Raw genomic sequence first — 72,089 nt, 5'->3', positions numbered from 1 at the left:
AGTCTTGGTTCATATCTTACAGCATAATGACCATTGTTTGGGAGCCAAATTTTCTGATTTCCCCAGCAAGCCTCTGACAATGACAGCAGCTAACACACTGTGTGTTTACTAAGCCCACAGCACTGTGTTAGGTATTTTATGTTTGTTATTCCCTTACATTCCCACAATAACCCCACAAAAATCCAAAAACTCTCCATTTTCCAGACAAGGAAACTGAGGCTCAAAAGTGCAAAGAACTTTGTCTAAGGTCACACAGCCAGGAATCAGCAAAGCCCCAGTTCAGACCCTACTCTATCAGAGTCCAAATCTCATTCCATTTCTGTCATTCCACATTACCTCTTTTAAATGGCTGTAAACGAAGGTCCTTTCTATCAAAAATACTGGAGAAAATAACCAGCTTGAACTGGTTGCTCTTTTGAGGTCTCTTCCCCCTCTTAGAAAAAACAAATCTATGGTTCTATGGAGAGAAGGAAAAAAAAAAAAAAAGGAAATGTAGGGAGGCCAAACATTATGAGGCTTGGCTTATCAGTATTTAATAACAGCTTTTGGATCAAAACTCTACAGAACCTTATTTATAGACAGACAGTTACTGTTAAGCAGAGCCTTTTTATACAACCTTTTCATCTGAGGATGTTGTAGCCTTCTACTGCCTTTCTATTAGTGAGAGATGGGGTGTGAAATTTGCTGGCCCTGCCAAGATTATCCCATTAAATTATCTGCCCTCTTCCAGTGTAATTCACTCAGGGGCAACAGTTGGAAACTCCGGCTGGTGGATGTCCATGCCTGGGCACTCTGAGGGGGGCGGGTGTGAAGGAAAAAGTTCAGGTGGTGGGAGCATCCCAGTGACATAACATCAATCCACGTTTCACTGCCTTACCAAAATAAAGTGGATGCCACAATTATCCCATTCCTAAACAAACTGAAAACCCCAACCGAGCTTACTGCAACAAAGAGAGAGCCTTTTTACTGCTGTTTATTTTTATTTTGTATTCGTTAGCTTTTTAGATATTCCTGGCATGCAAGTCAGGCTCCGTGTAACAAGCAGCTGCATTTAGTTAAGGATTTCGAAGAGTTTTCCCCACCCTACCCTACCCCACCCCCTGCCATCCCCTCCCCCTCAACTCCAGAGAACTTTCTCAGAGTCACAGAAGACTATTGCTTTCTCTTCGTGTGTCTACAGAACAGTCTCTCCTGTCACACCCCAGGGGAATTGGTAAGGCCAGGTTGAGGCCCTTCTGTTTGAGAAAGAGGCCTCAGAGACCTGAGTGTTCCCCAACTGGGGCTGGATTTGCCAGGGTCTGGTCTACATGGGGACCTTGAAGCTGGCAAGCCAGCTCTCCCACTAAAGAGTACTTTAATAAATCACCTCTGCTCAGCCTACAAGCCCAGTTGTACACCCAGATGCAAATACAAAGGCACTTTATCAAGACAATATCTCATGGCTGTTTGGAAGGAACTTCCAGACACACACGTCAAGCCGCATCAAAGTTGCAATTCGTTACAACAATGTAATTCCTCCTGATGAGAGGTGCAGACCTCCAAAGGCCCTTCCGGTCTGAGTTGCAGCAAGACTGGCTCAAGGACCTCCAGGACAGAAAGAAAAATTGAAATTGGCTGTCTCCAATCATTTCTTATTACCCCTAGATATAGCTAAGAAAACATCCTATTGCTCTTGGAAAACATGGGAAAATGGCACCTTTGGCCCATATGTAGTGTAAATTTTAAGACTTACACCAGAAGGGATGCCTGGATGGCTCAGTCGGTTAAGTGTCTGACTTCAGCTCAGGTCATGATCTCAAGGTTCATGAGTTCGAGCCCTGTGCTGACAGCTCTGAACCTGGAGTCTGCTTCAGATTCTGGGTCTCCCTCTCTCTCTGCCCCTCCCCTGCTCATGCTCGCGCGCGCTCGCTCTCTCTCTCTCTCTCTCTCTCTCTCTCTCAAAAATAAATAAACATTTAAAAAATTTAAAAAAAAAGACTTAAACCAGGAAAGACTGTCTAGGACAGCACTTAAGAGCATGAAACCAGGGATTGTAAACCCAGCAATGCCATTTCCTAGCCGTGTGACCTTAAGAAAGTAACTTACCCTTTCTGCGTCTACATTAAAATGAGCTAATTATGCCATCTCCCTCATAGATTTGTGGTGAGGATTCAGTGAGCTAATATTTGCAAAATGCTCAGAATGGTGAGTGGCCATTGTAAGGCTTATCCAAGTGTTTGTTAAATAAATTATATAAACAGAAGCATCTCAGCATGCCTGGATTCAGGGAAATATATACTTAGTTGAGGTCAAAGGACTTAGCACCATTCTTCAGCTTCTCCCAAGCCCAGTAACAGCCGGCCTGGTGGGAGGGAAACTGGAAAGGGAGGAGAGGTAGAGGATCCATGAATTGTGAAGACCTAAGCTAAGGCCCAGGACCCACCACCAACCCTCAACTCCTTGCAACCTACCCGGAGGTGGACTTACTGTCCCAGCCATCAAATACTCCAAATCAAAAGTTCCTATCTTTTGGGGATTGCAGTTTGTTCGGGTTTGTTTTGTTTTGTTTTTTTCTCCAGAATATCAGATTATAGCCAGAAACATACAGTCACAAAAATGCACATAAAAATTTGAATACTATTTCTGGGGGGTCTACATATCCTCAGTTTCACATACCCCAAGCAAGTTAAGACCCTCTCAGTTGGGTGCTCCTCTCCACTACCTGACACAGGTTGCATTTAAATCTCTTAACACTCTGGTAAGGTTCTGAAAAACTAATTGACTATCACAGTCCATGGCAGAGAAAAGATTCAAACCCACGTCTGTTAAATTTCAATGCCTGTGCTCATAACCATTAAGCCCTACTGTTAAGTTCTATTATGCTCCATTCATACCAAAAGATGGGGCAAGAAAAGGAGAAGTCCTTGAAAGTGTGTTGCATTTTTTACTAAGAAAAGCAAATATTCCACCACAATTTTACACGCAACCAAAAAAGTTATTCTCTACTCATTCAACAAAAGAATCTATGGGCCACTTACTATATAGATGCGTACACATATGTCATTTATATATAGAGATACATTTACATCAACATACATACAGGCTACAAAGCATTCCATTCCCCATAGGATGCTGCGTAAAATTTTCAAAAAATATTTGAAATGGGGTATGCGGTCACCATCAAACCACAGCCAAAATGGATACTAATGGATGCAGGTGACACGCCATTTAAAAACTTTAAAGTCTAATTTGAGGGCTATGTTCATCATGCAGGAGATAGATAAAGGAAAATATAGACCAAAGCTGAGTTCTTAAGAAGACTCCTAAGTAAATATCAGAAAGATAGTGCCAATATCAGAGTAGCAAAACAGCTTACCAGGTATGCTGAATCAATACTGAGGATTAAATATTTCCAACACACTGCCAGAGGCAGCTTCACCACACCCTTTGTCTACCCGGCCTCTGTGTGGCTCCCCTAGGGGGGATTTTCAGGCATCTCCAATAAAATTTGGGCTGGCTGACTTGGCTTTCAGTGTTTTCACCAGGAAAGCTGACAGTCTTATTGCCCTCAAGAGACTCCTATTCTAAAAGTAGACAGGACAGACACCTATTAAAATGGCATTGGAAGGTTTATGAAATGACAGCAAACACAGTAGCAGGCCACCTCCCTCTGACTCTAAGAGGTAAACCACAGAATCCACAGGATACTAAGAAAGGCCCAGGTGGGTTCCTAAGGCCCTGAGTTCTGGGTACAGTATTAATGGCTTCAGCTTCCCAGAGAGGTCGAGCTCTAGGTAGGTAGGAGGTAGACCAGGAGATCAACAATGAATAGACCAGCAAAAGTAAATACGAAGTTTTGCCCTCCTGGCTAACAAAATGGAAAAATGATGGGAGAAATACCGAGCCTCTTTTTAATAAGTAACTGAAACCTATCTCCCCTTAAGCTGATCTCTTGAGCCACTGGTTCAGTTACCTTAAGAATCCTGGATCAGACAAGAAAGTAAATTTGAGTTCCACTGGAAGATTTGTCCTCAGAGAAAAGATCAAGCATTCACAAACATGGAAAGGGATTTATAAGATGACAAATAAGACAATAATAACAGATTTGAGCTCACTACTGAAGAGTGTGGAAAAGGCAATACTCTTTTTTCTTTCTTTTTTTAAGCCTGTAGACAGTTAAACAAGACAGAGTTTGGCTGACTGCTGATAACAAGACTGTCTTACACTTAGCAAAACCATTGCATGGACATTCATTTAAAGGCAGGTGACCAAAGAAAGGTACGCTCCTCCCCACCCCCCCCCCCCCCCACACACACACCCATGATATTGGAGCAACCACTGTTGAAAGGTTATGTCGAAGTTAAAGAAGTCCAGAGATGATACAACCAAATGAATCAAGGACCCACGCTAGAAGCCCTACCTTAGCTAGAATCACCCTGATTATCTCCACCTCAATTTGCTGGGCAACTTGACATGGGAAGGATGTTTCTGTTGTTTAGGCAGCATGACCCAGTTTTTATTTTTTCATCCAGGTGTTGTGGCACGGGGCCAGATGTTTGGCATCCCCAAAGGAAGCAAACATCCCGGAGACCAGGCTGTTTACATTTCATTAGGATTTTTCATCAGGAAGGTGCACTCCCTGCTGATGGACATCTTAATTACAATTAGGAGCTGTATTTACCCCCGAGGAGACTCCAGATTACCACAACCACAGTACGGGATCAATTTCGGAATATTTCTCAGAAAACGCAGTTCTAGCTTCCCCAAACTCATCTCTAAGAAATCAAAATTCACACACAACTTGTTTTCAGAGTGTGTGTCCCACCACGAAAATTACGAGCTAGATTTTAGTAAAAACTAATTCCGTGGCCATGTGTAGTCTATGTAGTCAATAGATCTTTCCCCCTCAACTGCTAAATAGCCTAAAGCCTTTTCTTTTCCGAAGCACAGCGCTAACTTAAAAATGAAAGATGCATGATAAAAGAGCAGAAACCTATTTATCTGCACCGGTTTGGCCTGGGAGTGGGGGAGGGCAGAATTCAGGGACTCCAGCACCCCCTCAAGGGATGCATGTTAAAAGTGAGGCCCAAGACCCCGGAGACTTTAATCAACTTTCCCCCTCCAACCTCCAAAGAATGAATCGGTTGTCTCCACAGGCACAGCCGGGCTCTTCCCTCTCATTGTGTACCGGCTCAGACGCAGCGAGGATCCAAGCTTCCCGCAGCGAACTAAGACGCTCGGGCTTTCGGTGGAGTCTTTCTCTAACTGTTCCAATTGTCTTTGGAGATTACCAAAATCAAGTATGCATTAGATGGCTTTTCCCCCCTTGTGTGTAACACACACACACACACACACACACACACACACACACACACACACACACGTGCACGCTCGGAGCACTCTGGAGCAGCAGGCCGCCTCTGACAGCACATTTTGCACAAAGTGGCGGCGACGGCGGCAGCGCACACGTTGGGAGCCTCCAGAGGCAGGAGAGCCGGGGCCCGTGGATAAGTGAGGCCGCCCGAGCCTCAGGAGGCAAGGGCTTTTGTCTGGGTCGGTCTGCGGACAGCCTGGGCTCTCTGGGCACCACTGAAAATACAAACTCTCTCCTGGACCGCGCCTTCCGGGACGGCTGCTACTTGGGGACTCCACACACTTGCCCGAACACGCGTTAGGGCGCTTTAGGGGTCCAGCCAGAAGCTGGGGGACCAGCGGCACGGAAGTGCCCCCATCGCCCCACGCCCCCCAACCCCTCCACGCTTCCTGTCAACGCTGGCAACTGCTGCAGGGCGCCGAGGAGGAAGCCCCCGGGCGCACCCCCGGACCCCAGCGGGGCTCCCGGGCAAATCCTCGCCCGCCTCCCCGGCGCCCGGAGTCGCGTTTGCTAGACACCCCCCCCCCCCCGACGGGTCTCCGGCCGCCCCACCCCCCGACGGGCGCAGCGCTCCCCGGCTGCCCAGCGCCAGGCAGCGGACTGGAGGGGTCGCCAAGGGCCGGGCGGGCCCGGGACCCGGCGGATGCGCCTCTTACCTTGGGCAGCGGCCCAGCGCGCAGCCAGCAGCAGCGCGGCCAGCAGCGCCAGGAGCGGCGGGCGCGCCCCGCGGCGGCGCGGCCGGTGCATTCCTCCTCTCGCGGCGGCGGCGGCGGCGGCTCCCAGGCCGCGCGCAGAACATCCACGGGCTCTGCCCGGGGTCCCGGCCACCTCGTCCCGGCCGCTCTCCCCGCAGGATGCCGGGGGCGTCTGCAAAGTTCTTTGTCCCTCTAACCTGCTCCCTCGCTCCGCCCGGCCGCCCCTGGACCCCGTACGCGCGGTCCCTCCTTCAGCCCTCCGGCTGCAGCCTCGCCTCCGCCGGCCGGTCAGTCCGGAGCTGTGGGTGTCGCGCTAGCGGAAAGGCGAGTCCCCCAGCTCGGACTCGGAGAAGAGCGCGCCCTGCGACCGGGGGCTGCCGTCCCGGGGGCTCTCTTGGTGGCGGCTGCTGCGGCTCCTCCCGCTCCGCGCGCTCGCTCTCTGGCTCTCAGCTTCCCTCAACTTGTCACTTTCCACCAACTCTCCAGCCCAGCGCCCCAGCCGGACCAATGGCAGACGCGGGCCCAGGCCGGCGACCCAGCGCCCTCTGCTGCCGCCTCTCAACACCCGCACTCTCCCTGACTTCCCAGAACGTTGTGGCTCCCGCGCCTCCCGAGCACCCACCTCCCCTCCCCCCACTGGGCCTCAAACTCGCAGCGGGACCGAGGGGCCCTCGAGGCCGTTTGACAGAGGGGGAAGCCGAGGTTCAGGGAGACTTGCCCCGACTCGCAAAGCAGTCCGTGGCTGAATGGCTTCTTCAGGAGATCCAGATCCTAGCACTCTGGGCTCTGCCAGTTAGCTGTGTGCTCCTGGGTAATAGGACATTTATGATATCACACAGTTTCCCTTTTGATTCCCTCTTTGACCCAAGTCAAATGTTTTCCCATTTTGCCTTTAATTTCTGGTTTTGTTGTATTGAAATCCATGTCATCTGTACTGCCGCCTTTTGGAGATTTATTGAGGATTTCTCTGTGGTCAGTTTTTGTCAATGTCCCGAGACCTCTTGAAAGAAGGTCTTTTTCTATCTTCAGAATGAGGAGATGGGTGACCGTCTCAATGTGATCTTCTTTACATTTATGTTATTTAAGTTTTCCGTATCTTTGGCTTCAGCTGCTCTACCATGGGCCAAAGGGGTCATTAAACCTCCTACTAACAGTATATTTTGTGTCTACTGCTTAAGTGTTATGAATTTTGTGATGCATAAGGAGGCCCCTTGATCATATAAAGTGGTGAGTACCTGCTGTGCTCCAGGCCCTGCTTTAGGCTCTGAGGTTGCTAGAGCAATAGGAATACCAGTCAGTCTTGCCTTAGAGGAACCAAAAAGCCCAGTCTATTGATAATCACTTATTGAATACTTCCTGTTTGCCTAGTGCTTTGTGTGCATTTGCTCATAAATCTTCCATTGACACTTTAAAAAAAATCATTACAAATTTTTCCATCCCTGTGCACTTTTACGTAGATTTTCCCCATCTTGCAGTTTTAGAAATTGAAATGCAAAAAAAGAGTACGTGAATTGCCAGCAGTCACACAGACAACAGGTGGCCAAGCCAAGACTCAGTCTCTTTACCATGACAGGACTAAAAGTTCTTGGCCAGTACCTGGCATATAACAAGGCCTCGGTCAGTGGCAGTGGTCCTTATTATTGCTGCAGGAATCACCTCTAAGAACTCAGCTTTAGGATTTTACAATGAGCAGTCACCTCATGGAGGGCAAGGACTTTGTAGCCCAAAGTATGTCCAGCAGGTCACAGACTCTACCTAGACTTGCAGGCCTCTGCCTTCAGGCAGGTGAATGACTAACCCTTGTGGGACAAACAGTCACTTATTAGTCTCCAAGACTTCAGGGCAAGCGTGTCCCCAGCTGCCACGGTAGCTTTCCCCCTTTCTATCACTCTGACCTGAGGTCAAGGAATGATAGACAGAGAGGCCTTGGGTCAACCAGTTCATTGCCCAAATAGGTCTGTCCTCCAAGTTCCTCTGCCTGAGACCCATTCAATCCTGTCTCAATTATCTCGTCACTTGCCTGAGGAACTTACTGCACAAGGTTCTCTTGTTAGGAAACTGTCTTTGATGGTCAGTCTCAATATACTATGGCCCAGAATCAGAGGAAACTCGGTGACACCGCACTTTGGTGACCAGTCTTCCATGGTCTACAATACAACACACGGTTGGCAGACAAGGAGCCTTTCGTGTCCTTGCACCCTGCCCCCAACCCCCATTCCATAACTGCTTGTCCCAGGTATCTTAGGTAACAGATGGCTGCCAGTGCTAAGTATACAGAACTTAATGGCACTTTTATCAGTACTTAAACCTTCCAGGGACTTAATCACAGAATCATAGACGTGAGGAATGTGACAGCTCAAACGGGTCTTGGAAATTAACTAGTGTTCTCCCCCCTCTCAAGATTTTATAGAAGAGAAACATGGGACTCAGGGAGTTGAAACATCCTTGCCCAAGGTCACACAGCTGGCCAGAGTCAAAACTGGAACCTACATCAACCAGTCCAGACCTGGGTAAGCACTCCTTTGGACATCCCAGATCCCTTGACACTTAGCTATAACCCTACAGTTCCCAAAGGACAGGCTTAGAAAAGGCTCTTCCTGTTATTGCTATTGTTGTTGTTATTGTTGTTGCTTAAAGGACAAAGGAAATACTCATGCAAGTTCAGTAAATGCCAGTGCTTAGGAGCACAGGCTGAGGATGATTCTGCCCAAGTTCATGCTCAGGCTTTTCTGATCTCGGCTGAGGGACCATGGACAAATATCTTAGTCCCTATGTGCTTTCTCATCTGCAAAATGGTGATGCTAGTAACAGTACCTATTCCATACTGTTGTGAATTGTAAATGAGTTATCTTATAAAAAGAGCTCTTATGAGTAACGCATACAGAGTAGGCACTTAATAAATGTTAGATGTGATTATATTATTATTATTATATACATACGAGAACTTACGTAGACCCTCAAAATTCCTATGAGGTCAGTCTTGTCTCTATCTTTTACAAACAAGCTAAAGTGAAATGAGGTTAAGAAACTTGCCCAAAATCACAAGGATTAAGGCAAAAAAAGTAGGACTCAAGCCTAAATCACATCCCTCTCTACACAATCCCTAACTAGTGAGATGTTTGAAAAGCCCCAGGCAATCCAGAGGTTCTTCTTGTGGGTCTCCTATGGCCCTGCCCTCTCCCCTTAACCAAGCCAGTGGTAGATACAAATGAATTAATGAATCCAAGAGGAGTCACTCTCTTTAGAGGGTCCTGGCTCAGGTTCAAATGTACTTCCTGAGGCATTTCCTGCTTCCTTCCTTGCTGCTCTGGAAGGAAGCCATCTCCCCTGGCCTCTCCCACTAGCACACACATGGCTCTGTTTATTATCACCATGGACACTTGGAAGGCAACACCATGGTAAGTCATGGTGGGAAGGTGGAGACGGAGCAGGAGAGTGACCAAGCAATGAGGGCAGGTGCCAAAGGGAATGTAAAAGAAACTACACGTTTGAAAAAGTTATTGGAGAGAGAGATTCATTTGGGGCATTTGCTTGATTTACCCAACACATACGGCCATCAGTTATTCTTCTTGGAGAAACTGAGTAGCATGATGGTTACAAGTAAAGCCTCAGGAGCCAGGTTACAGGGATTCAAATCCTGACTTTGCAGTTAGTAGCTGTGAAAACTGAAGTCTGGTGTGTCAGCTTCCTCATCTGTAAAGAGGCAAAATAGTCATACCTACTATCTAGCTTTGTTCCAGAGATTAACTTAGTTAGTACTTTCAAAAATGTGTTTTAATTGGTTAATACTTGTAAAGCGTTTAGCACAATGTCTATCTACCACATAGGAAGCAGCCAATATTTATTAGCTGTTATTAGTGGTGGGCTCTAGCATTAAACAGACCTGGCTAGATGACCTGAACAAGTTGTTTTACTTCTTTATGATATGATATTCTCATGTGAAAAAAAAAGAAGAGAGAATAATAGACCCAACATATAAAGTCATTTTAAGTATAAAATAATCTGCATTATACCTTGAATATAAAGTTCTCAACATACTGTTTGGCACAGCACCTCTTCAATAAATTGTTGATTATCATTTTTTCTTCAAACCTCTACATTACAGGGTGCAAAAGAGGCATAAAATTTGGTAATATCCAGTATAATCTGGATTGTACCAGAAATTTGGTAATTTCTGGATTTCTCGTACAATCTTGATTTCATGTATTTTGTTCCATTAGCTTCACAGGTCCATTTGTATAGTGGGTAAAAAAAAAAGATGATAAAAAGACAAATTGGCTCCCCTGTTGAGGTCTGTGTGCCCTTCTTATCCATGCTGTATCTTGTGCTGCCACGTGTGTGTGTGTGTGTGTGTGTGTGTGTGTGTGTGTGTGTGTGTGTCACATCTCTTCAACCTAGTATCATCATCAGAAGTTTATGAACAAGAAATTCAAGAACAGTAGGGTATTGTTAGTAAAACTAATACCAAGATGGTATAGCCTGTGAAACTTCTGAAAGAAAACATAGGAGAAAATCTTGGTGATCTCGGGTTTGGCAAAGTTTTATTAAAGAAAGACAAAAGCCATGAACTACAAGAGAAAAAAATTGCTAAATTAGACTTCTTCAAAATTAAAACTTTTGCTTTTCAAAAGACATGGTTATGAAAATAAAAAGTAATTTATTGGGGTAAAATATTTGCAAAATATATGTCCAACTAGAAACTTGCATCTAGCATATACAAAGAACTCTTACTACTCAATGATAAGAAGACAAAAATCTAAGTTTTTAAATGAGCAAAATATTTTAACAAACACCACTAAAGAAGAAATACAGATGGCAAAGACATGCATGAAAAGATTTTTAACATCATTAATAATTAAGGAAATATAATCTAAAACCATAGTGAGATATTACTACATACTTCCTAAAGTAGCTAAAGTTAAAAAGATGAACCATATCAAGTGTTGGCAAGGATGTGGAGCAAGTAGAGCTTTCATACATTGTTGATGGAAATGTAAAATGGTATAATCACCGTGGAAAACAGTTTTGTAGTTAAAAGCTAAACTTGTATCTACCATATGGTCCAGCTATTCTACTTCTAGGTATTTACCCAAGACAAATCAAAACATATGTCTGTACAAAGACTTTCATATGGAACAAATCAAGAAAAAAGGGGTTTTGATGAACAAAGAACATGAATAAAGGGCACTGGATAGTCTTAGAGGTTTTTTAAAAAGTAATTAGATATACTTTTCTTCTCTGTACCTATTTCCACTGGATATCAGGTACAGTTGCACCAAAATCAGGTTACTCTGGCTCCCAGACAAGATTAGATGGGCACTGACAAATTCTTCCCTTCTCCTTTTGGAAGACCTTATTCAGAGAACTGTCTCAATTAACACCTCAGTTATAGCACAATTGTCATCTAAACCCTCTGGGTTCGGGATTATGTCTGCTGGATTGGACACCTGCCCATTACCTGATACCTGACCCAGTCCCAGTGGGAAGGTTTAATTCCAGGACTTCCCATCTCTAGTCCGCGTAGGCCTACAGCAGCAAACATGTCTGTTCTCAGCCCCATCATGAACTAGACTCAGACAACTGATCTTACATGCTTTAATGTACTCTGTTAGCATACATTTATGATGGTTATATTTTCCAAACTTGACTTCCAATTCAGGGACTTATATAATCCTGTGCTCTGAATACAATGATCATATTTTAAACTTAAAATGTGTCTTCTATCAAAATGTTTAGAATAGAGTATATTTTAAGTATCAAGGAAAGAGGTCATCAAGAACAGTCTTTGTTCCAGGAAATTAACAGAGCCTCCTCAGGTGGAGGTAATTAAACTCCTTCCTAAAATGTTGGTTTGGATATCATCTTGGAGTCCTGAAAAAGTACCAAACTTATTTTCACATAGCATAGGCCTGATAAAATACTAAAGAAAAGCATTTATTTTATTTTTTTAAGTAAGCTCTACACCCAGCGTAGGGCTTGAACCCATGACACCGAGATCGAGTCACATTCTCTACCAATTGAGCCAGCTATATGCCCCCAGGAAAGCATTTTAAAATTAGTAAAACTAAACCAATATCCTAGTGAATCTCCCTAACTATTCCTATTGTCTATGTAACTAATGAAAGTTTAAATTAATAGATGCCAAGTAAATAGTTTTTGAATTAATTAATCCAAGTTATGTCAATATAAATGATATAGTCAAGTGAGTAAAAACAATTTACTGATGATGGGCAGAACTGCATTGAATTCCAAGCTCTATCATGGATCGTTATATGCCTTTAAGCAAGTCATTTCACGTCTCTGAACCTCAATTTTCTCAACAATAAAATAAAGTACCTGGATCAAATAGGTCCCCACACCCTCCAAAAAGACTTCACATGAAAATTTATAGCAACTTTATTTGTAATGGCCCAAAACTGTGAACAGCCCAAATGTCCAGCAACAGGCAAATGGATAAACTCTGATGTGCTTATACAATGAAACACTACTCATCAATGAAAAGGAATGCTATTAATACATATAAAAACATGGATGGATATAAAAATAATTATGCTGAGTAAAAGAAGCTTGATTTTTTAAAAAATATATACTACATGACTCCACTTATATAAAATTCTAGAAAATGCAAACTAATCTATAGAGACAAAAAGTAGATCACTGTTTATCTGGGAACAGAGAAACAGAAGGACAGATGACAAACAGGGATAAGGACATGACATGGGAGTGATGATTATATTTACTACCTTGAATGTGGTGATGGTTTCACAGATATATACATATGTCAAAACTCATTGTAGCAGTCTGGGTCCAATGAAGAGCTAGAAACCACAGGGTAAATTAAATAAGAGAAGTTTAAGAAAAAGAATGATTAGCTATGATAAAAGAGTAACTTAAGATATAGGGAAACTCTATATGTTACCCTAAGGCTGAGGGAAGGGAAATTTGTTTCCAAGGGCGACAAACTTAGAAGGGGTTCAGACCTCACTAGAGAAGGTGTGGTTCAGCCCCTAGATAGCAGAGAAGTTCAGTGGCTTGCCCAGACTAAAGCAAGCAATAGCCCCCTCTCTGTAGAGCAGGTAAGGAGAACCACAATGGCATGGGCATGTGCACTGGTGTGGACAGAAGGCCTTCAGTATGTGTGGGCAGTGTGGGGCTTGCAGAGGGAACAGAAGCTCTGTGTATATCCCTCTAACCCTTGGAGCCATGGGTGGGCTTAGGGAAATTACAAAGGAAGAGCTGCTCAGTGCATGACCCTCTGTGACAAAGGTGACTACATACAAGCATACTGGGGTTTTGGTTTCCATGTTGAGAAGGCTGCAAAAAAAATTATCAGGCCAAGGCAAGAAAGTGACAGAAAAATCAGGTTCAGGGCCTGTGCTGGGGCCTCCTCTGCCGATGTTCTCACATCCACACCACTTGACCCATTCTGGAAAAACTGAGAAACCTTACTCCTACAATGTCCCTTCAGAGCCTACTACTGAAAAATCTCACTTTAAAGGAGAAATGCTTAAAGAAATTCCATTGTTTATCATAGAGTATTTATTGACAGATGCACTCAGAACTCAGAGCAATAAATTGGTAACTGACATGTTCATCAAATTGCACACTTTAGAAATGGAAGGGAAACTTCCAAACTCTTTCTATGAAGCCAACATTACCTTGATTCCAAAACCAGACAGAGACCCCACTAAAAAGGAGAATTATAGACCAATTTTCCCGATGAACATGGATGCAAAAATCCTCAACAAGATATTAGCCAACTGGATCCAACAATACATTAAAAAATTATTCACCACGACCAAGTGGGATTTGTACCTGGGATGCAGGTCTGGTTCAATATCTGCAAAACAATTAACGTGATTCATCACATCAATAAAAGAAAGGACAAGAACCATATGATCCTCTCAATAGATGCAGAGAAAGCATTTGACAAAATACAGCATCCTTACTTGATAAAAACCCTCAAGAAAGTAGGGATAGAAGGAGCATACCTCGAGATCATAAAAGCCATATATGAATGACCCAATGCTAATATCATCCTCAATGGGGAAAAACTGAGAGCTTTCCCCCTAAGGTCAGGAACAAGACAGAGGTGTCCACTCTTGCCACTGTTATTCAACATAGTATTGGAATTCTTAGCCTCTGCAATCAGACAACACAAAGAAATAAAAGGGATCCAAATTGGCCAGGAGGAGGTCAAAGTTTCACTCTTCACAGATGGCATGATACTCTGTATGGAAAACCCTAAAGATTCCACCAAAAAACTGCTAGAACTGATTCATGAATTCAGCAAAGTTGCAGGATATAAAATCAATACAGAGAAATCAGTTGCATTCCTATACACCAACAATGAAGTGACAGAAAGAGAAATCAAGGAATCAATCCCATTTACGGTTGCACAAAAAACCATAAAATACGTAGCAATAAATCTAACCAAAAAGGTGAAAAATCTATACACTGAAAACTATAGAAAGCTTATAAGAGAAATTGAAGAAGACACAAAAAAATGGAAAAAGATTCCATGCTCCTGGATAGGAAGAACAAATATTGTTAAAATGTCGATACCACCCAAAGCAATCTACATATTCAATGCAACCCCTATCAAAATAACACCAGAATCTACATATTCAATGTAATCCCTATCAAAATAACATCACAATTCTTCACAGAGCTAGAACAAATAATCCTAAAATTTGTATGGAACCAGAAAAGACCCCGAATAGCCAAAGCAATCTTGAACCAAGAAAACCAAACAGGAGGCATCACGATCCCAGACTTCAAGCTGTATTACAAAGCTGTAATCACCAAGACAGTATGGTGCTGGCACAAGAACAGACAATCAGATCACTGGAACAGAATAGAGAACCCAGAAATGGACCCACAAACGTATGGCCAACTAATCTTTGACAAAGCAGGAAAGAAATCTGATGGAATAAAGACAGTCTCTTCAGCAAGTGGCGCTGGGAAAACTGGACAGAGACATGCAGAAGAATAAACCTGGACCACTTTCTTACACCACACACAAAAATAAACTCAAAATGGATGAAAGACATCAATGTAAGACAGGAAGCCATCAAAATCCTCGAGGAAAAAGCAGGCAAAAATCTCTTTGATCTTGGCCGCAGCAACTTCTTACTCAACACATCTCTGGAGGCAAGGGAAACAAAAGCAAAAATGAAGTACTGGGACCTCATCAAAATGAAAAGCTTCTGCACAGTGAAGGAAACAATCAGCAAAACTAAAAGGCAACCGACAGGATGGGAGAAGATATTTGCAAATGACATATCAGAGAAAGGGTTAGTATCCGAAATCTATAAAGAACTTATCAAACTCAACACCCAAAAAAACAAATCATCCAGTGAAGAAATGGGCAAAAGACATGAGTAGACACTTCTCCAAAGAAGACATCCAGATGACCAACCGACACATGAAAAAATGCTCAACTTCACTCATCATCTGGGAAATACAAATCAAAACCACAATGAGATACCACCTTACACCTGTCAGAATGGCTAACATGAACAACTCAGGCAACAACAGATGTTGGTGAGGATGCGGAGAAAGAGGATCTCTTTTGCATTGTTGGTGGGAATGCAAGCTGGTGCAGCCACTCTGGAAAACAGTATGGAGGTTCCTCAAAAAGCTAAAAGTAGAACTACCCTACAACCCAGCAACTGCACTACTAGGCATTTATCCACGGGATACAGGTGTGCTGTTTAGAAGGGGCACACGCACCCCCAATTTCATAGCAGCACTATCAACAATAGCCAAAGTATGGAAAGAGCCCAAATGTCCATCGATGGATGAATGGATAAAGAAGATGTGGTACATACATATATATAAATGGAGTATTACTTGGCAATCAGAAAGAATAAAATCTTGCCATTTGCAACTACGTGGATGGAACTGGAGGGTATTAAGCTAAGTGAAATTAGTCAGTCAAAGAAAGACAAACATCATATGACTTCACTCATATGAGGACTTTAAGAGACAAAACAGATGAATATAAGGGAAGGGAAACAAAAATAATATAAAAACAGGGGGGGACAAAACAGAAGAGACTCATAAATATGGGGAACAAACTGAGGGTTACCGGAGGGGTTGTGGGAGGGGGGATGGGCTAAATGGGTAAGGGGCACTAAGGAATCTACTCCTGAAATCACTGTTGCACTATATGCTAACCAATTTGGATGTAAATTTAAAAAAATAAAAAAGAAAACAAGTTAAAAAAATTGCGCACTTTAAATATAGTTAGTTTAGTGTATGCGAATTCTACCTCAATAAATGTTTAAAGCAATACATGCTGACAGTCAAAGAACACCATCTGAGGAAAGGTTCTAAACATAAAAGATAAAAATAAATAGGGAAACAGCAACTTGGAAGCAACAGACTATTTAGATATAAGAAAATTTACACACATATAAAAAAGCGTGTAAGAAGAGGATTAGGGGGTAGGGAGGGGGAGGAAGAGGCAGTGGACCACAATAGTCCTGGAAATTAAAAATAATTATTATAGCCAAGGCTGGAAGAGGTCTTAAGACTCTGAGAGAAAAAGCATCATCTGATAGACTCTTAGGTAGATTTAGACCTGAGAGAAACATTTCTGAAAAGGAATGGCCTTGGAAAAATGCTTTAAAAATTCTCAAGGAAAATTATTTTCTACTTAGAATTCTATACTCAGCTAAACTATCACCTAGAGTGAGAGAAGAACATCTGGAATATGCAAAGGCTCAAAAGTATCTTCCATGTATTCTGGGTTGGTTTCTCATGACTTCTGTAACAAATTACCACAAACTTGGTGGTTTAAAACAATACACATTCATTCTCTTAGTATGGTAGGCCATAAGTCCAAAATCAGTTTTATTAGTCTAAAGTCAAAGTGTCGGCAGGGATGATTCTTTCTGGAGGCTCCAGGGGAGAATATGTTTTATTAAGCTTCTAGAGCTCCATGCTTTGCATTCCTTGATTCATGGCCCCTTCCTCCATCTTCAAAGCCAACAGTGTAGCATTTTTCAAATCTCTCTGTGCTTCCATATTCACATCTCCTCCCTTATAATCACCTTTGTGATTACGTAGGACACACTTGGATAACTCAGAATAATCTCCTCATTACAAAATCCATAACTTACATCTGTAAAGTCTCTTTTGCTATGTTCTGGGAATTAGGACATAAAGATCTATGGGGAGTCATTACTCAGCCTGCCACACACTCTAAGGACACTACCAGAGGATATATGCCAGCTATTCAGGAAGCATCATCTGAGAGACTCTTGGGTAGATTTAGCCTGAGAGGAACATTTGCTTTTGAGGAAATTTAGGGATGAATTGGTGGTAAACATGTATAAAAATAAACAAAAATATAAGCAATTATTTACTCTTTGGAATACAAAAGTATGTACAGAAAAGGAAAAATAAACATAGTATGTTGCATGGTTTAGCTGTGGCTATAATTGCATAGACATAATGCTGTAAACACTAAATCTAGTCAAAATTATAATTAATTATGTTGGAAGAGTGGGAGGATGGGAAGTGTGTGGTGATGGTGGTGGTGTGATGATTATGAGAGAGACCTCACATTTCATGGTGAACAGTCAATACATAATGACTAAAACTGAAACATCAGGCTGCAGCTATATGTTAGTTAAGATCATGAAGATAAATACTGAAAGAAATAATTGAAATCAAGGGGTAGGTATGGGCAAGAAGGTGGGTGATGGTAGGACACCAGAATCACTGAGATGCTCAGTGGTGGCCCTCCTCTGCAGACCAGAGTAAAAGACGCTGTTATAAGACTGGGATTGTTGATAGTAATAGGGATGATAATATCTCCAAATAAAGGAAGTGCTTACCTGAAGACACAATATAGACACAATTATTATGATGAGCAGTGAATTTGGAGGGGCAGTCAAGGAAGCCGGGCTCACAGAGTTATGGAGATGTTTAATAGAACACAGCATCCTAGAAGCAAGATATAGGGGCAGCCAACCAAACGCATTGTTAAACCATCCAGCCAAAAGAAATCAAGGATGGATGATTAGGAGGCACAGGGCAGCTCCCCCAGTAAAAATTCATGGTACCTCAGCCAGGGTTCTAGGCCAGGACCAGTTCTGACCAGAACTCAACTGACTAAATGAGAGGCCAGATCCTCAGGAAGAAGGTCCCTACAACAGTGCAGCAGCCATACATAAGAAAAAGGTCTTCTGCAGAACCAAGTGGGGTGCAACTGGTCCTGCTGCTTGGGCCCATATGACCCAGTCTACCATGTGTTATTGGAGGATATCTATGGCAGGAAAAGATGTTCTATGAAGTTAATGGCAACCTTCAGCAGGAGACTCAGTATAGACTCTAGGATTCTGTGTGGCCATTCCATGAGCAATAAAAAAATTATACACTTTCAAAAAAACAGCATCCTCTTCCTGATGATCAGTGCCAATTACTCCTGCCAGGATGATAACTCCGATATTTACCTACTGGTCTCTTGGCAGGAGGAATCCAAAGTAACTAGACAGCAGCTTAAAATTTAATAGGACTCATATCGTGAGCCTAGTGGAAATGTTCCTTCTATAGGGGCAAAGTCCAAGGTTATGAGGAGGGGAGGCACAAATTTCCTATCTGTTGTATTCAAGAGATACATACAGGTGAAATATAAAATCACAGGTTGAAAACAAAAACATAGAAAAGATATACCACACAACAGTAACTTTAAAACATTAGTATGGCTTTACTTTTATCAGACAAAATAGTCCTCAAAACAAAGATATCATTAGAGATAAAGAGGGGTATTTCATAATGATAAAAGAGCCAATTCATCAAAAACACATAAAAATCCTAAATTTTTGTATGTTTATGTGTATATATTCCTAAATGTGTATGTTCCTACTGATAGAGTTTTAAAGCATATGGGAAGCAACAACTGACAAAAGTAGAGGGAGAACAGAAAATGAACAATCATAGTTGGACACTTGAATACTTCTCTCTTAGTAATTGATAGAAAAAGAAAATAGATAATCATAATATAAAAAATGTGAACACTATCGACCAGCTTGATTTAGTAGATGTTATGGAACATTAGATCCAACAACTAAGAATACACATTCTTTTTAAGCACTTACAGAATATTCATCCAGAAAGACCATATGCTGAGCAATAAGTCTGATAAATCAAAATATTGAAGCCCATAGTCTATTCTCTGACCACAATTCAAATAATTTAGAAATTAATAATAAAATATATGTAGAAAATCCATAGAACTTTGACAATTAACATTTTTAATAACCTTGGGATCAAAGAACAATTCACAAGGAAAATTAGAAAATATATTGAACTAAATGATAAGGAGAGCACATATTAAAATTTGGGGAACTCAGATAAAGCTGTATATATAAAGAGAAAATTCATAACTTTAAATATTTATATTAGAAAACAAGAAAGAGGGGTAACTGGGTGGCTCAGTTGGTTGGACATCCATCTCTTGATTTTGGCTCAGGTCATGATCTCATGGTTCATGGGGTCAGGTCCCGTGTCAGGCTCTGTGCTGATAGTGCAGAGCCTGCTTGGGAATCTCTCTCCTTCTCTCTCTGCCCTTCCCTGCTCATGCTCTCTCTCTCTCCCAATAAATAATTTTCTTAAATGAGTTTTCTCCTTTAAAAAAAGAAAGAAAAGAAAAGAAGAAAGATCTAAAATCATGATCTAAGCTTCTAAGCTAGAAAAGAAAGAAGAAAAAAAAAGCCCAAAGTAAGCAGAAGAAAGTAATAAGGATTTTTTGAAATTCAATGAGATAGAAGACAAATAATAGAGAAAATCAACCAAGCGAAAAGTTGGTTCTTTGAAAGTATTAATACAATTGATAAACTGCTAATGATTTTGATTAATAAAAATCAGAGGAAAGATGGGGCACCTGGCTGGCTAAGTCCATGGAGTGTGCAACTCTTAATCTTGGGGCTGTAAATTAGAGCCACATTGGGTGTAGAGATTACTTGAAAATACAATCTAAAAAAATAATAAATAAGAGAAATGAATCCACAAGTTACCAACATCAAGATCAGATCCTAGATACATTAAAGGAGAACTTCATGCTAACACATTAAACAAGGTAGATGAAATAAATGAATGTTTTGAATAACACAACTTAACACAACTGATAGATTTAGATAGCTGTTTACCTATGAAAGAAAATTGAATTCTTCACTTAAAACCTCTCCATAAAGAAAATCCCTAGCCTAGATAGGTTTATAGGTGAATTCTATTCAACATTTAAAGAAGATATAATACCAATACTACACAAACTCTTTTACAAAATAGAGGAATAGAGAACAGGGAACACTTTCTAACTTATTTTATAAGCTACATGGCCTTAATACCAAAGCCTGATAAAAGATATTTCAAGAAAGGAAATATTCAAACCAATATCTCTCATGAACTAGATATAAAACTCTAACAAAATATTAGCAAATTAAATTCAATAATATAAAAAGGATAATATATTGTGACTAGGTTAGGTTTATCCCAATAATGCAAGGTCGCTTTGACTTTCTAAAATAATGTAATTCACAAATCTAATCAATGTAATTAACAGATTTAAAGATAAAATTATTTAATGAGCTCAATAGTTAAAGAAAAAGCACTTGAAAAACTCCAACAGACATTTGTGATTTTAAAAGAAATATCTTATAAAACTGTAAATAAAAGAGAACCTCCTCAATCTGATAAAAGAAAAATCTATAGCTAACATCATGATTAATGGTGAAATATCAAACATGTTCCCCTTAATATGGGGGACAAAGCAAGGATGTAGAATCTCACCATTTCTATTCAATATCACATTAATGTGCTTGCCAGTGTCATAACACAAGATCAATAAAAGGCATAAATATTGGGGAAAAAATAAAATTGTCTTTATTTGGAGGCAACATGAGGCAGACATAGAACACCCAAAAGAATCAACAATACAATGTTTAAAACCCTAGTACTGAATTTGGCAAATGAATTTAGCAAGGTCTCAGTATACAGGACCAATATATAAAAAGCCATTGTATGTCTGTATTTTAGCAACAAGCAAGTGGAAATTAAATTTTAAAATAAATTCCATTTATAATAGCACCAAAGTACATAAAGAATCTATGAATAAATTTAACAAAAATAAAAAGACCTCTGCATTGAAAAACTACAACACATTATTGAGAGAAATTAAAGAAGACCTAAATAGATGGAATGCTATATCATGCTTGTATGTTGGAAAAAATACTGTAAATATTTCATAGAGGCAGAAAAATATATAAGTGAAAAAGAATAGAGTCCAAAACCAAAGCAAACCAAAACAAAACAATAGAGGGTCCAGAATAGGCTCACACATATACTGACAATTGAATTCTTTTTACAAAGGCAGCAATGCAATTCAATGAAAAAAGGAAAGTCTAACAAATTGTGCTGGGGAAAAAAGTGAATCTTACCTGTGCTTTATGCTATAAAAAACTAATTTGAGATGAATTAGGGCTTAAATGTAAAAGCTAAATTATAAAGCTCTTAGGATAAAATATACATTAATATCTTTGTAAATAGGGGCTAAGCAAAGATTTCTTTGGACAGGGAAACCAGAAATTCTAAAAGAGAAAATTGATAAATTAGAACTCAACAAAATTAAAAGCATTTGCTCATCAAAAGACACCTTTCAGTGAATGATCAATAACTCACAGAAAAATGCTCAACATCATTAGTCATCAGGAAAATGCAAATTAAAATCACAATAAGCTATTCACATATCCACTAGCAATGGCCAAAATTAGAGAGACTAAAACACCAAATGTTAAGAGCCTGAAACCCACTGGGTTTCTCATATATTGCTGGTAAGAGTAAAAAATGTTACAACCACTATGGTAAAGTTTTAAGAGCATTTTATAAAGCTAAATATATACCTACTTAAAATCAAACCATTTCATTCAGAGCTACTTACCCAAAAGAAAATTAAAATATATGTACAAATGTTTATATACCAATATTCATTGCAGGTTTATTCATAACAGTGAAACTTTGGAAACAACCAAATGTCCATCAACAGAAATATAAATAAAATGTGGCAAACTCATCTTATGGCATACTAATTAATAATGGCATAATAATGCCATCTTATGGCATAATAATTAATCAAAAGGAAGAGGTGGCCAAAGGATGCAACAATATGGATAAATCTCAAAAATATTATGCTCAGAATAAGAAGTCAGACACAGAAGAGTACTAACTCTATGGGTCATTTTTTTTTTAATTTCAAGAACACATAAAATTCAGCTACAGTTAGGTGTTTTATAAGTGCTTGACTCTAGATGGGGAGCTAGGATACCTCTCTATTTCTCCCATGGATAAAGTGGAGAGGGACAGGAGGGAAATTTTTCTGGTGATGGGAATGTTATATGCCATAATTAAAGTGGTAGTTATAGTTTTGAAAACATAACAAACTGCACATATTAAAATAATGTACATTTTAATGGTATATACTTACACTTCTTCAAGTGTTTTTTTTTTTTAATTTACAGCAGAAAACAAATGAGAAAGACTTGGGAGTAGGTAGATGCCCAGAGCTCAAATCATCACTTTCAGGTTTAAACTATTTCAAAAATTTCCCCAGATTGTTAAGCCACATTCCTGTGGCAGAAGTGAAGATACTAACTACAGTGATCCTTTCAGAATCTCAAGGTTGATTCCAGGTCCGCTGCAGAGTAGCTCATTCGCTTAACCTCCTGAAGGAGGCTCATACGTAATAATAAATAGAATATTTATAGAATTGCTGAGGCTTAACATTGCCAAGGGTGATAGAGGGCATGTAGCACTGGGGTAAGAGATCTATGCACCAAGAGTAGCAAGGCTGGGAATGGAAATGAATGAGTCCAGTGCAGTGGGACCTAGGTAGACCAGAGCATCATTTAGGTCCTATGGAGCACCATCATGTGGGAATGCAGACCAGTATACCCAGATTTTCTGTTTCTTAGACAAACTAGAATTTCATGTTTATTTAAAAAAACTTTTTTTAATGTTTGTTTATTTTTGAGAGAGAGAGAGACAGAGCGTGAGCAGGGGAGGGGCAGGGAGGGAGAGAGAGAAAGACACAGAATCCGAAGCAGGATCCAGGCTGTCAGCACAGAGCCTGGCACAGGGCTCAAACTCATGGACTCTGAGATCATGACCTGAGCCAAAGTCAGATGCTTAACTGACTGAGCCACCCAGGCGCCACTCAAGTTTCTTACATAAAATCATCTAACTTTTAAATATTGGCAAATAATTTTTAAACTCTATAGAAAAAAATGTAAAAATATAGGAGAAAATTTTGTGACCTTGGAATAGGCAAATATTTTTAAATTATTGACCAAAAGCACAATCCATAAAAAAATTTATAAATTTGACTTTATCTAAATTAAGAACTCCTCCTTTTCAAAGGACACTGTTGAAAGATGAAAAGATAGGCCATAGACTGAGAGAAAATATTTGTAAATCATATATCTGATAAAGGACTTATACCCAGAATTTATAAAGGATATTCAAAACTTAATAATAAGGAAAAAGAGGGACTTCTGGGGAAGATAGTGGAGTAGGAGGACCCAAAGCTCACCTCATCCCACAGACACAATTAAATAACACCCACATCAGCATAAATAACCCAAAAAGCAACCTGAAGACTGGCAGAATGGATTCATGCTCCACAGCTACATGTAGAGAAGAGGCCATATTGAAAAGGCTAGGAAGGGCAGAGCTAAAAGGACCAATGGGACTGTCCTTAGGAGGGAGGGACACAGCAGTAATGGAGAGGGGAAGAAACAGACTGTCAGACGGGCTAGCCCACACAGAGAAGATGAATCCCCATAACATAAAGCTTTGAAAGCCAGAGGAGCATAATTTCATGAGTTCTTACACTCAGCAGTAACTTTAGCATGGAACTTTAAAAATCAGTAGGCTCAGCTCTGGGAGAGCCAGGAGAGTGAGAAGAAACTGAGTCCCTGCCCTTAAAGAGACAGCACAACAAACAGCCCCATGAAATTACAGCATAGAAGCAACAGCTTGAAAAATGCCTGGTGTATACAGGAGGGAGATTTTTTTTTTTTTTTTTTTTACTAATCTCAGATCATGTGCTGGAGGGGCAGAGAACTTTGAGAGACTTTTCTAAGAACAAAAGAACTAGTAGGTGCCATTTCCTTCCCTTGCCCCTCAGCCTAGACACATGGACACCTGCAGGAACCAGAGCAGTACCAACACTTTCTACCTAACTTAATAGGGCACCCAGGCCCTGAGTTCTCCTGCAGACATGCCTCCTCCTGCCTGACCTGGTTCTGGTACCCCTCACACCACACACCTGCCCAAACACTGCTAACACTGCACTCCCCACCTCCACATTCTCCTGTCAAACTGCCCCCTTGAATACACCCTTGACCAAAGCCCATCCAAAGTGGTGCCACAAACCTGGAAGTGTGCAAGCAGCCCCAATGGGCCGCCATCACTCCAAAGTGACTCCTGAACTGGGGAGAAAGGAAGAAAACCACACATGCCCATCCAACTGGGGCCTTAACAACAAGCTTGGGGTAGATATTAGGTCTGACTTCAGGCCCTATCCACCAATGAGAGAGTCTCAGGGAACAACACAGGGAATGCACCCTGAAGTTCAGTATTACTGCATCTTTTTTTTTTTTAACGTTTATTTATTTTTGAGACAGAGAGAGACAGAACATGAATGGGGGAGGGTCAGAGAAAGAGGGAGACACAGAATCTGAAACAGGCTCCAGGCTCTGAGCTGTCAGCGCAGAGCCCGACGCGGGTCTCGAACTCACGGACCTCGAGATCATGACCTGAGCCTAAGTAAGCCACTTAACCGACTGAGCCACCCAGGCGCCCCAGTACTACTGCATCTTTACCAAATGCCTAGTCTGACTCAGCTCAAGCCCAAGGTGGCCCCTGACTGGCCCATTAACAACACAGGGACCAAACTCTGCCCATAACAGGCAGAGAGAGCCATTGCAGATACCTGGAATACAGGCAAATGTGGCTCACCCACAACAGTTGGGCTCATGCAACACACATAGGTGACAACCCTGAAGTACCAGGTTCTAGTGAACAGAGGACACTGCACTGCAGAGCACTATAGGACCTTTTCTTCATAAAGCCACTATTTTCAAGACCAGGAGACATAGCTGAATTTCCTAACACATGGAAACAGACACAGAAAGTTACACACATGAGGAGACAGAGGAATATGTCCCAAATGAAAGAACAGGACAAAACCACAGCAAGAGAGCTAAATGAAATGGAGATAAGTAATATGCCTGATAGAGAATTTAAAGTAATGGTAATAAAGATATTCAGTGGACTTGAGAAAAGAGCAGAGGACCTCAGTGAGACTCTTAACAAAGAGATAGAAAACATAAAAAATAAAGAACCAATCAAAGACGAAGAACTCAGTAACTACAATTAATAATACACTAGATGGGGGGCACCTGAGTGGCTCAGTTGATTGGGCATCTGACTCTTGATTTTGGCTCAGGTCATGATCTCATGGTTTGTGGTATCAAGTCTCACATGGGGTTCTGCACTGATAGCATGAAGCCTACTTGGAATTCTCTCTCTCCTCTCTCTCTGCCCCTCCTGCCACTTGTGTGAGTGCTCACTCACTCTCTCTCTCTCTCTCTCTCAAAATAAATAAACATTTCTAAAAAATACACTAGATGGAATAAATAGTAGACTAGACAAAGCAGAAGAACAGACCAGCAATCTGGAGGACTGAGTAATAGAAAGCAATCAAGCTGAACAGGAGAGAGAGCAAAAATAATAATAAATGAAAATAGACTAAGGGAACTCAGTGACACCATCAAGCATAACAATATTCTCATTACAGGGATCCCAGAAGGAGAAGAGAGAGAGAAACAAGGTGGCAGAAGTTTTATTTGAAGGAATAATAGGTGAAAATTTCCCAAATCGGGGAGGAAAACAGAAATCCAGATCCAGGAGGCACAGAGATTCCAACAAAATCAACCCAAGGAAGTCCACACCAAGACACATAGTAATTAAAATGGCAAAAACTAGTGATGAAGAGAAACTTTTAAAAGCAGCAAGAGATTTGTATTTCCCTGATAAGGAGCGACGTTGAACATCTTTTCATGTGCCTGTTGGCCATCCGGATGTCTTCTTTAGAGAAGTGTCTATTCATGTTTTCTGCCCATTTCTTCACTGGGTTATTTGTTTTTCGGGTGTGGAGTTTGGTGAGCTCTTTATAGATTTTGGATACTAGCCCTTTGTCCGATATGTCATTTGCAAATATCTTTTCCCATTCTGTTGGTTGCCTTTTAGTTTTGTTGGTTGTTTCCTTTGCTGTGCAGAAGCTTTTTATCTTCATAAGGTCCCAGTAATTCACTTTTGCTTTTAATTCCAGCAATAGCACTGCTAGGAATTTATCCAAGGGATACAGGAGTACTGATGCATAGGGGCACTTGTACCCCAATGTTTATAGCAGCACTCTCAACAATAGCCAAATTATGGAAAGAGCCTAAATGTCCATCAACTGATGAATGGATAAAGAAATTGTGGTTTATATACACAATGGAATACTACGTGGCAATGAGAAAGAATGAAATATGGCCTTTTGTAGCAACGTGGATGGAACTGGAGAGTGTGATGCTAAGTGAAATAAGCCATACAGAGGAAGACAGATACCATATGTTTTCACTCTTATGTGGATCCTGAGAAACTTAACAGAAACCCATGGGGTAGGGGAAGGAAAAAAAAAAGTTAGAGTGGGAGAGAGCCAAAGCATAAGAGACTGTTAAAAACTGAGAACAAACTGAGGGTTGATGGGGGGTGGGAGGGAGGGGAGGGTGGGTGATGGGTATTGAGGAGGGCACCTTTTGGGATGAGCACTGGGTATTGTATGGAAACCAATTTGACAATAAATTTCATATATTAAAAAAAAAAAAAAAGCAGCAAGAGAAAAGAAAACAGTTACATACAAGAGAAACCCCATAAGGCTACTAGCTGATTTTTCAACAGAAACTGCAGGCCAGAAGGGAGTGGCATAATATATTCAAAGTTCTGAAAGGAAAATACCTGCAACCAAGAATGCTTTATCCAGCAAGGATATGATTCAGAGTAGAAGGAGAGACAAAGAGTTTCCCAGACAAATAAAAGTTAAAGAAATTCATGACCACTAAACCAGCCCTATGAGAGATGTTAAAGACAACTCTGAGTGGAAAGGAAAGACCATAAGCAGGAGTAAGAAAAGTAGGAAGCACAAAAGCAGTAAGATTAAGTATATCTATAGAAATCAGTCAAGGAATTTACAAAATAAAGAGATGTACAGTATGACACCATATACCGAAAACATGGGCAAGAAAGGAATAAAGAATGGGTTCAAACTTAAGTGACCATCAATTTAATATACACAGCTATATGCATAAGATGTTATATACAAACCTAATGATAAGCACAAATCAAAAACTGTTAATAGATATGCAAAAAATAAAAAGCAAAGAATCCAAGTATATTACTAAAGAAAGCCAGCAAATCATGAGAGAAGAGAGCAATGGAAGAAGGGAACAGAAAAGAACTACAAAATAACCATAAAACAAATAACAAAATGGCAATAAGTACATGCCTATCAATAATTACTTTGAAGTAAATGGGCTAAATGCCCCAGTCATAAGGATGATGGAATGGATAAAGAAGCAAGACTCATCTGTATGCTGCCTATAAGAGACTTATTTCAGAACTAAACACACATGCAGATTGAAAGTGAAGGGATGGAAAAGCATTTATTATGAAAATGGAAGTGAAAAGAAACCTAAGGTAGCAGTATTTATATTGGACAAAGTAGAGTTTAAAATAAAGACTGTAACAAGAGACAAAGAAGGACACTATAATCATAAAGGGGAAAATCCAACAAGAAGATATAACTTTTGTAAATATTTATGCACCCAACATGAAAGCACCCAAATATATAAACAGCTAGTAACAAACATACAGGAAGTAATTGATAATGATACAATAATAGTAAGGGACTTTAACATCCCACTTCCTCAATGGATAGATCATCCAAACAGAAAATCAACAAGGAAACAGTGGCTTTGAATGACACATTGGAACATATGTATCTAACAAATATATTCAGAACATGACATCCTAAAACAGCAGAATACACATTCTTGGTGCACATGGAACATTCTCTAGAATAGATCACATGTTAGGCCACAAAACAAGTCTCAACAAATTCAGAAAGCTTGAAGTCAAACCATGCATCTTTTTCTGACCACAATGCTATGAAACTACAAATCAACAGCAAGAAAAAGTCTCGAAAGAACATAACTACATGGAGAATAAATAACATGCTACTAAACAATGAATGGATTAACTATAAAATCAAAGAGGAAATTAAAAAATAGATGGAGACAAATGAAAATGAAGACACAATGGTCCAAAATCTTTGGGATGCAGCAAAAGCTGTTCTAAGAGGGAAGTTTGTAGCAATACAGGCCTACCTCAAGAAGAAGAAAAATCTCAAACTAACAACCAAACCTTACACCTAAAGGAGCCGGAAAAAGAAGAACAAACAAAACCCAAAACAAGCAGAAGAGAGAAAACAATAAAGATTAGAGCAGAAATAAACAAAATAGAAACTGAAAAAAAACAAACAAAACAATAAAACATACCAATGAAACCAGTAACTGGTTCCTTAAAAAGATCAATAAAACTGATAAACCTTTAGTCAGACTTAGAGAGAGAGAGAGAGAGAAAGGACTCAAAGAAAAGCAGAAATGAAAGAGGAGAAATCACAACTGACACCACAGAAATACAAAAGATTGTAAGAGAATATTATGAAAACCTACATGCCAACAAATTGGATAATCTAGGAAAAAATGGATAAATGCCTAGAAATATATAACCTCCCAAAACTGAATCAGGAAGAAATAGAAAATTTGAACAGACTGATAACCAGCAATGAAATTGAATCAGTAATCAAAAAAAACCTCCCAACAAACAAAAGTCCAGGACCAGATGGCTTCACAGGTGAATTCCACCAAACATTTAAAGAAGAGTTATTATCCATTCTTCTCAAACTATTCAAAAAAATAGAAGAGACAGGAAAACTTTCAAATTCACTCTATGAGGCCAGCATTGCCCTGATACCAAAACCAGATACAGACACTAGAAGGAGAACTACAGACCAGTATCTCTGATGACGAAAGATGCAAAAATCCTCAACAAAAATTTAGCAAATCAAACCCAGCAATACATTTTAAAAAATATGTAATCAAGTGGGATTTATCCCTGGAATGCAAAGGCGATTCAATATTCACAAATCAATCAACATGATACATCAACAAGAGAAAGGATAAAAACCATATGATCATTTCAGTAGATGTAGAAAAAGCATTTGACCAACTACCACATCCATTCATGATAAAAACCTCGATAAAGTAAGATTAGATGGAACATACCTCAACATAATAAAGGCCATATGTGACAAATCCACAATTAACATCATACTCAATGGTGAATAACTGAGAGCTTTTCCCCTAAAATCAGGAACAAGACAATGATGTCCTCTCTCACCACTTTTATTCAACCTTGTACTGGAATTCATAGCCACAGCAGTAAGACAAAAAGAAATAAAAGGCATCCAGAATGGTATAGAAGAAGTAAAACTTTTATTATTTGCAGGTGACATGATACTATATATAGAAAACTCAACCAAAGAAATTCTAGAACTGACAAATGAATTCAGTAAAGTTGAAGGATACAAAATCAATGTACAGAACTCCATTGCATTTCTATATACTAATGATGAAGCAGCAGAAAAAGAAGCTAAGAAAACAATCCTGGGTCACCTGGCTGGCTCAGTCAGTAGAGAATGTGATACTTGATCTTTGGGTCATGAGTTCAAGCCCAACATTGGGCACAGAGTTTACTGAATGAATGAATGAATGAATGAATGAATTGAATTTAAAAATAAATAAAATTTAAAAATAAAAATAGTTTTTAAACATAACTATCTTAAAAAAAAGAAAAGAAAACAATCCCACTTACAATTGCACCAAAAATAACAAAATACCTAGGAATAAACTTAACCAAGGAGATGAAAGACCTGTACTCTGAAAACTACAAAACATGGATGAAAGAAATTGAAGACAATACCAACAAATGGAAAGACATTCCATGCTCATGGATTGAAAGAACAAATATTGTTAAAATATCCATACTACCCAAAGCAATCTACAGATTTAATGTAATCCCTATTAAAATACCAACAGCATTTTTCACAGAACTAGAACAAATAATCCTAACTTTGTATGAAACCACAAAATACCTCAAATAGCCAAAGCAATCTTGAAAGAGAAGAACAAAACTGGAAGTATTATAATCCCAGATTTCAAGATAACTACACAAAGCCGTAGTAATCAAAATAGCATGGTACCTGCACAAAAATAGATAGTGGAACATAGATCAGTGGAACAAAGACCCCAGAAATAAACCCATGATTATATGGTCAATTAATCTATGACAAAAAAGGCAAGAATACACAATGGGAAAAAGAGAGTCTCTTCAACAAATGGTATTGAGAAAGCTGGACAGCCCACATGCAAAAGCATGAAACTGGACCACTTTCTTATAGCATACACAAAAATAAGCTCAAAATAGATTAAAGACATAAATGTGAGACCTGAAACCATAAAAATCCTAGAAGAGATTATAGGCAGTAATTTCTCTGACACTGGTTATAGCAGCATTTTTCTAGATATGTTTCCTGAGGCGAGGAAATAAAAGTAAAAATAAACTATTAGGACTACATAAAAATAAAAAGCTTCTGCACAGCAAAGGAAACAACCAACAAAACTCAAAGACAACCTACTGAATGGGGAAGATATTTGCAAATGACAAATCTGATAAAGGGTTAGTATACAAAATATATAAAGAACTTATACAACGCAACACCAAAGTTACAAATAATACAATTTAAAAAATGGATGGAAGATATGAGCAGACATTTCTTCAAAGAAGACATACAGCTGGCCAAAGGACACATGAAAAGATACTTGATATCACTCATTATCAGGGAAATGCAAATCTGACACCTGTCAGAATGGCTAAAATAAAAAACATAAGAAACAGCAAGTGTTGGCGAAGCTGTGGGAATAAAGGAACCCTCTTGTACTGATGGTGGGAATGCAGACTGGTGCAGCCGCTGTGGAGGAGCCACAGTACAGAGGTTCCTCAAAAAATTAAAAATAGAATTACCAAGTGATCTAGTAATTCCACTACTGAATATTTACTCATAGACTACAAAAACATTAATTCAAAAAGATACATGCACCCTTGTATTTATTGCAGCATCATTTACAATAGCTAAATTATGAAAGCATAATTTATGTCCATAAACATGCCCATTGACAGACTAATGGATAAAGAAGAAGTGGTATAGTTCCTCAAAAAAATTAAAAATAGAACTACCTTATGACCCAGCAATTGCACTACGGGAATTTATCCAAAGGATACAAAAATGTTGATTCAAAGGGGCACATGCACCCCAATGTTTATAGCAGCACTTGTAATAATAGCTAAATTATCGAAAGAGCCCAAATGTCCATCAACTGATGAATGGATTAAGAAGATGTGGTGTGTATACACACATACACACACACAATGGAATATTGCTAGGCAATAAAAAAAGAATGAAATCTTGCCATTTGTAATAACATGGTTGGAACTGAAGTGTATTATGCTGCGTGAAATAAGTCGGTCAGAAAGACCAATATCATATGATTTCACTCCTATGTGGAACTTGAGATACTTAACAGATGAACATAGAGGAAGAGATGGAAAAATAAGATAAAAACAGAGAGGTAAGCAAAACATAAGAGACTCTTAAATACAGAGAACAAACTGAGGCTGATGGGGGTGGATTAAAAGGGTGATGGGCATTAAGGAGGGAACTTTTCAGGATGAGCATTGGGTGTCATATATAAGCGATGAATCACTGGGTTCTACTCCTGAAGCCAAGACTGCACTGTATGCTAACTAACCTGGGGGGAAAAAGAAGTGGTATACATATACAACGGAATATTATTCAGCCATAAAAAAGAAATCTCGCCATTTGCAACAAGATGGGTGGAGCTAGAGAGTATGATGCTAAGTAATATAAGTCAGAGAATGACAAGTACCATATGATTTCACACATATGTAGAATTTAAGAAACAAAACAAATACACTATGAAAAAAGAGACAAACCAAAAACAAACTCTTAACTAGAGAGAATAAATTAGTGGTTACCAGAGGGGAAGTGGAGGTGTTGGGATGGATGAAATAAGTAAAGGGGATTAAGAGTACACTTACCATGATGAGCACTGAGTAATGTATAGAATTGTTGGATTGGTATATTGTACACCAGAAACTAATATAATACTGTATGTTAACTACACTGGGATTAAAAGTAAGTAAATAAATAAATAAGAAAGTAATGTGATAAAAGCAAGCAAAAGACTCAGACACATTACCAAAGAAGATATGCAGATGGAAATTAAGCACATGAAAAGATATTCAACATCATTAGTCATTAAGGGACTTTAGATTAAAACCACATTAAGGACAAATACCTACTGACTAGAATGGAAATTATAAAGATTTCTTATCCAAAAGTTGACCATGATGAGGAGAAACTGGAACTCTCAGACATCGCTGGTATGAATGTAAAATGGTACAGCTTTGGAAAGCAATTTAGCAGTTTCTTTAATAGTTAAATATACACCTACTTATAATCCAGCCATACAACTCCTAGGATTTTAACCTAAAGAAATCATATGTTCATACAAAGACTTCTAATAGAGTTATGGCAGGTATATTTATAATAGCCCCAATCTGGAACAGCCCAAACTGCCCATCAACAGGTGAACAAATAAACTATGGTACTTCCATATAATGGAAGTACTCAGCTATCATAAGGAATGAACACACTATAACATGGACAGATAACCAAATAGTTAAGCTGAGTGGGAGAAACCAGACCAAAAAGAAAAAGAAGAAGAAGAAGAAGAAGAAGAAGAAGAAGAAGAAGAAGAAGAAGAAGAGGAGTACAACCTGTATGTTTCCATTTATATAAAATTCTAGGGAATATTAAAAAATGTATAGTAAAAAGAAAGCAGGTGAGTTGTTACCTGGAACAAAGAGTGGAAAGTCAGGGATGGATTACAAAGGGACATAAGGAAACTTTTGGGGGTGATGGATATGCTCATTATCTTGATTGTGGTAATAGTTTTCATGAGTATGTTCTCGTGTCAAAATTTATCAAATTGTACACTTATAACATGTGCCCTCTCTTTTGTGTCAGCCATACTGCCTCAATAACTTAGTTTTTTAAAAAAACAAAACAAAACAGAAGAACATTATTTAGGTCTAACCAAAGATATCTCTGAGTGAAATATAGCCATTTAAATACCAATTTGAATTTCTGCTTCAATCTTACTTCTCCCACTTAAGAGTCAAAAAAACTGAGACCTAGAGAGATGTAGTGATTTCCTACGTAAGATTCTACTTGTAAATTCTGTAACTAGGGGCTAGACAAGAACAGGCCAAAATAATGTTGATGAGAATGAGGGTTTAAATGAATGATAGCTCCTTATCTATTTTAAGAATCGCTTTCACAATGGAAAGCAGAGCTTAAAATCAAAAGAATCTGAATCTCCACTCCATCATCACTAATTAGGTCTATGACCTTCAGCAGTTTCCTTAAAATTTGCAGAATCTGTTTCTTCATCTCCACATCCATGTTAAGAATATCTACCCCATAAAGCCTTCTTGAGAATTAAGTAAAATAGGATATGCTCATGTAACTTTTTAATAATTAATAATTGGGTGAATTTTATCTGTGACATGGATGGGTAGAACATGTATTATGCATTGATATATTATAAAACTGCGGATGAGAAAAGCTAAGTGTTTTCCCTTGATCATGCAGTCAGGAAAGACGGAGTTGGCTTACCCCATCTCCTAATTCCCAGTCCAGTGTTTTAAAGAAAAAAAAAAGACACTCACCAAGGTTACTGGAAAAACCCATCTCTAAATGTAGTGTAGGGAGGTTCTTCTCTTCTCAGAGTCATTTAATTCAAAAGTCTTGAAACAGCAGCCTGAAGGCCATATTTAGCCTGCTGAAGTATTTAGATTCTAAGTGAACAGTGTTTGAAAAAATTGAAGTCAACATTTAAAGTTTGAGAGATTTCACATAAAAATCTGAATTTCTTGCTTGTTTTGGAAAAAATGAGCAGATCTTGCAACACTGAACCTCTACTGAAGAAGGGCAGTGGAGAGCTGGATGTGAGGAACAGGTGCCCCTTCAGATGGGTGGGTCCCCCTCAGGTCCTCACAGTCCCCACCATCCCTCACACCCTGACACTGAGTCTGCCTTACTTATAATATAAACCTGGCACATGTGGACATTTATTTATATGTGCAACCAATGTTTTCCACAATTCTGCCTCACACAGTTAACCATCATTTCCGGAGGGCCAACCATGTTTATGATTTGTCATCTAGAAATGACGATGCGCTGTGTTGACATTCAGAGAGCCATTCAACAGAACTGACTCCCTCTAGGCTGCACGTGTAAGCAGTTTCCATGCACACCAGTTGAAGCAGAGATGTGGCAATGTTCCAGCATATTTGGGCAATGTAGATATTCAACCTGATTTTCTTGGGCACCAAAGTGGATATATTTTGGGGGTCCTGACTCTTGAATGATCCAACTTGACATTCTACCTTGATCACATTTACCAGACAACTGCCCTGTTTCCACAGACCCGTGCTCCCATAGGCACAGTTTTAAGTGGTTCATAACCACTTTAAATTGTCTAAGGGAGCTGATAGGTGTAAAAACCAGTGCTGCCAAGGACCCTGAGATAGTTCCACATTAACCCTTAGATGAGCCCATGAAGTAAACACACAAAACATATCCAGGATGAGAGAGAGGAAAACCAACAGATAACGCATACAAACGTTATTTTTTGATATACAAAAATTACCAAACTGCCTACAATTAGTGAATACAAATCACTTTTCTCTGAAATAGTTCCTTACAGCACACAAAAGTAAGTTAAAACGTATGCTTGAGACCTTGGTGTACATCTGCTGTTGATCTTCTGTAAATACAAAATACTTTTCTTCTTTCAACCTAAACAGTGGATCAGGAAGCCCGTAGTGAACTGTATAGTACTAGCCAATCTAAAAGCGTTTTGGAAACCCAAGGTCTAGAAATAGATACATTTTCTCATTTGTCTCTCACCATAACTACAAAACACAAAGAATAACCAACTTTTAAGTATTCTGACTATCCTGGATTTTGCCACGATGAAACACAGGTCACTGTAAGGATAATTGCCTTAGACAATTATACACAGCGATGGAAGGGCCACCCATGGGAGGAGAATCAGCTGACTCTCTGTATGGCTATGGTTTGTTTTGTTTTGCTTTTTCAAACAGTGAAATGCTTGTGGTTAATTATTTTTTTATTTCACTCCCTAGAGAAAATGCACTACACGCCATCCACTCTCTATTATTATTTTGTAATAACAGAGTTAAAGATCTATCGCCTGGTGTGATTGGCAAACACTAGCAAGCCAAGAAGAGAGAACTCCACAAACTAGCAATAATTTTAAGGGAATATGTTAAAAATTCTAAATAATAAACCCGGTTACCGCCAGACCCAAGACAAAGGTTGGCAACAATGTACAGAAATGTTCCTGTTTTCCTGTCTTACTCAGAGCGTACCATTTACTCCAGGCTTCCTTATCTCTCTAATAAATGCCAGATTTTATTGACACATTTTATCTGCTTTTTGCCATAGACACCAAAGCTCTGGAATGTGAGGTCTCTTTCTGAGCCACCATTTATCCCCACACATTTGCTGGGAGCACCATTATAATTTTTCCAGTCTCCTGACTTTGTTTTCTAAACACAGTCCCAATACATACACGGCGCATCTGTTTTCCCCTCAGAAGAGAAGCATTCTTGATTACTCTCTCTTTTCCCCTCAGAGAAATGTACTACCCACAGATGACACGGATCTTTTGATCAACAAGCTTCCAAAGAGATACAGATTTGTTCTCCACAATCAGCAAGGAAGCTGTGCTCAATTTTTTCTTTACTACAGTTAAAAAAAAAAAAAAGTGGGTGGGAATCCTATAAAACTATGATGGAGAAGGCCTCCTTTAGAGGGAAAGAGTAGAAAAACATTTACAAGGTCACCCCCAGGAAGTTTGTGATCTCCCAAAATTATGCACAAAATACCCCAGTTTGAGCAGAGAGTACTTTGGGTTTTTCCTCTTAGATGCTGGATCTTTTTTTTTTTTTTTTTCAATCTCATTGAACTCTGAGCTCTAGACTCATAACAGTGTTAGGCATGCATTGTCACTACAGGGTTTTTCATCTCTGTGTCATTTTACAGACTAGCTCAGAGAATCCTTGAGCTAGAAGGAATTATTTGGATTCCTGTTTTACAGCTGAAGAAACTGAAGAAGAGAAGCAAGGAGTTTCCCACTGAGACACAGAAAGAGCCTGTTTGAGGGGCTCAGTCTGCAGGGTTTCAGAGTTCAAACGCCCACTCAGAATCCTACAACAGGGGCACAAGACAGCCTTCTAAATCCAGCATGAAACACTGGATTTTGTTATTCTGTCTATATAATGTAATGTAGCATGGTTGCGTGGGGAGGCACAGAACAGGGAAAGGTGATGAAATTGTGGCTCCATCTAAAATAATCTTACTTTACATAATCGGATGCGATTTAAGAAATATACTCATTCTCCCTTGCCACAACATTAGTTAAACCCTTGGTGCCAGATAGATCTAAAGCCTTCCATTTTATTGTGCATTTGATAGTAGCTGTTCTCACAGTCTAAAAATGATATCGTTTGGGCATAGTTGAACTATATACCAACACTACTCTCAGAAGATGTGACTTTTAAGGGGCGCCTGGGTGGCCCAGTCGGTTGGGCGTCCGACTTCAGCCAGGTCACGATCTCGCGGTCCGTGAGTTCGAGCCCCGCGTCAGGCTCTGGGCTGATGGCTCGGAGCCTGGAGCCTGTTTCCGATTCTGTGTCTCCCTCTCTCTCTGCCCCTCCCCCGTTCATGCTCTGTCTCTCTCTCTGTCCCAAAAATAAATAAAAAACGTTGAAAAAAAAATTAAAAAAAAAAAAAAGAAGATGTGACTTTTAAGTATAGAAAGCAAAAGCTTTTGGGTCACTAAAAAGAGGTATGCTTCCTGGGCATATAAATTTGCCAAAATTTCCAGTTACAATGTGAAGACTTTATTTCATGTGCAGAAAAAAAAAAAAAAAAGAAAAAAACAAACAAAAAAAGCCTAATGGTGATTTGTGAATCCTGCTGGAAGCAACAGGAGGAACGGAAAGAGGGGGAGGTAGAAGGCCAAGCTAACCTGGCTTTAGTAATAAGTAAAGTAAATTTGATAAGTAATAGTCATATGATTGTATCTACCATTTAGTGAGAACTTTACATGCATTTGTTATTTAATCCACACAACTCTTTGCATTTGATATCTGTGCTTCCATTTTACAGATGGAATACTGAAATTGGAAGGGCAAAGTGACTCACTTATGATTATATTCAGTGCCAGCGTGCTCAATAAGGCGTCTTTTGAAACCAGACAGAGTGGGGAGTGTCAAATACATGTATCAGTTGTAGAGTGGCCAACCAGCCTAGTTTGCTCCAGACTCAGAGGTTTCCTGGAAAGTAGGAATTTCAGGGCAAACCAGGATGATGGCTCACACATCAAGTTGTGTAGCCTTAAGGAAACTACCTCCCTGCTCTGGACCACAGAGGAATTTGGACCAGGATGATCTCTATAGTTCATTGGAGTGTTACTGTCTGATTTCCTTCTCTGCAGAGGGACAGGGGGTCATTGCTCTGATCCCAACCTCAAGGAATCTTTACTGTTTACTTCTTTATGGCTGAGTTCTTCCAGTGTATTCTAGAAAGCCCCCTCTGATTGGATCTACACAGCTACAAGAAAACTCATAGCAACAGCTTTCGACTGAACAGGCCTGGGTGTGATAAACTTCCACTGGTATCTGCCTTCACGTTGTAAGGGATACTTCACATTTATCACATCTACTCAATCTCTCTCAGCCTCTGTTTTCCCATCAAAAGGAGAATAATAAAAATTGTATTTCACAGGATTAGTGAGAATCAAGTGAGATCAAAGATGTAAAAGTGTTTTTATAAATTGTAGAAAAATATAAAAATGTATCCATGCTGTCTCTTAACAGAGAGTGGGTATGTGATTCACAAGCCTACTTACATGTAGCCCCAGGTCTGTGTCTACCCCCATAGTCTTGCCCCACACAGCACCTAACCCGTATGGGCTGTTGAAGATGGAATTTTATATTCTAAAGGCTCTGGATCCTTTCTCATTTTAGCCATGATTCTAGCCATTTGCTGTCTATAACCTCCTAATTCAATAATCAAGAAGCAGAAAACCTGTACTCTACATCAGGATTCGATATGGAGATTAGGAAAACAGGATGAGAAGAATTCAAACTCTGGGACATTAATTAAAACGTTTAGAAGAGAAAAAAGGAAACCACATCATTATGGTCATGCAATTGTCTAATCTCTTATATGGGCAAAATGGCCTCTATCCAGTATAATTCATAGAGATATTTTGAGGATCACTGGGACAGGAATATGAAGGCCCTCTCAAAACCATGTAAAGGAGGCTACAAAATTAAGCACTAGGCACGCCTACGTATATGAAAATAGATGGCACACGTATATTTCATCTCGTCTGACATTCTTATTTTACAAGTGATAATATGAGGAGCTAGAGACAATTTGTGCACAGGGACAAGAGCCATGATGAAAACTCAAATCTCTTGACATTCAGCCAGTGCTCACAAATCATAAGGATTACCTTACTTTGGGATCCCCCAGAAGCAGGTTTTGAGGCAAGAGTTCAAGTGCACATGGTTTATTTAGGAAGTAGCTCCTAACACCTCTAGTTGGGCAGTGGGAAGTGAGATAGGGACAAGAAGGAACCAATCAAGCAAGGCTCCATTGTGGACAACTGGAGTGTCCTCCTGCTGAGAAACTGAGGGAAACAGGATAGATCCTGGGTCTCAGAGTTATTCCAACTGAAAGACAAGATCAGGGTATTTAGCCTATCCTTCATTTGGTGACAGCTGCTGGGACAGTGTCAATTCCTCCATCACTTCTAGCATACAGGTAGAATAGGCTCCAGTGACCAAAGAGTGTCCTTGGAAAAGATTCACAGGATTTGGGAATTAGAGGTTGAGTCAGCATACCCAGCAGTGGTACAAGCTGCTACAAGTAGACACTGGCAGGCACAGATGGCCATCTATGACTGGTATCTTGGGGGTCCGCTAGTTGAATATACCAGAGAATGGTCCAATTACCACTATATTCTGTTGCAATGTAAACCCCATTAAGGCAAAACTATATAGATTTTTTGGTCTGTTTTGTTCATTGTTGAATCTTTAAGGTCTAAAACAGTGATAGCACATCACAACTACTTATTAAATATTGGTTGAGTAAATGAATAACACCCCTCACAATTGGCCAGTCTGCTTCTCCTTAAATGCTCCACCAGTGAGGAGGTACTGGTGAAAAGTTAAGGCAGCTGGATCATTTACTGAACCATCCTCTGATAGAAATTTCTTCCTGACATTAACTTCCTATGTGCTTCCCTGTAACACTTATCTTCTGGTTCTAATTTTCTCTGGGACCAAAGAGGAATAAATTTAGCTCCCCGTTCCACTTGATATATTTCAGATATATTTGGATAGCTGTGTGTGCCTGGTTTCTTCAGCTGTCCTCTTATGATATGGTTTTTAAGATCTTTCACTTTGATGGTAGTGGGAAGAACATGGTATTAGGAGTCAGCCCCGTCACCTTCAAGGGGAGTAATCTTGGACAAGCTTCTTCCTCTAAAAACATGTAGATGAGGTTAATAACAACTATATTTCAAGGTTGGTGTTGAAGATGTACTGAGACCATGTAAATAATGCCCTAGCCCCATGCCTGATACTTGGAAGGCCCCCACAAAAGTAGGTTATTTTCCACTACCCACAGCCCAGTCAGCAGCCTCTGGTTATGATTCATCTTGTCAATAGATGGTTTAGGTATGACATCCACAAATGGGCTTTCTTGTACATCTCTACTTAAATACAGAATATAGAGGGACTACAGTAACCCTCACTCTGCAACGTTTAAAAGACCCGAGTTGGTCTGTGATAAAGTCAGGACTAGAAAGCAACCCTATTAATGCACGCTAAGAATACAATAGGCTTTTTAGGCATCCCCATAGCAATACTGTTTCCTGTTAAGCTTATACTACACAACTAAAATCCCAAGGCCCTCTTTTTGTGAAATATTCTACTATACCCTGTATCTGGTACAGTTGATTTTTTGAACCTAACTGTAGGACTTTCTATTGATCCCTACTGGATTTCTTTTTTAGTTATTCCCTCTTTTCACCACACCACAACAGACAAGACTATCCTTAAACTCCTTATTACGTTTTCCCTGTCTTCCAGTTCACATCATCATTTGGTGGCCTGTCCTCCAAAGATTAGCAGAAGACAGAGAATATTAAAATCCCTCTGCCAATTTTCAGCTGCTCTTTTTTTTTAAATTTTTTAAAAATATTTATTTATTTCTGAGACAGAGACAGAGCATGAGCAGGGGAGGGACAGAGAGAGAGGGAGACACAGAATACGAAGCGGGTTCCAGGCTCTGAGCTGTCAGCACAGAGCCCGACGCGGGGCTCGAACTCACAAACCGTGAGATCATGACCTGAGCCGAAGTCGGTCACTCAACCAACTGAGCCACCTAGGTGCCCGTCAGCTGCTCTTTTAAAACTTCTACATAAGGATGGAAGTGGAAGGTCTTAAACCACTAGACGTTTGTAGAGAATGTGCATTTGCCTTATCCAAACTCTTTTTGACCTCTAATTCCGCAATTATGAGAGAAACAGTAGTTTAGCAAATGGATGCAAATAGTGAAAGGAGATCCTAAAACACAAACTCTAGAAAATGTCAGAAAACCAGCCCACTAAAGTAGCAGAAGTGCTGGATTAGAGGTCGAAGAGTCACTTTTGAGTCATGACTGTCACCAACTAGCTGTAGGACTTGAGCAGGTTTTCTTAACTTCTTTAGGATTCACTTTTCTCATCTATAAAATTAGAAGAATTGGGCTAAAAATTTTAAAAAAACCTTAATAAGTAAACTATAGCTCTTTGTCACATCTACTGCAAGAATGAAGACCCTTCTCAGCAATCAGACTGTTGACATTCCAGGAAATGTCCACATCACTCTGAAGGGACCCACCGTTATCGTGAAGGGCCCTAGAGGAACCCTGTGAAGGGACTTCAATCACATCAATGTAGAGCTCAGTCTCCTTGGAAAGAAAAAGAAGAGGCTCCGAACTGACAAATGATGGGGAAATAGGAGAGGAGAGAGCTGGCTGCTGTTCACACTATCTGTAGTCATGTGCAGAACATGATCAAGGGCGTCACACTGGGATTCCATTACCAGATGAAATCTGTGTGTACTCACTTCCCCATCAATGTTGTTATTCAGGAGAATGGTTCTCTTGTTGAAATTTGCAATTTCTTGGGTGAAAAAAAATACATCCACAGAGTTCGGATGAGGCCAGGTGTTGCTTGTTCGGTATCTCAAGCCCACAAAGATGAGTTAGTTCTTGAAGGAAATGCCACGGAACTTGTAACAAATTCAGCTGCTTTGATTCAGCAAGCCACAACAGTTAAAAACAAGGATATCAGAAAATTTTCAGATGGTGTCTATGTTTCTGAAAAAGGAACAGTTCCGCAAGCTAATGAATAAGATCTAAGTTGTCCAGCTACAGGAACAGCAAGATGCCAGATGATTTTTCAGACTTGTTTGTGATATTTTAAAGATGCAGTAAAAGCTGTATTCATTCAAAAATAAATAAATACATAAGCTATAATGATCCAGACAATGGAATGTTATTCAGCACTGAAAAGAAATGAACCATCAAGCAGTGAAATGACATACAGGAAACTTAAGTGTATATTGTTAAGTGAAAGAAGCCAATGTGAAAAGACTACATATTATATGACTCCTACTACAGGACATTCTGGAAATGGTACAACTATGGAGACAGTAAAAAGATCAGTGATTGTTAGGGATTGGGAGGGCAAAGGAGGGATATATAGATGGAGCACAGAAGATTTTTAGAATACTAAAACTTCTTCATGATACTAGAATGGTAGACACATACTATTATATACTTGTCAAAATCCTTAGAATGTACAATACCAAGAGTGAACTATAATGCAAAAACAAAAACATCAATAACAACAACAAAAAAACAAAAACCCAACTTGCACATGTTAAATAATAACAGTACCACATATGCCTTATCATTTACCTCCCACAGGTAGGTTTTGCCATCACCTCCATCTTACAAATGAGGAAACTGAGGCTGAAATGTGAGCACCAAAGATGGGATTTGAACCTAGATCTTCTGACCACAAGCTCAGGGTCCTTTGCTTTTCCTTATATCGCCTACCTCCCAGATCTCAAATCCTATGACATTTTCTTGGAAATCAATTTATATCTATTTAGTGTCCAGACTACAAAGGAGATTCTCTGCAAAACTGTTTCATTTGTTTTGTGCTATTTAAAGTTTATGCAGTTTACATGGAAGGCAGTAAAATAGAATGATTAAAAGGATGGGCTTTCGAGTCATTTACTAGCTATGGAATATCTGGCAAGTTAGCATCTCTGAGCCTCAGATTCCTCATTTAGAAAACAAAAGTAATGGGGCGCCTGGGTGGCTTAGTCGGTTAAGCGTCTGACTTCGGCTCAGGTCATGATCTCGCAGTCCGTGGGTTCGAGCCCCGCGTCGGGCTCTGTGCTGACAGCTCAGAGCCTGGAGCCTGCTTTGGATTCTGTGTCTCCCTCTTTCTCTGACCCTCCCCTGTTCATGCTCTCTCTCTGTCTCAAAAATAAATAAATGTTAAAAAAATAAAAAAGAAAAAAAAAGAAAAAGAAAATTGAAGTAACGACAGGACTTTCTCTCCAGGAATGTTTTAAGGATTATGGGACATGAGCATGTCAAGCCCTCAGCACAGTGCTTGATATAAATATGACTAAAGAAGGTTCTGTAACTATTATTCTTGGGTACACTGTGTAGGTTGTGAGATGCGGTATAGCATGGTTCAAAGTGTGGAGTCCCTGGGTTGAAATTCCAGTTCTGGTACATACTAATCATTTACTTTAGGCAAGTTGCTTACCCTCTCTGTGCTTCAGTGTCTTTACTCATGAAAAGGGGATGACCATAATAGCACTTACCTTGTAGGACTGTGGTGAGAAGATAATGAGCTAATGCATTTGATGCTTAGATTAGTGCTTGGCACATAGGAAGCTTACATACGTGCTAGCTATGGAGATCATCCCTCTTTCCTTCCTTCAGTAAATCTCAAGTCCATGGTTGCAACCAATCAAACACAAGACCACTTTGGAATATATTCCCATTTTCTTAAAACCCACACCAAAGGAATCAGCTGTCACTGCAGTCTCCCCACGTCTGACTCGAGGCTATGTGTCATCTGTTCTGATGAGCGCGCTGCAATTGTCCCTAACACCTCTGCAGATTGCTGGCACCAGGAGCCCTCTCTGGAGCAAACAGCCCACTAGCAAGGGTCTGGGATGATCAGCCAATGTTGGCAATGCTATCTGGAGTCAGCAGAGCCCTTTGGAGTCAGAGTGACAATTTAGAGATCCTTGGCTTCTTGCAGGGAGTGGAGAGGAGAGTGTTCCCTGGGTGATGGTGGAATCAACACTCTGCCTAGGAAGAGTTGCCCAAAGGGTTATGTAAGGTACTACACAGAGCTTACAACCACTCCAAGGACCTAAATCTTGTGTTCAGCCCCTCCAACTGAATGTCCCACAGCCAGTTGTGTGGCTGGGCTTGCTCCCCAGTTTGTGTTTCTGTCTAGAGAGCATGTTTTCTGCTCTGCACATGCACTCAGTGCATCTGGCAATGCCCAAAAGCTCATTCTTTCAGCCTCTCAGATGCTAAACATACCTTACAAACATGTGTCTTTCCATTGTCAACATAGGATGGAATGCTTGAGGCAGATGGTTTAAAGGAAGACCCAGCCAACAATACCAATTAAAAAATAACATCCTCACTGGGGTAAGGGCTAAAATAAAGCATTTCTTCAGGTGGTTGCTGTGGTTATGTGAGTGTCTGTTGCACACTCATCTTGCCAACTGGTTGGAAGTGTCTAGAACCTAGTGGCGCAAACCTCCACAGTTACCAGGGGTTAAGCAAAGCTATGTTCCTGAAGTATTTATCTGAAAGAAGCTACAATAAAACCTTACTTTTATATTAAGAATATAAACTATATCTGGCACCTGGGTGGCTCAGCTGGTTAAGCATCTGACTTTGGCTCAGGTCATGATCTTGTGGTTTGTGAGTTCGAGCCACACATCAGGCTCTGTGCTGACAGCTCAGAGCCTGGAGCCTGCTTCAGATTCTGTGTCTCCCTCTCTGTGCCCCTTCCCAGATCATGCTCTGTCTCTCTCTGTCTCTCAATAATAAATAAACGTTAAAACAAATTTAAAGAACATAAACTATATCTAATATAATATGACATAATTATTAAATTAAAATTCATAGTTTGAGTGAATCTTTTTAGATAAAACACAGAGGGGCACCTGGGTGACTCAGTCAGTTAGGCATCTAGCTTTGGCTCAAGTCATGATCTCATGGTCCGTGGGTTCAAGCCCTACGTTGGGCTCTATGCTGACAGCTCAGAGCCTGGAGCCTGCTTCAGATTCTCTGTCACCCTCTCTCTCTCTACCCCTCCCCTGCTCTCTCTCTCTCTCTCTCTCTCTCAGAAATAAACATTAAAAAATTTTTTTAAAGATAAAACACAGAATCTGGTAGTAATTTTGCATTTCCAGGATATTCGTTCCCCTCTGCCATAAGGAATGTTTCTATGGGAAAGTTTTACAAATGTTGGGCCTAAGTCATGGTGTGAAATACAAGAGAGAAGACAGCATAATACAGAGGATGGAGGGCTGGGTGTGGGGTCCAGAGACCTGAGTGTGGGCTGGGACTCTGTCACCCAACTTGCCATGTGACCTCATGGTTAAACAGGGATGTTAATCCTTGTCCCGTCTGCCTCCCAGGGCTGTTGTGAGAATTGAACGAGACAATGCGTGTGAAAAGAGTTTTCCAAACTACAGTGCGCCACAAATGTAAGTTATTATGACTCAGCCTTGTTGTTTTTGGAAAGCGTGTTTCATTTTATATATCACATGTATTCTCCACCCCGCCCCTCCCCCCACAGTCAGATCAAAAGTGTTTGCCTTCCTCCTCAGAGTGAGGGACCTCTGATCTGACAAAAAGAAATGAAGTCACCAGGCTTGCTCTTGCCCAGTTTTATGTCCAGGCCATGGGAGAAGCACGCTCCCCGCAAGGCTGAGCGGCCCAGCCCTCGCCGCCCATACTGAGGGGAAGTAGACAGAGCCCAGCAGTCACCACTGTCTGAATTTCATTATGCAGGTCTCCAGACAAGCAGAGGGGAAAAGTGCAAAGGAGTGGGTCAGCGTCTGAAATGTGAGAGGGACAGCAGTCTCTGAAGTGTATGGGAATGGAAGGAAACTTAATACTGCTCCAAAGGGGAGAGGGAACATTGCATCATGTGAAAATAATAGCAAGCGGTCAGTAGAGCTTGGGGTTTGGGAAGGCAGGCTTGCCCACTGACCCATTTGCAAAAAGGCTTTGATGCCATTCTGTGCCAATCCAAGGTGAATCTGCACCAGGAGACTGATGTAGAGTACAGGAGGCTGGGTGCTCACAGGGACTGGAGATTGAACTCAGGTCCTGAGCAACCTGAGAATACTGCTGGGGGTGGAGCGTGCAGTGTGAATCCGAAACAGAGCTCTGAAAGGAAGCCCTAGAGTTGGGAATTGGAGATAACTGGTCAAGTAACGAACCAATTAGTCAAAAGTACTATTTATTGAGCACTTAATATGTTCTGAATACATACCTCACTTATTCCTCACAATAACCCTAGAGATAGAGAGCATAATCCCCATTTTTAGTACAAAGAAACTGAGGGTCAATGAGTTAAGGGACATTTCCAAGGTCACAGAGCTAGTAAGCAGCAGAGCCAGAGTCTGACACAGATCTGTGCAACTCCAGGTTTCTTGATTCTGAACTCTCTGCTAGCCCTCTCCAAAGCAGAATGGTTGGGAATTGAGCGGAAATGGATTAAAACAGAAGCATGGAAACAAGAGAGAAAGGTCTGGATTTTTTCCATGTCAGTGACTTACTTTTCTGGGCTAGGGGAACACGAGTGTGGTTTCCTGTGGACATTTGTAACACAAGAATTGGCCACCTTTCCCAAGTAAGTAACTCATAGCCTATCTTCTGTGGGTCTGGGTGAGGAGGTAACTGAAGCCACTATTGACAGCAAATGCAAAAGTTAGCAGGAACCTGGGGAAGAGTGCATGTTGGAGGGGAACAGACTTCCTGTGTCACTGATGAGATCTGCCCTTGGTACTTTCATCATTGATCTATTGCCATAATAATGCTGCATAACAAACCATCCCAGCGTTTAGTGGCTTAAAATCACAACCATTTGTCGTTTCTCATGCCTTTCAGGGCTGGCTGAACAACTAGACTGATCTGAAATGGGCTCATAGGATGTCAGCTGGGTTTGCTCAGGTGTCTGCCACCAGCTGGAAAATCTGTTGGAAATGGTTGATCTAGGATGGCCTCAGCTAGGATGATGCAGCTCTGCTCCCCATGCTGTCTCATCTCCCAGCAGGCTAGTTCAGTGTTGTTCTCATGGTGAAGGCAGAAGAATAAGAGAGAAAGAAGAGGTGTGCGAGATCTTAGGCTTAGAACTGACATGCCGTCTCTTCTGCCCCATTCTAGCAGCCAAATCAAGTCACAAGACAGCCCAGATTCAAGAGGTAGGGGAAAAGATTCCATCTCTTAATGGCTGACAAAGTCACGTTGCAAAGCACTTGAAGAACTGCAGGCATTTTTTTTTTTTTTTTTTTGGCAGTCCGTCTACCACAGGATTCAATCTCAATCCCAAAAGGAGATGAAAGGCAGCATCATTTGCCAATATTCTGGGCCATGCCCATTTCCCTGCCAAAAACCCTTTGTCCACTAAATGTCATTTCTTTTTTTTTTTTAATTTTATTTAAATCCAAGTTAGTTAATGTACAGTATAATAATGGTGTCAGATGTAGAATTTAGTGATTCATCACTTCCATGTAATACCCAGTGCTCATCCCAACAAGTGCCCTCCTTCATGCCCATCACCCATTTAGCCCATCCCCCCACCTGCCTCCCCTCCAGCAACCCTAAGTTTGTTCTCTGTATTTGAGTTTCTTATGGATTGCCTCCCTCTCTGTTTTTCACTAAATGTCATTTCTTTGTCCAATTTTTATGTGTCTTGCTGGCACTAGACTGAGAAAGAAGTGACACAATGACTCTATAGTTGGGCAAATAAAAGAATGCCTTCTTTTTTTAGTAGTAGTAAAATTCAGACTGCTTACCCACTGACTTCATCTCTCATTTCCTAAGAAAGTTGCATTAGGAATTATACTTACACTTTCTCAGTGAACCATCCCAGCCTATCTATATGTGTATGGAAATGCTATCAAATTCCAGGAAACAGAAGTTCATTTAATATGATGAATAATACTGTTTTTTTTATTGTTTAAATCCAAGTTAGTTAACCTATAGTATAATAATGGTTTAAGGACAGGGGCCTGGGTGGCTCAGTTGGTTGAGCATCCTACTTCGGCTCAGGTCATGATCTCACAGTTCGTGAGTTCGAGCCCCGCGTTGGGCTCTGTGCTGACCGCTCAGAGCCTGAAGCCTGCTTCGGATTCTGTGTCTCCCTCTCTCTGCCCCTTCCCTACTTGTGCTCTGTCTGTCTCTATCTCTCAGAAATGAATAAACATTAAAAAAAATTTTTTTTAATAATGGTTTAAGGAGTAGAACTTAGTGATTCATCACTTCCATAAAACATTCAGTGCTCATCCCAACAAGTGCCCTCCTTAATGCCCATCACCCATTTTGCCCATTTCCTCACCCACCTCCCCTCCAGCAACCTTCAGTTTGTTATCTACATTTAAGAGTCTCTTACGGCTTCCTGGAGACTACTTTAGATTATAAATATGTAGAGGACAAATATCATTTTCATTGACCTTGCTATATGCTTTACCTAGTACCAGCTTTTTTACTTTGCAAAGTGTATTTTTTTTTGTCATTGAAAGTTTTTACAATCTAATTAAGGAGACAGGACTAAAACAAGATAAATTAGAGAAATAACACAGCCAAAGATTTATTAAGCCAAGTGTTTTAGAAATCTTATCTTATTTAATCTTCATAAGGGGCAGATCTAGGATATGAACTCACTGTTATCTGACTATCAAAACTTTTTTTAGCCTAAAATAATTATTTCCCAAACATTTTCCATTCATATTTTTCATATCTGAGTGTCACCTGCACTATTATTTCTTTGACATTTTCCTTCAAATTGGTCTCAGGTTTTTTTTTTTTAAGTTTATTTATTTATTTATTTTAGTAATCTCTACACCCAATATGGGGCTTGAACTCACAGCCCCAAGATCAAGAGTTGCATACTCTTCTGACTGAGCCAACTCAGCACACTGGCCCCACTTTTTATCTTAGCATTATTCTAAACTGTAATACCCATGAGTTTCAAGGGTAGGATAGATACCTATTTTTCCTGATTTACATTAAAATAAATATGCAGCTATTAAAATAGAAAAAAATGTTTATCTGTGTGCCATCTAAAATTATATCAAGGCTTCAGTGATCATTGTACCACTCGTTGGGAAATAGTACACGTTTTTAGATGAGCAATGATATTAAACATAAGGAAGCTCTAACCAATGCTATAAATTGTCCAAAATGGGAGAAAGTCACTGCTGACTGTGGCTGATTTCATCTCATTCTAATAAACCCTCCATGAAATTAACAACAACAACAACAACAACAAAGGTAAATGCTACTACCACTGCCACCCCACTGCTAAGACTGCGCTTGTGATCTGAATTGAAGACACCGAGCCAGTAATTTATTTCCTACAATGCGGAAATCATGAGTTCCCCAGAGGTATGCCTTTGAAATCCCTTATATATTAAATTGTTGGCATCACGTTTGACATTGCTATGCCAAGAGCTGGCTGTAAATGTATTGAAAAGACCAGACTTCACTGGTGCTGAAGTCAAAGGAGCAACATGGTTGTCTGCTCTGATGCCAGACTTCCTGGATTTGAATTCCAGTTCTATCATATATGATTTGTAACCCTGAGCAGGTTACTTACGTTCTCTGTATCCTGGTTTCCCCATCTGTAAAATGGGGATTATACAAGTGCCAATGTCACAGGGAAGACATGATTCAAATAAGATGCTGAAAACAAGGAAACAAAATCACTATCTCCAAAAGATATCTGTATGCTCAGGTTCTTTGCAGCATTATTTACAACAGCCAAGACATGAGGGCACCTGGGAGGCTCAGTTGGCTAAGCATCCAACTTCAGCTCAGGTCATTATCTCGTGGTTCATGAGTTCAAGCCCCGCATCAGGCTCTGCACTGACAATGTGGAGCCTGCTTGAGGTTCTCGCTCTCTCTCTCTCTCTCTGCTCCTACCCCACTTGTGTGTACTCTCTCAAAATAAAGAAATAAACCTTAAAAATGTATTTTAAGAAAATAATAGCTAAGACATGGAAACAACTTAAGGGTCCACTGACAGATGAATGGCTAAAGAAAATGTGATATATATATATATATATATATATATATATATATACACACACACACACACACACACACACACTCATATGAATATTATTCAACAATAAAACAAAATAAAGAAATCTGCCATTTGTGACAAGATGGGTGGTTGTTGAGGGTATTATGCTAAGCAAAATAAGTCAAAGATAAATACAGTATGATCTCACTTATATGTGGAATCTCAGACACTGAACTCATAGATACAGAGAACAGATTGGTGGTTGCCAGAGGCCAGAGATGGGGGGTTGATGAAATGGGTGAATGTGGTCAAAAGGTATAAACTTCCAGTTATAAGATAAATAAATCCTGAGGATGTAACTAACATACAGCATGGTGACTATAATTAATACTGCATTGTATATTTGAAACTTGTTGAGAGAGTATATCTTAAAAGTTCTCATCACAAGGAAAAAGAAATTGTAACTATGTGAGGTGATCGAACTTATTGTGGTCATCATTTCACAATATAGAGAGATTTCAAATAATTACTTTGTATGCCTTGGATTAATACAATGTTACATATCAATGCTATCTCAAACTAGAAAGTAAAAAAAAAAAAGATGCTGAGAACAATGTCTACAGAGTACCTACCACCAGAGATTTATTTGTCATTATTGGCTTTAGGCCTTGCAGCCTGGAAGACAGTGAGCAAGTTACTTAGTCTCCCTGGGCTTGAATATCATCATTTTTAAAATGGGAGAAATACTACCTGTCAAACCTACAGCACTCACCTTATTGGATCTTTCAACTTCACACCTTGGATGGGCTTTCCTGCTTCTGAGATCCCCTTGTAACAAAGCCATGGTTCAGGCTGACCCACAAAGATAGGGCACCTGAAAGGGGAGAGAGGGACTCAGTCATTCTTCTCCTCTCAGTACATGCTTCTACTACTGATTCAGTACGAATGGTGTCCTTCCATGTGCATGACACATGCTAGCTCAGCTCACTTGCTCTGCTCTCGGGAATTTGGTGGAGGTACACAGGACTCCTTCTTGCTCCCTGCCTACTTGCTACTCTGTCAGCCACCACCTGGAAAGCCCTTTCTAGATTGACCTGCAGCTACTCTGACCCAAATATGCAGGAAAAACCAAGCTGTGCATGGCTTCCCTGCCCTTGGGGTCTATCCCTCCTGATGTCCCCCTTTCTTTGACCCTGGGCCCCAGATAGTAAGAAACAACTTCTCTGTTGTCCTCAGGGCAAGAGCATGGAGGGGGATGAGACCCTCAACACAGAGCAATGTGCACTCCGGTTTGGGGACTGGAAAGCAATAATGCACCCAGTTGTCCAAATTAGAAAATTCGATTCAGTCATGCCCGATAGGTCCCCCCACCAAGTCCTGGCAATCCTAATTAACTGATATTTATTCAAAGTAGTACATTTTTCATCATCCCTATTGCTATTACCTTAGTTTTAGTCTCATCCTGAGCCACCCGGAACATGGCAAACATTCCCACCCTGCTCCAGCCTCTTCCTCCATGCCAGAAAAAAACTTGCTAATTACTTAGCCATTTTCCAGTGGTTCCCCAGCTCCTATGGGATAATCAAAACCTTGCACTTATGAACCTTAATAGTTCAGCTGTGGCTTTCCTCCATTCCCATGCCATGCCATTTCCCCCATACACAAGCTTTGCTGCAACCAAATTGAATTTCTCCCCAGGCCCCGAACATACCATCTTCTCAACAAGCTCAGCCTTTGAATAGCATCTTAAATGTCACTGCCTCTAGGAAGCCTCCCAGCTCTTCCAAGCAGGACTAGCTATTGGGCTTCACAGCACTTTGTACCTATTTCCATCAGCACACATACCATGTTATGGTGTAGTTGTGTGTCTATACAGGCAATCCAGATCTTAGTCCCATAGAGCTGGATAAGGTTCGTTGAATTCCAGTTCTATGCCCCGTGGAAATCTGAAGCCTTTCCTATAGTTTTTGTGAATTCCCAAAGGTCTGTATTTTCCTTGTCCTCCAACTGCAATTCCTGCTTCTATGCATGCTGCCTCTGGTCTGCACAATGTTGACCCCAATGTGACCAGGGCCATCATGTAAGGCTATATAAATTTTGCCCTGCTCAAGGGCACAAAGCTAAGGGGGAAAGGAGGTCTGAAAAACCAGCCTGTGCCCTACTCACCTTCTATACCCACCCAGAAGGGGCACCTTTCTCCAATTTGCACAAATGTGTAATGAGGGCTGGCAGTGGTCCTGTGCCCTTCCCAAATTTCCAATACAAATCCTTCCTTATAGTGAACATTTGTGATATCAAAGACTACTTAAATGGTGGGTGAGGGGAGAGCAGGGTAAAATGCAGGCAGTGGCATTTCTATTCTTAAAATACTGTTTTAAGTTTCCTCTCCACCAGGGAAATTTTACTGCCATTTCCTATACATAATCCCCAACCTCACACCAACTCATTGGATCCTCTCATCCCTCCCATTTCTGTTCTACTACCCTTCTTTTCCCTTCCCTTCTCTCCTTCTCCCCCACCCCTTCTTCCTCATCCTTTCCTTCCTCCCCTCTTCCTCCTCTCTCCCCTTCCTCTCCTTCTCCTTCTTCTATCTCTCATTTTCCCAGGAGCAACTTAACCACTTTATTTGTTCTTCATTTTTCGGCCAACACAGACTCTCTCTTTCACCTCAGAAGTTTATCAAGATGTTTTTGCAAACAAAGAATGTTCATTCCCTAAAGGATGCCAGTTAACATCTACTGTTAAAGCACATTTCAAATTATTACACATATGTCTGTTTCCCCCCATGTCTATTAATTCTTGGAGGGTAGAAGTTGTGTTTCTGGGGTGCCCTTCTTAGATTTTTCAGTCAATATTTAGTAAAAGGACTGAAGCCATTTGGAGCTAATTAAGACCAGGCTCAAGTTTTCACTCTGCCACTTATTCACTGAGGACTTTAGACAATTAGCCTAACTCTTGGAGCCTCAGTTCTTTCATCTACAAAAACATCAGGACTAGCATGAGGGAAGTGAGGCACACAGGGCTCAAAATTTAAGGAGGCACTCACTTGTAGGTTTGACAAAATTTAAGAAGCCTGAGAGTGAGTGCCTCCTTAAATTTTGTACTTTGGGAAACTTCCTTGCTTTGCCCTAGTCCTGACCCAGATTATAAAATAGGGATAATAAAGGTATCCATATTGTGAGCCACTAGCATTTTTTTACTGAGTTTTAGTGAGTGTTTTAGGTGTAGTTCCTATTATCATTTCAAGCTGCTTTATATGACATTGTTCAGGAGAATTGTTAAATTTAATAGAAGCTATTTGAAAAGTAATGTTTAGAGTTATAATGATTCAAACAGACTTCTAATAATTTTCAACTTGGTGGAAAACAATGTTTTATACACACATTTGTTGTCCTAGGAGTTGGAATATATATGAATACCTCTTCACGTCTTGTCCCGAGTTATCATTACATAGAGTTGTCATGTGAGAAGCAGTTCATTGTTTATCTTGGAATATCTGTCCACAGGAATTTTGGTTAAGCCTCATATTTGACATCATTGTTGGGTTTATATGTCCATAGCATCTTAATCCAATGCCTGTCTCTCCCAATTGGCGTCATAGATGCCTATATTTGTACCTCAAGTTTCATTGCTCTAAAAGACAAATGTCCATCAAGTTGGGTGTTTCAACACTCCCAGGTTGGACATGTGCCCAGGTGCCCTTGGAAAAGTGTGCCTCTCCTGGCAAACTGCCATGAAAATTCTCATTGCATGTCTTCTCTTTGGTTTTCAAACAAGATCCCATTCTGACATGTCTGACTCCTCTAATGTTCTCTTTTTAAAAAAATTCTTCCTAACTTGTGATGAGCACTGGATATTATATGTAATAGTCACTAAACTCTACTCCTGAAACCAACACTACCCTATATGGTAACTAACTTGAATTTAAATAAAATATTGGAAAAAAAATCTTCCTGACATTAAAACAATGCCTTCAGAGGGCATTAGGTCAGGTATAATGCATACTCAGGTATAATATATATAATTTCTTATATAAACCTCTGGGGAAAAAATTACGATTATTTTGAAATATACTAAACTCACCCATAAAGTTAGAGCAAGCTTTTAAAACTGTAAATGTCTGGACTCAACTTAGTAAAATCTTCACAAGGAAGTGTCATAGTGCTCCCTCTGGGTAAAAATAAAAAAGCTGAGCCACCCCCACCTCCTCCCCCCACTCCCCTCCCCCAGTCAACACACACACCTAAGGCTTCCCATGGTGAAAATTCCATGTCATGTAGCTCATCTGAAGTAAGATCATCCTCAAATAGCCTTTAAACTGGGTGAAACTTCATCCAGCTGTTTTCCCACAATGTGATGCCAAAGAAATGCTCAGGGACTTAAACACGTTTATGTAGTGGTGGTTGATGATTGACAGGTGAGAATGTCAGGTGGGCTGAGGGACACTGAACAGCGGCAGGCAGTACTCGGCACATAGCAAGGCTTCCATCGATGCTATTATCTGTTGTGTGGGACATGCAGAGTGCAGAAGGGTACACACTCCGTCATTACGTCTACGAGAAACAAATGAGGAAATACACGTAAAGCAAAAAGACATCCAGAAACTACATGAAAATGTCAACAACAGTTGTGTTTGGACGACCAGGAATTCTTTCCCTTTCTTCTTTTCGATATATTCTCATTTTTCTTTAATGAATTGTATTATGTTTATCATGTTACTAAATTTTGAAAGATATTTTTGAGCTGCTCTGTTTTGTCTGCTCTCAGCCTTTATAAATCAAATACTCTCAAGACCTCTGAGGTGTTTGTCCTGAGAGAAAGGATGTGAGGGTGACTTCAGGGGAACTGGCAGGGAGCCGTCCTCTGGCAATAAAGCTAATTGCTTTTTTACTTTTTCTTTTTGTCTTTTTCTTTTTTGTTTTCCCTTTTCTTTTTCTTCTTCCACCCTCCTTCCCTCCCTAAGTGGAGCTGAATCAATGATTTGCAGCTGGAAGAGTGGCCACAATTATTTCTCTAATTATTTTTTTCTACCAAAAATTCCCATTGCCAAAGCTGCCTTTGTGCAAAATGAAAACACATAAACATTTACAAGCTTGTTGTTATTGCTTTTTAAGCAAAACAAAAATGAATTTATCCTAAAAGCAGCCAGACGGTGTGAGTCGACCTATTTTTTTTTAGTTTAAGTTCCTTTTTTTACACCAGCAGATTTAGTAGCCAGAAACTGCCGGAGTCTCTTCACAGAATCCGAGCAACATAAAGACATTGACCTCCGTTAAACTCCTGACCAGCCCATCCAGTGAATAAAGTAAACAAAAAGCCCACAACTAAAGCTTGATTTTATGCCCCAGCTGTGGGACAGGATGTGAATTTTTTAAAACAAACAAACCAACAACAAAATGCAACCACTACCACCAACACCCCAGCATAAGGTGTGGCCCCACTCACCCAGAGCAGCACGAGTCCTTCCCCGAATGCTCCTGCACTAAACCCTGCATGAAACATGACTCAGAGCTCTGGGACTGTAAGAGCCCAGCCAGAGTTCACCTGGCATTAATTAAAAGCTTTGACTCAGGTGGTATATATGGAGGGACTTAGCATAAGTCAGTGCAGCAGTTGACAACCTTGAATGCACTGTCCTGATTCTTTGTGGTGAAAGGAGGGAGGGGGTTAAAATGATTGAGCACCCCTACAGCTCAGGCCCCCTCACCTACCTTAGCTCGGTTCATCTCTACAACGACCCTGTGAGGTGAGGATTAGTGTTCCCATTTTGCAGGAACAAAATGAGGAAACTGGGGCCTAAAGAAGTAAAGTAACTTGGGGAGTGTCACCCAGTAAGTTCTTGGCAGAGCTAGGAATAAAACCCAGCTTCCCTTCCAGTTGCCCAGTAAGGATGGACCGGGAACCCCATAGTTTGAAGGATGCATCCCGGGAATCTCAAACCTGTTCTTTACCCAAATATTTAAGTACCTCAGCCCGACCCTGTGTCTAAACGGGCTTCTGAGTGGTTTAAAGGAAAGGTGGGGTTCTTTTTTAAATGACATTTTTGCTCATGGTGTGCTTATGACACCATAGCAACCATAACTTCCCATGGAGTCCGTGACCAGGTCTTAGGAGATGAAGAGGGTGATCCTGTCTTGTCTCTGAATCTTGTCACCAGATAGCACAGGAGCCAGGCTCTTCCAGCCTGATCCTAAAGTGGCTACAGCTCCCTCAGCAGGCTTTAGTTTAGCCTGGAAGGTTATGGGGTTAGAAGATAATGGGAAAATATTTTAGGACCAACTCCTCATAAAAGAACAGGAAGGCCTGGGAGAGGATTTCCCCAAATCTTATCTATTCCTGGTTGGACAACAGTCAATCTTCAGGACGGTGACACATCACAGTAAAAGGGCTGATTGCTGTAATCTTGATAAAGTTCTCAACCCAATGTTAAAATCAGGAGAAAATGCTTTTTGAAAAAATGTATGTCATAAGGAGGTCTTTTCAAAATTAACAGTATACTTTAAGGCACTCAAATAATTTGTCTATTCTAAAGCCTCATGTCTTAATCAACTATTACAAAATCTTCCCTCTTTAGAATCTGGGCAGGATTTTGAATTGGGCACTGATTAGTTTGGGGCAAGAGGGGATTGGTAGGCATTCACTTGGGGTAGGGAGAGATTTAGTTCTTTTTGAAAAGAAGGAGCAGAAGTGAAATAGATATAAAAAGGTAACCCTCCTCACCAGGCCTTGGTTCCCACCGCTGAACTGCTGAGTCTATAAGCAGGCTCCTGCTTCATAAGAAAATGACCCCTTAATTTTGGCTCAAATTTCCTTTTAGTCATAATTACCTGTTATTATAATAATCTTATTACCACAATACAAAGCTCTAGAGGATAGGAAAAATAAAAAAATCACCACTAATCCTATCACCAGCCCATAACAACATTTCAGGGTCTTTTTTTTTTTTTTTTTTTTCCCCTCCTGCAAGTCTTTTTCCCTCTGTACGAGCTTCATTCATCCATTCAACAAATATTTACTGGAGAACTGCTATGTGTCAGATACTGAGTTCTCCATTGTTATAGCCATTGTGCTAAACACAACCTTTCCCCTCATTCTCACTGAATAGTACAAACAGCTTATATTTCTAGCATTAGAAAAAAAAGGCAACATAAAACCCCTCAAAATTAAACTCTATCCTTGAAGCTCAAGGTGATGTCCCAGGAGCACCTTAGGAGATCCTCAGTGTGGGAAATGACTGGAGATCTAAACTCTGGTTATTTCCTATTCATTTATGCAAGGAGAGGGGACCTCAGCTAGTCAGAGAGCTTGGTCTATCACTCATCTCCAGGCCCGTCAGCCCCAATTACATGAGACCTTGACTGAAGGACAAATGTCCTCCCAGAAAGGAGCAAGCCTTCCCCTCCACACCTCCTGCACCTTCTCACCTCCACTGACCTGGAGCCTGGGCAGTCTGGAGGCCTTGGGCACTTTGTCCCAAAGAGCACAAAACTAGATAATCTAGACAATCTGTTGTGCTCCTTGGGCCCTTGGAACAAACAAGATAGTAGTCCCCAGTTTGCCCATCTTGCCCTCCATGACAGTCAGCCTGGAGCCATACTCCCTCCAGGTCCTTGGCCCCCTGTGCCACCAACATTGGAACATAAATGCAGAAACCACCAATCTTTCCGGGATCCAACAGCCAGCACAGGGTACCTGTGTCTCCAGCCCACCTGGCAGGAACCCAGCACCGTCCTCCCACCCCTCTTGTCGCCCTCTCCCCTCCCCAACTTCACGGCCCTAAACTGCCTCTTCCCGTGTTCATCACATCCCCACACAAAGCTCGGGAGGGAAATTGAGCTGAGAGCACATGGGGAGACAATGGGTCCAGCAGACTTCTTGGAGGCCTCCTCCTAATGCAGAGGGGCTTTCTCAATGTGAAAGGCCCTGAGGAAATAGGGCCTTCATCTCCTTCCCCAAGGGTCACTCACCCCAACTTCCATCATGGTCTTTGTTCTTAGAACAAAAGCAGCATACATGAGGCCAGAAAAAAAAAAATTCATGTGACTATAGATACAGTCAAAATCTCTTGATGATGATTTGTTCCCATTTTAAACATGAGGAAATTTAGGCTCAGAGAGGTTCTGTGACCTGCCTAAGGTCACACAGCTAGTAAGTAGAGAAGATGGGATTTGGACCCAGGCAATCTCACTGCAGAGCATGAGTCCTAAAAACTGTCCTACATCACATCCATGCCAGTTACATGGTACCTACTATGTGCCAGGCATTATGCTGGGGCCTTTATATAGGTTTCTTTAGTAACAAAACAACCCTATGAGGAGATTGTATCTAATCACAGTAAGTAATTTTCTGGACTCAAATGGACTCTGCCTACAATCTTTTAAATTCAATTAAGGCTATCACCTCTGATTTTGTGCCCTTTCTCCTCTGCTTTGATGTGCCACATTACAAAGAATGTGAATTTCAGTGTGGAATAAGCCTGCATTCAAATCCCAGCTCCCCCATATATCAGCTCTATAACCTCGAGGCTCAGTTTCTTCACACATAAAACAGAGGTACATAGAACTTCCCAGTGGGTTGGGGGAAGAGGTAGTTAAGTGAGAGAGTACGGGTAAAGCATGATACCTAACATCGGTGTCCAGTAAATGACAATGCTTATTAGTAATAAACAGCAAGTATCGAAACAATGCACGTTCGGCGCTTCCTGGCTTTGCTGCAGAAGCTCCACAAGTCAGCACATGGTGTATTAGAAAAGAGTTCAGTGATATTTATCCAACGTCCTTATTTACATGAGAAACATGATATGACAGCTTTGCTCCTCGTCAGCTTGCAAGCGTGAGCACCTTGAGTCATACTACCTGTTCATAAAACAAGGATAATAATGTACTTATTCAACTCACCTGAACCATATGCTTCCCCACACGTCTCCATTCTCACTCTTCCTAATTTCCACAAGACAAAATGTTATTTTCTCTGTGGATAAACTCTCAGACACAGAATCCGAAGCAGGTTCCAGGCTCTGAGCTGTCAGCAGAGAGCCCCATGTGGGGCTCGAACCCATGGACTGTGAGATCATGACCTGAGCCAAAGTCGGATGCTCAACTGACTGAGCCACCCAGGCGCCCCAGGATATTTGCCATCTAAAAAAAAAGTGTCAACTTTGGGGTTTGGGCATGGTGGGAGCAGTTTCAATCTTGGATGGTGGCAATGAAGAATGCACAATTTTTTTCATTCTATCCAGCCCTACTTTTAACTGAGTTTGGCCTTATAAGTAGCTCCTAACTGTAGTAAAAGGAAAGAATGCTGAGCCTGACGTCAGGAAACCTGCTTTTTATTTTTCTTATTCATTTTTTTAATATTTATTTATTTTTGAGAGAGAGAGAGCACAAGTGGAGCAGGGACAGAGAGAGAGAGAGAATCCAAAGCAGGCTTCGTGCTGTCAACACAGAGCCTGACCTGGGGCTCAAACTCACAAACCATGAGATCATGACCTGAGATGAAATCAAGAGTCACACACTCAGCCAAATGAGCCACCCAGGCACCTAGGAAACCTGCTTTTTAGCTTTACCCTTGTCAAACACTAGCTCTCGAATTCTAAGTGAGTCAACAGATTCCTGGGAGCCTCCCTTTTCCTATCTGTAAAAAGGGAGAAAACGCCTAGCTGCTAGTGTTGTGAGGCTTAAAAAAGGTAATGGACACAAAAGCACTCTGAAAATCCTGGATAGCCAAAAGACATGAGATGTTATTGTGGACTGTACTGATTAAACTCTAAATTATCATTGATAACCATAATACTAACAGTAAGTTCCAGTTGCATTTAATTTCTGGTAAAAAGCACTTTCCAGAATGATATCCAGCTTTAGTCTGTGGTCATATAGTTTACTGGTAAATACTTGTGTATGGGTAGCAAGTGACATCCCAGATGTGTCTATGCCAACAGTAATGCAAGACAGCAATCATTCCAATGTCTGATTCCTCCTCTCTGAAAGATGTTGTCCCATTGTAAGTAATGGCACACATTTGGTATATTTTGAGAGTGGCAAGTGGCCATTGTGGCTAGAGGAGAGTGAGCCAGGGAGATGGCGGGAGGGAATGAGTTCAAAGAAGCAGTAATAGACAAGGGTTTGTGGCGTCATGGAAGGGGAAAGCCACCCAGAGGGCTGTGAGCAGAGCATGATGTGATCCAGCTTGGGTCTAACTGGATTAGTCCTCGTGGAAACAGGGAGGCCATGAGAAGAACATAATCTCTACAAGAGGCATGGTGGCTTGGAGTAGGGAGCTAGTGGTGGAGATGGTGAGAAGTGACAGGAGTCTGAATAGAAGAAATGATGTGTAGGAGAGAATGATGTCAAGGATGAACCCAGATTTTGGCCTGAGCAACTGGAAAGAAGACAGTGGAGCAGGTCATGGGGAGGCCAAGAGTTCTGCTTTTAAAAATATTTGCAAGCATTATACTTTTGAGTTTTACTAAAAAAATTTCCCATATATGATTTAAAAAAAAATAGGGGCGCCTGGGTGGCTCAGTCGGTTAAGCTGCCGACTTCGGCTCAGGTCATGATCTCGCGGTCCGTGAGTTCGAGCCCCGCGTTGGGCTCTGTGCTGACAAGCTCGGAGCCTGGAGCCTGTTTCAGATTCTGTGTCTCCCTCTCTCTCTGACCCTCCCCTCTTCATGCTCTGTCTCTCTCTGTCTCAAAAATAAAACATTAAAAAAATAAAAATAAAAATAAATTTTTTAAAAACATAAATAAAAAATAAAGGGACCACATACACATAACCTGCATTATACTTTTCAAAACAATTTCTCATCCACAACCTCATTTGGTCCTTGTGAAAAGCAGTCTTGTGAAATTGCTGCTACTCTCCCTACTGTATCAGTGAGAATTCAAGCAGAGACGTGGAATCACTGTGGTTGACAGAAAATAAGGGATTTGTTTGAGAATTAAGACCTTCTGCAAGTGTATGAACTGCCGGAGAAGTGTGTGGGGTGTTGTGCCTACTGTTGACACAGGTCAGTGGACTGCAAGTTGGGAAGGAAAGCTAGATGTGAAGTGATACGAGCAAGAACAAACCAGAACCCACATGAAAAATCTAGACCTCATATAGATTGACTGGAACCCTTGTCTGTCTTCTGCCACCTCCAATCTCAGTGTCATGGATGAGCTGTAGGAGAAGCTGTGCCCTTTGCACCCAACTACACATACTCTGGCCAGGACTTGACAAAGCTAGGATCGAGGATCTAGGAGGATCTAGGAGGAGCTAGAGGCCCTGTGGGCCCACCTCTGTCAACTAGCTGAGCTAGTAAATCAGCAGCAAAGTGCATGTGCTGCCACAGTGCCTGCCACAGCTTGAAAAGGGTTCCTGCCCTCTTGTAGTGTTGGTGGGAATGCAAACTGGTGCAGCCACTCTGGAAAACAGTGTGGAGGTTCCTCAAAAAATTAAAAATAGACCTACCCTATGACCCAGCAATAGCACTGCTAGGAATTTATCCAAGGGATACAGGAGTACTGATGCATAGGGGCACTTGTACCCCAATGTTTACAGCAGCACTCTCAACAATAGCCAAATTATGGAAAGAGCCTAAATGTCCATCAACTGATGAATGGATAAAGAAATTGTGGTTTATATACACAATGGAGTACTACGTGGCAATGAGAAAGAATGAAATATGGCCCTTTGTAGCAACGTGGATGGAACTGGAGAGTGTGATGCTAAGTGAAATAAGCCATACAGAGAAAGACAGATACCATATGGTTTCACTCTTATGTGGATCCTGAGAAACTTAACAGAAACCCATGGGGGAAGGGAAGGAGAAAAAAAAAAGAGGTTAGAGTGGGAGAGAGCCAAAGCATAAGAGACTCTTAAAAACTGAGAACAAACTGAGGGTTGATGGGGGATGGGAGGGAGGGGTAGGTGGGTGATGGGTATTGAGGAGGGCACCTTTTGGGATGACCACTGGGTGTTGTATGGAAACCAGTTTGACAATAAACTTCATATATTGAAAAAAAAAAAAAGAAAGAAAAGGGTTCCTGCTTCACTCCCACCTTCCAAATCTAGCAAAATGTGCCTTGGAGCCAACTTGAAATGGAATCCACCAGCTTATGAGTTGCTAGAAAGACTCATAGCTTTGAATACCCAAGTGGACAATTTGTTAAATAAAAGGAAGGGAATTCTGGGAACAAGGATCCCAGCTTAGCTAAGTTGACATGGTATAAAACCACCACACTTACTTTACAAGTGAAGAAAATTACCACCCAGAGAAGTCAACCAACTTGCCCATTGTCTTGCAGAACACTGGTAGCATTTTATCAGGTCCCAGGTTTGCTGACCCCTTGCCAACTGACTTTAGTTCATATTCTTTGAATGCTTGCTATGTGGCAGACACTGAATCATCACATCCTATGCTCGCCACAAGTCTATAGAATAGGTATTATTATGCCCGTTTATAGATGAACATGCTGAGGCTCAAACAGAAGTCAATGAACCAATGTAACATGGCTATGGAAAGGGAAAGCTGAGACTCAAACACAGGCTGGTCAGACCTCAAGCCTCACACTCTTAGCCTCCCTCTGGGCGTGTGGTCTTTCCTGCCACTAACTCCATGCCCGCCCTCTTTCCCAGGGTGGAGTATCCGAACATGGCTCACACTAAGAGAAATCCTGACACCCCAGCTTCTCCTCTGTAGCCTGTGGTGCTGGTCTGTGGCCAGTTCCCTGCCACTCCAGGGACAGTGTAAACCCACGGTGGGAAGTGCTCTGGTTTGCGCAATTAGGAGGTGCACCGAAGGAAACATGTACTCCAAACACGATGGGGCAAAAGCACCAGAACACAGCTCGGACCTGGAAGAAGCCCGTCTGCTCTTGGCCACAGTAACCAGAAGCCTAAAAATCAAGCAAATGTTCTCTCGATGCTGAGAAATTTCCCATGATTCCAGAGAGGCCAGGAAATAGAGCTGGGTGGGGGTAGAGGAAGGCCTAATGAATGCTTTAGTAATGAAACTTAAGATCTGTGGCTTTGGAGTTAGCAAATAACTCTATATTCGTTTAATTCTCTTGATGATGACCCTAATAATATTAATAACATCCATTATTACTCATTGCAGTTGACTGTTTATTTTGTGCCAGGCTCTCTTCTAAGCATTTCACATTAATTAACCCAGTTATCCCACACAGTAAGCATTTAGAGTAGGGAGTATTATTGTCACCATTTTACAAATGGGGACGCTGAGGCACAGAAAGTTTAAATAACTAGCCCACAATTATAGGAGCCCAGGGAGTCTGCCTCCAGAGCATAACCTCTCAACCTTTACCCTAATCTGTCCCTCAACAACCCTGTGACAGAGGGAGACAGAAAGGGAGAGTGGCAGGACTATGGCTCCCATTTTGCAGATGAGGAAACTGAAGCTTGGGATGGTTGAATAAGACATCTAAAGCCTTCCTGGCAAGCCAGGTTTGAAGCCAGAGCTGTTGGACTACAAAGCCCATGCTCTTTCCACTCTGCCACTCAGCCCTGTTAAGTGAGTGGCACATTCAGGACTTGAAACCAAGTCTAACACAAGCCCAACCACAGTTGCTTATGATTTGCTAGAAAGACTCATAGCTTTGAATACCCAAGTGGACAATTTGTTAAATAAAGTCAGCCTAGAGGCCCAAAGCTATCTGCCTGGTGAGTGAAAGGGTGCTCTCACACTTTCAGCCAGGAAAGTACCAACACTGACTTCCCCACCTTGGAAATGTTGCCTCACACCCTGGAACCAAAAGAAAAAAATATTCTGATTCTTGGAAGTCAGACAACCCCAACTCTGGTCTATGGCCCTAACTGGGGTCACCTCAGTGTTCAGCCCCTTGGAGAAAATGGTGTAGCCACTTATCCATAATTCAACAAAATTCATTCATCCAGCATCGCCTTACTAGGCATCCTCTCCATACAGACACACTACGGGGGGGTGGGGAGGACATACACAAAGGAGCTCACGCACAGCTCCTGCCTTCAGTGATTTTATTGGGTACCTGGAGAATTCCAGTTCCTTCCCACGACATTCCCCACCTATACCACTTAACCAAATAATGTCAAGAAACACTATCACAGGAACCAATGGAAGTTAGTAGGAAACAGCTGATAAAAATTTCTTTCATCATTGACTCAGTTAATAAGTAAATATACGTTGAGTTTCTCTTATTTGTCAGGCACTCTGCTAGGCACTTTGGAGGCGAATCACATTTAATCTTCAAAACACCCCTGTATAGGAGGTATTACTATCTTTATTTTACAGATAAGGAAACTGAGACACATGGAAGGAGAATGACTTGCTCAAGATTATCCTGGGGATTAGTGTTAGTAATTATAGAACCCAAATCTGACTTCCAACTCAGAGTTCTTTTATTTCATTGATCTATTTTTTTAATGTAAGCTCTATGCCCAACATGGGGCTTGAACTCATGTCCCTGAGATCAAGAGTCATATGCTCTACCAAGCAAGCCAGCCAGGTGCCAGGTTCTTTTAATCCCATCATACTAGAAAGGGAATTATAAGATCCTGGAGATCCAAGAAACGGGGAGTGAGAGGGGCAAATTGATGAGAAGCTAATTAAAGTTTTCTTTTTTTACCTACCAGTGAAAAGCAGAAGTGACTAAGACAGCTAGTTACCCAACAACGTGACCTGTTCCCCATCCATAGTGGACAGATGTTGCAGGAAGTGACTGCCAAGCCAGGTCTCCCTTTCCCCTTGCATCATGCTATGGCCATGTGACTTGTTCTCACCAATAGAATGTGGACAAAAGCAATGTATATCACTTTTATGTCTGAGTATTTAAGAAGTAGGTGTGCTTTCTACTCCCACTTCTCCCATTGGCTGGTGGACGGCAGAGGGTCCTGTGGACACTGGGATCCCGCAACCCTCTTGGGAGAAGAGCACCTTGGTAAACAGATATGTCTGAGCTTGACGTGAACGAGAAATGAATTTCTATTCTGTTGGTCCATTATACATTTGGGAGGAGCTGTTACTTATTACAGCATCTAGCATGACTTTAACTAAAGGTGGTGGCCATATTTAGGCCAACATGCTAGGCTCTGGGTTATTCATTCCACATTACAGGTAGTAAAGAAATCAATCTATCTGTACCTGTATCAAATCACAGTTACATATAGGCTAATCAGCCTTTCTAAGGACAGGAAAGGCCCTTGATCAGAGGTGCAACCTTCACTAGACAGTGAGGACTCCAAGGACAAGAGCTGTCTCACTGTTCTCTGCATCCCATGTCTCGGACAGTGCCTGGCTCCTGGTGAACATCCAATGTGTGCTTAATGAACAGATAATTTCCCAGGACCTCTTTGCCACCAGAAGATAGTAAATGGATGCAAGACTGAAACTGAGTGGCAGATACCTTGAAACCAGAAACAAAGGGAGTATTTCTAAAATGTCCAGGAGAGAATCTTAACTAAGTCTTGAGCCTCCTCTCCACCAGACAGACCCGACAAACACAACAGCGGATAGCAATACGGAAATATTTGGGACTTACAACAACATTACACTTATAGTAAAACAAAAGAAGAAATCCCTCAATAAAATACCCTTGTGAAGGCCCCAACAGGGAAGGTTTCCTATATCATGAGCTGAAGGATTTCAATCCTGTCCTAATCCATGACCGGCCCTCGTATTCCCAAAGGATTTTTCTGCTTAGAAAGTTTTATGGGGAGGGCCTTGAAATACCCTGGGGGAGAGCTTATGGTAAATGTTTTAACAGGGTACAGTAGCCAAAATATGATACTTGATGTGGAAGAAAACCCAGATGGTGGCTGAGATGTCAGGAAATACAATTTTCTGTTTTATCTGGGGAAATTTTTTTCCCTGAATTCCAGAACCTATGGTGATCTGGCCTCATAGAGAGTCAACTTGAAGCCTCAACACGAAAGGATCTCTTTGTATTTGCTAGGGAGGGGGTCCTGGACCACTACATCTGGGACCACTCAGCAGCTGGACTAGGTCCCTCTAACTAAGCTGCAGCAGAATTTAAATGATTTGACTAAGAAAGAGATTCATTCATTTGAAGGCCTGTGGGCTGATAAACATGAATGAGTTGACGAGAACCCATGCTAGATGACATGTGCCCTGCAGATATTGCTTCTTTACCATGGATACTTTGAAGATATTTATCTTCACAATAACCCTGAAAAGAGGTATCATGCTACCACCTTACAAATTCATCAACTGAGGCATGCCGGCCATCCAGCCAGGAAATGGCAGGGTCTGGCTTCAAGTCCAAGTCTTAGAGGATGCCAAAACTGCAGACGCCCCTTGGGTAGTACCCTCCTGACTCCTGATCCAACATGTTTCCCACCACAGCACCGCTGCCTGGGGCAAAGGGAAAGACATTCCTGCCTTAAATTACACACAGTGCCTCCACGTTAGGATTTGGTTTTGCTAAAGGGACAGGGCTAAAATATCTATAATTTAAAGTCTCAGGAGATACCATAAATACATGAGCTCTCAGGAAACTCCTTGGCCCCTCACTTTGGTGTCTAGTTAATTCAATTGCCATCACCACCAAAGGCAATAGCATACATTTCTCCTCTTTTGCTTCTATCCTTATGAGCACAGTGTTAGCTGTTGTTCTATAACCTTCTTTTACGATGAGGTGCCTGAAATATAACACTCTCAGCATTTTAGAGCACAAAACTGACTTTAACACATTATGGTACATTTGGGGATTCAAACCTCTTGGAAGCAGGTCAAATGCAGGTACCGAGTTTGCTGCAGAATTCGGCTAGCTGAGTCGGACACATAAAGCTGCCTTTGCATTCCAACCTGTTATACCTCTAAGCCCAGCTTGATGATTTCCCCAAGCCCCAAAGCTGGGGAATGCCAAGCTCATTCTGGCTGGAAACCAAGTACAGTCTCCAGAGCTTAGACCAAAATTGTTTTTTCCAGGACCCCTTGACATGCCTATGTCACCTGCCTCCTTTTCTGAGCCCCTCTGAATTCCCCTCTCTCTAGGCCAGCCATTCTTGCTCTCTACCCCAACCTCCTCTCATAAAGTTTTCTTTTCCTTTTTTATCCTTGTCCTGTGGAATAATCATTTAAAAATTTTTTATATCCCTTGGTATTTAAAACTGCCTACTTATCACAAAAATAGGACAAAAAGCATCATCCACATCCTGCCACTTGCCCTTCCCTAGTTCATTTGCAGACATAATACCTACAGAGTTAGCATATTTATATCATAGGTACAATTTGGGCAGCTGCTATATTCCTTTATGGCTGGGTGGCAAATGGATTTCATCTCTTGTCCTGACTCTGTTCAGCCTACCTGGGCAGCTGACTTAAAAGATCCTAGACTCAGCAGGTAAGTGTGCTGGGACAATTCGTGTTTTTGCCATTGACTCATGTTATGGAGAAAGGACAGTGTGGGAGCACACAGACATACTTGCTTTTCTATATTGTCAATGTTTGTGGTAGTTGTCTGATAATATCATCTGTACCAATTCTTCCCATCCCTGGGGGCATGGAAGTCGAGTCTATTTCCCATTGAATCTGGGCTGGCTTTTTGACCAGTTTTGACCACTAAAAGGCAGTGAAAGTGACACCATGACTTCTAGCCCTTTGAGGTTTTTTGTTTTTTTTTTTAGTTTATTTATTTATTTTAAGGTGGGGACAGAGAGAGAAGGAGAGAGAGAATCCCAAGCAGGCTTCTTGCTGTCAGCACAGAGCCTGACGTGGGACTTGATCTCACAAACCATGAGATCATTACCTGATCCAAAATTAAGAGTCAGACACTTAACTGACTGAGCCACACAAGTGCCCTAGTCCTTTGAGGTCTTAAAGCCTCTTGGGATCTAGCCGCCATGTAAAGAAATTTCAGTTGGACTAGACGGGAGATCCCATGGAGAGAAAGAGAAGCCCAGTCAGCCCCAGATGTTCCAGCCACCTCAGTGTAGAACCAGGCACGGGAATGAAACTACCTTGGTTACATAGCCCACGCTAGGTTCCTAGCTAAATGCATCCACATGAGTGACCCCGTCAGTATGACATGCACCAGAAGAATTTTCCAGTAGAACCCAGCCAATCCACAGAATCATGAGAAATAATACAATGTTGTGGGTTTGACCACAATTTGGGGTATTCTGTTACATAGCAGTAGATAACACATATGACACGATTATTTTACTGGCTGATTTTCCTAATTTCCACTTTAGACCATCAAGTCAGCTCTTGCATAACATATTCCCTGACCCCTCTCCACCCGGATGGAAATTGCAATTCTCTCTTTTGTGTCCCTTCTGACTCTTCAGCTGTCTCCTCTCCTGGACTGTGGATTGCTGGAGGCCACCGTCTGGATTTCATTCATATGTGTACCACCAGCTGGCATAGTGAGTGGTAAGAGCTCAATAAGTGTTTGATGAATGAACCCAATTAGTAAGTTTACCATTGCACTGTGTCTTCCCTCTGCTTGCACTACTGCCTCCCCTCCCCCATGCACTGGCAAATCTCCCTCACTTCACCAAATCTCTTATCAGCAAGGACTTCCTCTACCGCCATATTCAAAATAGCAACTTCCTCTATCCCTCTATAGCCTTTTATCACTTTTATTTTCCTTGATAACCTGTTAACTCTCTGAGAGCTTATATACCTATTTCCGGCATGTCTCTCCCCATTAGACTGTAAGCTCATGTCAGAGACTTGTTTTATTCACTGCCATGCCCCAGTACCAAGAACAACACTTGACATCTAGTAGGTGTTCAATAAATATTGTTGGATGAATAAATAACTTAATATATGTATCATAACAAGAACTACAAATTTTGGTAGTTTTCTCACTTTGAATTTGGGCTGTCCTGTATTTCAGCTTTGAGCCTTTGTGGTAGGCATGGTTAGCACACACCAATATCCAGTTCTCTCTTCCTGCCTGGGCCTATAGAAGACTAGTCATCCCAACAATTTTGCAGTTAGGTGTGGCCATGTGAGTATATCTGGCCGCAGGAAGTGAGGGGAAGTGACAGCTAGCACTTCCAGGCTGAAGCACAGCTGAGAGAATGTGTTTTCTCCACAAGCTCTCACCCTGCCTTATGTTGAGATGATGGGGACACCAAATCAAAGGAGTGTGGGATTGTGGAGACACTGTATGGAGAACAGCTGTCCTGGAGAGTCGCCCATAACCACAGGGGACTTTTCATGAGTCAGAAATAAACTTGTGTTAAGTCACTGAGATTTTAGAGTGGGCTGTTAGCACAACAGCCTAGCCCAACCTGATCCAAAAGAGCCTATTTGGTTCAAATTCCTTTAAATCTGAGAAATAGATGAGGCACATGTGTGGGAAGGAGGGAAAGAATGAGGTGTTTCCATCACCCAACTACTAATCTACAATTTCAAAGCACAGAAATGCAGACACTCAGAGAAGTGTCTGCTCTGAGCCAGGCATGATGCCAAATCCTAAGCGAGGCACTGAGGAAACAGGGATGGATCTGACCCTATCCTTCTCCTCACAGAGCTCACAGACCAGTAAGAGAGACAGGCATGTTACTAAAATATGATGGAATATTGCATGGGTATAGTTATATGTACAAAATGCTCAGGACACACAAAGGGTGGGACAATTCTTTCTGCCTGTTTCCGTATTAAGGTCACTCTGGGCTTAGCTGAACAGGCACTGTTCCTAGAATACTCACAGGAGCCAGACCAGGTCAGACTATGTCTGGCAGTTAAAGTGGGCAAACAAGAAAAGGGGGCAAAGTTTTCCTTCCTTCCTTATCATCCCTGCTGTTGTCTCCTGCATTCTGGCTCTCCTTTCCCAATGTGGAAGGCCTCCCCTGGCTCTGCATGTCTTCCCTGAGGCCTGTCCCCTAAAATCAAAGCTCTAAGCTGCTGTACTAGTCAGGATTCTCCAGAGAAACAGGGTGATTGATTGATTGGTTGTAAGGAATTGGCTCATGTAGTTATGGAGGCTGAGAAGTCCCAAAATCTATAATCACAAAGTCGGAAACCCAGGAGAACCAGTGTTGTAGTTCTAGTCCAAGTTCACAGGCTTGAGAATCAAGACAGGCAACAGTGTAACTTCTGGCCTGAAAGCCTGCAGTCTCAAGACCCAAGAAGAGCCAATGTTTCAGTTCAAGTCCCAGGGCAGCAGTCAAGCAGGAGGAGTTCCCTCTTACTCAGCTTTTTTTGTTCTATTCAGACCTTCAATCGATTGCATGAGGCCCACCCACATTAGAGAGCGCAATCTGCTTTACTCAGTCTATTGATTCAAATGTTAATCTTATCCAAAAAGAGCCTCACAGGCAAATCCAAAAAATATTTGACCAAATGTCTGGGCACCCCATGGCCAGTCAAGCTGACACATAAAATTAGCCATCGCAGCTGGTGACACTTGTCCTGCCTGCTTTCCCATTGATTCATGGTCAGTTCACCTTAGGAAGCAAAAAGGAGAGGAAGAGAATCCAATAAAACATTGCACAATGACAATGAAAATAAATCTCATTCATTTAGTGGCTATGGATAGCCAGGCATGTTAGACACATGCTCTCTAATCTTTGTAACAACACTGCAACATGGGAAGAATGAGCCTTATTCTCTAGAAGGAACTTCAAGGTCAGAGAGGTTGAGTACCTGGCCCAAAGTCGCACTACCAATAAGTCATTGTATCTGCTAGTGGCTCTTAGAAGTCTGTACAGCACAGGCTTCTATCTCCTGCCCTGTGATCCCTGCCCAAGATCCTGACTTTCACATCTGTTCTGCCTGCTCTGGAGCCCTATGGTTATAGTTTCCTTCCTGTGTATGTGCAATAGTGAAGTAAAAAATCCCAGCTACCTGCCACTTAATAAAAGGATGTGGTCATGTCAGCATGAAGACAGCAGGGCAGTAGATCAGCCGATTGCAAGAGTTTCAGGAACTCATATTCCCTGACTTCTCCCAGCAACCTCACCTTGCTACTTCTGCAAAGTCATTAAGGGAACAGCTTCTGGTCTGGAAGGTGTCTTCCAAGGGCACCCATGGGAAGATAATTCAGAAGCTGGTGCTCTGATGACAAGGGTCTTCTGTATCTGTTGCCCTTGAGCCTGGAGACCTCTATCATTTCTCTGCCTAGGTTAGTTTTATAGACTCTTGAGGAACCATGAGGCTGCCACTTTAAAACAGCTCCTTACCCTTTATTCACTGGTCACTTCAAGTATGTGATCCAATTGCTTCTCCAATCGGAAACAATTAAGGAGGAGGTAGTGAAGTCAGCCAGCTGGAGTGCAGGTGGCCTCAGGAAAAGTCAGAAGGACTGTTGTCACTGTACCTTTGGGTGCACAACAAGAGGACAATGAGTCAAAACATAAGCATAAGCCAATGTCTTCACCCGTTCTGGCTGCTGTAACAGAAAACTGCATAGTAGATGGTTTATAACAACAAAAGCTTATTTCTCAGAGTTCTGGAGACTGGAAAGTCCAAGATCGAGGTTCTGGTGGATTCGGTGTCTGTTGGGCCCATTTCCTGGTTCACAAACAGCTGTCTTCTTGCTATAACCTGACTTGGCTAGAGGGGAAGAGAGGGCTCTCTGGGACCTCTCTTTTAAGGATACTATTCCCAATTCACGAGGGCTCTGCCAAAGGCCCCACTTTCAAATATCACCACATTGGGAATTAGGTTTTAACATATAGTCTTAGGGGGCACAAATATTCAGTCAATAGCAGGCAAGGAGCACAAGATCTTTAGGAACAAAACATTTTTAATGTTCATCTTCTGCTGAGAAACTGTTAGCCCAAGAACCAGGACATTTCCTTGGTTACAAAATTAAACTCTGTGAGGGTAAAGAGCAAGATAAACATGCCATTCTAAGAGTTTCTGAGGACAAACCCAGCGACTGTGACTGTGTGTGTGTGTGTGTGTGTGTGTGTGTGTGTGTGTGTCTTTAAAATAGTTCTTACCTACAATTGCAGTTGGGCCAAGACCAGAACGCTTACTCTAAAATCCACACAAACACCATGCATCCTCCATTTCATCCAACGTCACCTGTACAAGAGGCACGTTTAGTATAAGAAAACACTTATTCTTCCCATCTGAAATACAAGCTCTTGGGATTTCACAGGGACCTTTTGAGGAAAATCTATAACCAGTGATTTTTTAGTCTTTGTTTTGGACTCCAAACAAATAAAAAAAAAAATAAATATTGGTGTTTCTACCAGCAACAATAACTCATTATGGCGTAGACATAGAGTTTTACTGCAGGA

At 41.1% G+C, this 72,089-nt stretch overlaps 1 long non-coding RNA gene and 1 pseudogene across 1 annotated transcript; one reads left to right on the top strand and one right to left on the bottom strand.

Annotated features, from left to right (window-relative positions):
* The first annotated feature begins 41,344 nt into the window (after positions 1-41,344).
* Positions 41,345-41,931, top strand: LOC102961033 (annotated as a pseudogene).
* A 7,532-nt stretch (positions 41,932-49,463) lies between these two features.
* LOC122241224 lies at positions 49,464-71,845 on the bottom strand. Its single transcript, XR_006221255.1, has 4 exons — positions 71,787-71,845; positions 71,022-71,158; positions 50,665-50,766; positions 49,464-49,549 (listed from the first exon to the last, which is right to left on the bottom strand). It is a non-coding gene; the product is annotated as an uncharacterized LOC122241224 (long non-coding RNA).
* Between the last annotated feature and the right edge of the window lie 244 nt (positions 71,846-72,089).

This window comes from Panthera tigris, chromosome C1, assembly GCF_018350195.1.
Source record: "Panthera tigris isolate Pti1 chromosome C1, P.tigris_Pti1_mat1.1, whole genome shotgun sequence".
Lineage (NCBI taxonomy): Eukaryota > Metazoa > Chordata > Mammalia > Carnivora > Felidae > Panthera > Panthera tigris.
This window is presented reverse-complemented; position numbering and strand designations above follow the sequence as displayed.